Consider the following 66211-nt stretch of genomic DNA (forward strand, 5'->3'; position numbering starts at 1 on the left):
AATAAATGGGGAGGTAAGGGTTCTTGAAAATTTAATATGGTCCATTCATTCTCAACGACCCAAATGTAGTCAAAATTTCAACCCTTTCGCCACGTCAGCTGGGTGTTCTTTTTTGTCAATTTTTTTGTGATTATAGCATTTCCGATATTACAATGATCTTCAACATTGACAATTCCATCAGATGTTGTGTAACACACCTGGTCATCTTATCTTACATGACTTCATTGCATTATGAACTCCACGATTAAACTATAAGAATTATGATGTTAAATTTTAGATAGGTAATATTATAATGGGGTTTAGTACGTGAAAATGAGTTAATTCAAATTAGTCTGTCGGTTCACCTTCGAGTATCTATATACTTATTACAATAATATTACTAATCAAGTAATTAAAAACAATGTCAACGAAAGAAGAGTAAATAACAACAACAAGTGGAATATTTATATTGAGAGGTAGGTAATCTGATCATTCAAAGTAGATGTCCTATGTTGCTGATTTGTAGATTGTACATAAAATCCTTTTAGGCCTGATACATTAGAAGCAATATACTGATAAATATTACATTCCTTGATGGTTAGTCAAAAACAGTTAATTTCCAATGAGATCTCGAAAAATATCATCAAACATTGAGGGACATGCTATTTCTTCCACTATTTTACATTTGTTAATACAAAAATAACAAATGGAGGATTAGTACAAAGATCGCGCCAAAAAGTAACTAAGCACTAGAAACTTATAAGAAACATGAAGAATGCTTCAAGATCATAATGGACATCGCCTCTCATTCAGGACTATCCTGCGGCAATAATGTATTCAATCTATTCCTACGAAACACCAGTCTATGAAGATGTTATAGGTTCATGCTGGACTTACTAATCATTCAGACTTATTTTTCCATTTCATCGACAAATGTTATTAACACCAAAGGATTTAAGTTTAGTGGGATATACAAACAAGAACTTCAATGCAATAAAACCAAAACGTCAATCTTTTGGTACGTGCTTATGTTAAACTCGAGTAATTAAAGATTCATGTTTCTTTTCTTATAAATTGACCTAGATACTATATTGGTTTTTTGGAGCTTACCATCTCGTCGTTAATTGGTAATTGAGTTTACCCCTCTCAATGATGGGTAATTGAGTTTACCCCCTCCGATTTATTATTATGGACAAAAACAAAAAGGTTGTGTTTGGCGCATGTGAAATGATTGTGACTACCAAAAAACAGTTAATCTTCAATATGATTCATGTAGAGATTCCATCTTATTTTATTGTTTGATTTGGTCGGAAATATGATTAGTAAAAGATTGATTTTATTTATATATTATTTAATTTATGATTTTATTATCACATGTCAAACATGTCCTTAGTAGTTTTGACAAAAAATCCAAATTCAAGGGGATAAGTTCAATTACCAATTACTGAATAGGGTAAACTCAATTACCAATTAGATTTGAGGGAGTAAGCTCAAAAACCCTATTAGGGTATTAATGGAGGGGAAAATAATACGTAGTGGTCAGAAATTGTAACCAAATATATCTTTGGCGGTAATGACCACTTGAAATCTATATTGGCTTCACAAAAAACGACACAATATTCACTTGTTACTCAATTTGAATGATATCTCTGTGGATAATACGCTTGTGCAAGCCCCTTTAGACATATTATTTTTGGGTTATGCCTCTACCACAGAGATGGTCAACCACATTAATGTGACAACTTTCATAGCCTTAATTGTTGAGTTCTTTTGGTGGAGGCTAGAGAAACACTATAGATTTCTAAAGAAACAATTTAGATAGTCAATCATGATATATTTACTTTATTTTTTGTCCATAGTTCCCACTTTATCCTTTATTGATTATAATTTAGCAAATTATTTATTTATTTGATACACAGTTTGGGTTGGGGCAAAGTCTGTCATGTTAAATGACCTGGTCCGTCTTGACAGTCTGGTTTTTTCTGGACACCCCAACAGCTAGTCGGGTGGTTGTTATTATTTTTTACCCTCCCATCGTTTTATAGTCGTTGGGGGGCGTAACAAATTTTTTTGTAACCCTCGTGCTTATAACAGTATCTATTGAAATTAGTTCATCCCCGTAATTTTTTCTTTTGTGGCAAAACCTTATAAAACTTATATTTCCATCGTCTTCATTTTCTACTTCGGCAACGTGGGTACGGGTGGGAATTATATTTATGAGCCCGCCTGAACCCGTCCACAGACACGAAAAGCCCAACGAGGACCATGGACGCTCGTGCTTTCTCGGGCACAACCGCCCAACCCATCAAGTTTTTGTGGGCGTGCATTGGTTAAACCTCTACCTGTACACCCATCCATGCCCCCACCCCCTTAACGTCACACATTGATAACCAACCAAATTACATCAACTTTTTTGGTTGATGAAGGAAGCCCAACATTCCATATTGTTAGGCCTAGTTGAGATGGTAAACAAAATGTTCAAGAGCAATCACACAAACCCAATACATTGTTTCGCAATAATCAAAGAGAATTCCTAGTGGGTCAGTGAAGTAGTGTTTGTCTTTAAGGGAACAATAAGTGAAATAAGTTTATATTACACGAAACCAATGCATTGCTTTGCAATAACCAAAGAGAATTCCTAGTGGGTTAGTGAAGTAGTGTTTGTCTTGAACGGAACAAGAAGTGAGATAAGTTTATATTATCACTATCTCATTTCTTCATTAGTTTTCAATATGAGATTAAATCCCTAAAAAGAACAACACAAATAACTCATAGATTTACTCCCACATTGCATTTTTAGAATTACGATCGGTGTTTGGAGACTTTATAAATGGAGAGGAAGAAGTGAACTTTTTCACGTCATGGACTTACCCGCTACCCGCCCGCCCATATTCGAATTACCCGAGTTTCTTAATGGGTTTGGACGGGCAAGGCAAATTTTAAAATTGCCCAACCGATTAACCCGCTTACACTAATAGCCGTTGAAGTTTGGAGTCCATCTCGCCCGGCGCGATACTTCAAGTGCCCATGGACGTCCATTCCCGCCCAATTCCCAATCCTAGACGTGAGTGCCCGTGGGTAGGTCCAGGTCGTGCCAAAATCCCACCAGCTAGAAAATTACTAATCTTGGACCCGTTAGTGGACGGTGCAGAGTAAAAAAAACTAAAAACCCTATTAACCAAACAAGAACCTCTTCCAATCTGCTACGACGAGTAAAGTTGGGGGAGCGCTCATTAGGGTTTAAGCTCGAAGGCGGAAGCTATTGAAAGGTTAGTCGATTATTTTTCTGGATATCTTCTTTATTCTCATATGATTCTATACTGGGTAGTAGTTGGATTGATGATTTTGATTATGTGATTCTGTGTCCAACTAAGAAGTGAACTTTATTGGTAGTTTCGTTTCTACCTCTGTTCAAAGGGAAAAGAAACCCTAATGTTATTCCCTTCACTTGGTAAACCCTTGTTTCTGTATTGGTAGTTTCGTTTAGAGAGGCAAGAAACCCTAAATTCCACTATGGGTGCGGCTAAAGGCCCCCGGATTAAGCACAAAGTGTGAGAGGTCCCATGTTTAATCCGGGGGCCTACAGCATTTTGGGAGGGGGTCTTTAGCCCCTCCCTTCCACTATTTGTTTGTTTATATAAATATTTAGTTCTGAGTTGTTTTTTGAGATTTGACCATTTTTGAGATTAATATTTGATACTTCCCTCAATTGCTCTATTACTATATTACTATATATATATATATTCCATCTTTGTATTTCATTTCATTTCTTGATACTTTGATTGCTTAGTTTCCTTCTGCTGGTAGGAAGTCATTGACTTTGGAAAAAAGGGTGATTAGAGGTATTTATTGGTTTAGATTTTTGTTCATGGTAGATCTAGGGTTTAGTTAAGCTTATTTCATTTTTTTTTACTTCTATGTTTTGTATACTAATTATTTGATTATATGGGTCGATACATTCATGTAAATGTGATTACCAAAATGGTTCTACTTTTCTGTGGATGAATTTATTCTTTAGTTTTTTTGGATTTTATGTTTAGTTTGTGTTACTCTGCCCAATTTCAACTCTTTTTTGCCCTAACTTAATAGATGGCTTAGGGTTTCTTACCATATTCCACCTGAACACCTACTTCCTCAACTTTCTCTTTTTAGCTAACTTGAAAAGTCGAAGTAGTTTGTCTTCTCCATTGAGCACACCTTCTAGCTCGATTTTTTTCTCTAGCTCTGTTCCAAGCTCTAGTCTGTAACAAAACTCTCTTAATTTTTTCTTTCTAGTTTCCTTATTCCATTTTTTGGGTTTTCTTCATCTTCTTCCCTCTTTGATTTCTTCTTCTTTTTCCTTCATATACAAATCAATATAATGCATGATTATGACTGAAAATCATTCACATTCAAATATATGATATTGTCATTGTGCATAATATTTGGACCTTTTATATTTATGAAATGAACAATTAAACCCCTCTTGGTATATTATCCTTCCTTGTCTCAAAACTGTTGTTATCTTTCATTATACTTACTGGGTATTGTTCCATCAGGTTAGGCACCTTGAGATGGCTAAAGACAAGGCTACAAAATCCAGTGCCAACCCGAAGAGTGGTAGGACCAATTCCTCTGGAGTGGGTGTCTGCTTTCTTTCCTATTTTTGTGCTGAGTTTACTTTGATTACTTCTCAGGGGGGCAGAAGAAAGAAGTGAAAAAGGAGACTGGACTTGGTCTCTCGCACAAAAAAGATGTAAATTTTGGAGAATGGTACTCCGAGGTATTGATTCGTAGTTGCGTATAAATGCATTTCATTATGTTTTTTCTTTCGCTGTCAAATCTTAACACCATAGTAAGTTAATCCTAAATTTCTTGTCTTTGTTTTGCCAGGTTGTTGTTAGTGGTGAGATGATCGAATACTACGATATCTCTGGCTGTTATATTCTGAGGCCATGGTCAATGTCTATTTGGGAAATTATGCAAGTATGACATTTCTTCTCGTAACTGAATATCATAACCCAGTTAGATATGTTGGTTTTTACGCTTCGACTGAATATATATAGAAAAGATCACTTTATTTTCATTTATTTTTGAACAAAAGTTCACTTTGTTGGTAAAAAAGCTAATTCTGTCAATGGTTTGCTTACCACGTGCAAACTGCTCTGAAAAAGGTGCACTAGAGGTTCGTTCTTGGTGCAACGATATTTATTTAGCATTATTGTCAAATGTATGCAGGTCTTCTTTGATGCTGAAATTAAGAAAATGAAAATCAAGAACTGTTACTTCCCTGTTTTCGTGTCCCCAGGTGTTTTACAAAGGGAGAAGGATCATATTGAAGGTTTTGCTCCAGAGGTGAGAATCTTGTGCTTCATGTGCAGAAGATGTACTAACTTTTGTGGAAAATGCATTACACTTAAATCATTTTAACGAGGCCATATGAAATCTTTATTTCCTTCTGTTAATACATAATTTTCTTTTGAATCCTCATGTTTGTCTCAGAATATTATCCCGTCCCTGTGTTTCCGTACTTACAAAACTATCGCATCTGGGATCATGCTCCATAGCTCTCTTCCTTTCTTAGGAAGTTATAAATTTTGCCATTTGGTAAACACTCATTAATGTGAACAGTATAGCCATCTGATGTTCATCGACTCAGTGAAGAAGTCCCAAATCACTATGGCCTTTTTGTAGTGTAGCTGACGGTGATTATTGTTTTCTACTTTTCTCCATCTTGTTTTCCTTGATATCCAGGCTACCCTATTTCATTGGAGTAGACAGTGTAATTGGGGCAGGAACTTGTCTTTCTTGGACTTCACTCATAACTGGGAAGCGATGATTGGATCCTAAACGAGTAATTTAGTGGGAAGATAATGGAGAAATCGCTAGAGAGAAAACTAGAATGAGAAGAAACGTGGGTAGTAGTTATTTTAGGGACATCTTAACCGATTTTGGTATTTAAAAAGAAAACTATTTATTGACATTAATACCCTTCTATATTTAGTCTAATTACATAAAGAGGATTTTCTATCAGCCGTTGGATGTGATTTTTATAAAACTCCCAATAAAAATGGATGGCCAGACGTATCCTTCCGAAACTGACTGACCTGTTTTATTCCCTTAAATTAAAACAAAATTTTCAAAAAAAGGGCCATACTTTTCTTGGTTATAAAGTTATAAAATCGGTAATACTATACAAAGTTATTTTTCTCAGTTTCGGACTTTTTTGGCCTGTTCCTGGAATTTCTTACTACTATTCTGTATATTTAGAAACTAAGACTGAATATATAGTAGAAGGACCTGCTGAGCTGCTACTATTGTTTACACACCTCTCATTGAAAGTCTATGCTCGTTATACTGTATAAGCATGTGTTTATCATCGTTCTGGCTGTAACTATGTTATGATATTACCGTCCATCTCTTGGATACCTAACATTCCGTAATCCTGTGGTCTATTTTCAGGTTGCATGGGTTACAAAGTCTGGAGACACTGATTTAGAGGTTCCAATTGCAATCCGTCCTACAAGTGAGACCGTCATGTATCCCTACTATTCAAAATGGATTAGGGGACATCGTGACTTACCTTTGAGGCTTAATCAGTGGTGCAATGTTGTGCGGTGGGAGTTCAGCAACCCTACTCCCTTCATCAGGTATTCAGTTTTCCGTGACTCCGTCAAACTAGGATTTAGTTTCATGCTTTTGTCACCTCTTTAACACTAATCAAGGGACATTTTCCTGCCCAGAAATGTACTTGGTAATTCATAATTGTATCTTCTGCATCAAAGTTTCTGCTACCTACTTTTCTACCTAGGATATTATGCTCACTACTTATGCAGGAAATTTAGTTTATATTTGTTAGTTCGTAGTGAGGACAAAATGACCACTTGTAGTTTGAACTACCACTAGAGTAATTTATGAGTTTGTGACAATTGCAGGAGTCGTGAGTTTCTCTGGCAAGAAGGCCATACAGCTTTTGCAACGAAGGCAGAAGCAGATAAAGAGGTATAGGTTTTACAAAAATAAAAATGCTTCATATGCGTTTGTTATGCTCTCTGGGTACCTCATTCTGTTTCTGTACGCACATCTTATCGGCACAATACCTCGCTTCTATTTATACACTCATTCTTACACCATAATCCCGGCCCTTAATACGCACTGGCTGATAATCCTGATTCCAAAGTCCGAATTTGATCTCTATTAGTATTATGAGATCATCCTACTATCCTAGATAGAGATATCATCCTTACAAGGTCAACCTTTGCTAATCCTTACTTGAGTGCTAGATTTGCATGCATAGAATGATGCAAGCATAAAATAATTAGAGTCACACGGCGTACATCTGCTCAAAAGTAGCATCATAATAGTGAAGATGTAGCAGTGTCGCAATTGCGGGGCAGTAATATAGAAAAGGAGGTGAATAAAAGACCACTGGTCCGTGGCTGCCGAATTGTTGACTGCATTTTCTTATCTTCGGTGTTGCTCTGACAGCCATGAAATGCTTACCAAACCCCTGATTCTTGAAGTGTTCGTATGCTTTTGAATATGAATACCATTAACAAGCAAATTCTTTATCAGGTTCTTGAAATATTGGAGCTGTATCGAAGGATTTATGAAGAATTTTTGGCTATCCCAGTTGTGAAGGGGAAGAAAAGTGAGAATGAAAAGTTTGCTGGTGGCCTTTATACAACAAGTGTTGAGGTGAGAAATATGTTTGGTCCTGGATGCACCTGCTGTACTTGCCATGTTTTCAATAATAATTGTAACATTATTATGTGTTAAATCCGCTTATTTTTTTTCTTGATATTCCTCCATTTCTGTATCTTCTTTCCTGCTGTAGGCTTTTATTCCAAACACTGGTCGTGGGATACAAGGTGCAACCTCACATTGTCTTGGTCAAAACTTTGCAAAAATGTTTGAGATAAACTTTGAGAATGAGAAGGGAGAAAAAGGAATGGTTTGGCAGAATTCATGGGCATACAGCACTCGAACGGTATAGTTCTTTTTATGCACCTTTTGGTCGAGAAAAATCGTCTTATTCGCTGATAATACCTATGTATTTCATACTAAATTACTAAGCGGCCAAGTGTAGTCAGTTCCCCTGGCCAAGCTTGTGATAGTTCTTGAACAAAGGAGAAATATATAGTCACAGAAGTAGAATATATATGAGGATGGATCTAAGATAGGTCACTAAAAACACCAAACAACTAAAATTAAAGTAAGGATAACCATTTTAAGTTTAACAAATTCAGCCTCTCCCATTTGAAGACAGCCGGCTTGTGATTGTTGTAGTATAATTTATATAGTAGTATAATTGTGTCAAGCTAAATGCCTTTTACAGATTGGGGTGATGGTAATGGTTCATGGAGATGACAAAGGCTTGGTGTTGCCACCCAAAGTAGCATCTGTCCAAGTCATTGTGATTCCTGTACCATACAAAGATGCCGATATGCAAGCAATCTTTGATGCCTGCTCCTCCACAGTGGAAAAGTTGAACGAAGCTGGTTTTCGTGCGGAGGCAGATCTAAGAGACAATTACTCACCTGGCTGGAAGTATTCTCATTGGGAATTAAAGGGTGTTCCTTTGAGGATTGAGATAGGGCCAAAGGACATGGCTAATAATCAGGTCAATATGAATACTTAGACTGTTTTTATGTGTGTTTCATTTGTTTGGCTTTACTCTATTAGGTATTTTGTGTATGCATCTTCCTCTCCTATTTTCTGTTGAAGTTTGTAGGGGTTTAGATAGCTCGCTGAATTTGCTTAAACTTATTGTAGGAATTTTACTCTTAGGACATGGTTACTTGTGATATTAGATATTGGTATCCATTATCTTTGGTACTAAAAGGACGTGCCGGTTTAGCTTAATACACTTCAGCGATGTTGTCAAAGGCGACACTACAGCTCTAATCTAAATAGGTCTATTTTATATATGGTGGTCATGCCTCTCCGATTTCATGCCTTTTCGAGTGAGCGTAATAAATTTTTGTATTCGGTCCTTTAAATGACAATATTGTACTATTGTATGATTTTATATGTTGAATCAGTTGACTTAATTAATATGCATAGTGTGCCAAATATATTATTAATATGACTAAATGCCCATATTGGGAACCCACTCTCTCATCGCCCAATTTTCTTCGCCCTTCACAACCTTGCGTTTCAGTAAAGTGTTAGCATCGGTTCATCATGATTTTTTTTCTTCATTGATACTTCAGCTATGTTCCGAGAAATTGTTCTATGAGCATGAATTGTCTTTCGAGTTTTTAACAGGTACATGTTGTGTCTTGACAGGTGCGTGTTGTTCGTCGAGATAATGGATCAAAAGTGGATATACCAAATGCGAACTTAGTTGACCAGATTAAAGATGTATTGGACAATATCCAACAAAGCCTGTTTGATGCTGCAAAGCTAAAACGAGATGCTAGTGTAACAATTGCAAAAACATGGGAAGAATTTATAACTGCTCTTAATGAGAAGAAAATGATCTTAGCTCCTTGGTGTGACGAAGAGGTACTCTCGCATTCTACACATTTGTGACTATGTTTGTATAAACCTTGCCTGGTTTACAGCTATCACTTTCAAATTATTTCGGGGACGGAATTGACGACTTTTTACCACTTTTAATGTCTCTACATTTTAGTGAATGTTGATCGTTCATCTCGATAATGCCGAACTTATTTTGTAGTTCTGCAGTTATTCATTTATACGGAGTTTAGATCTTTTATACTAAATTTAGAGACATTAATTCCTTTGTCTTTGCAGGAAGTTGAGAGAGACGTGAAAGCACGTACTAAGGGTGAAACAGGGGCTGCCAAAACCCTTTGCACTCCTTTCGATCAGCCTGAACTTCCAGAGGGTATCAACCTCTTTACCACCTTGCATTATATATACATAAAACAAATAATGGAAAAATATGGTCGTCTTGATCTTTGGACTTTTTTGCATTTTTTGCGGCACTCTAATACCTAAAACTCGCAATTTTCAGGGACTCTATGCTTTGCATCGGGAAAGCCTGCGACGAAATGGACATATTGGGGTAGAAGCTACTAAACCAACCGTTGCCTGTTACCGAACCATGAGCTGCTTGATTGCTCATAGGACTCTGCTTAATTTCTGTAATTTCTCTTTTTTTTTTTTCTGAAACGGGAGGAAGCCTAGGTCTTGTAAGATTTTGTAATTTCTTGGTTTTGTTTGTTTCAAAAAAGAAACGATTTAAATTTAAAGAACTACTAGTATTCTTTTTTTTTTTTGTTTAGGAACTAATTTTCTGGTAGTTTATACCCAAAATCCAGTTGATGAACTACAAACCCTGTTAAATGTTCTTTTTAGTCAATCCTGTGCAGTGATTATTTGCTGTAACAGCTACTGGTTGAAGGTCCCTTATACAAATAGACATCACTTTTTAGTTTTTAGTATTAAGAGAGCATAAAAAGTAAGGTGTTGGGCCACACAAAAGTAGAAGTACTTTATTGCTGTTGCTTGTAGTAGTTAAGCAAATAGTTCACCTTTTTTATTCCTCAATTTTCATCAAGGCATTTCAATTATTTTTGAATTTTAATGTGGGGTAATGATGGTAGTGGCACATTGGTGATGGTGGTTGTGGAGGTATGATGGTGTCTGGCGGTGGTGATGTGGTGGAGGTGGTATAATGGTGATCGTGGTATGCGGTGGTTGAGATGTGGAGTGGTGGAATGATGCAAATCCTAAGAACATAAGATAGAAGAACAACAGAACAATAGGAGGCAGCAGTAGCACAACTACAACTACAACAGAGGTAGCAGCAATGCACGACAAAACTACGATAGAGGCCGCACCAAAATGCAGCTACAACGAACACAACGAAGATGTAGCACAGCTACAACGAACGCCACAAAGACGCTGCTACATCGTAGCAACAGAGGCAACAATGACACAACAACAAAAGAGTTGGGAAAACACTTGCTTGAATTGAATACCACCAAAATCATGTAACACCAAGCATAGAAGTGAAGACATAAAAATAAACGAATCTCCAAAATGTGTAAACAAATCATCACTTGGTCAGGACATCAAGATAAGTTGTCAATCCGAAGACCGATCATAATATTTCAACCCTCCAACCATCAGGAAATAAATCCCAAGAACATGAGATAGAAGAACAACATCAACCTAGGCAAATCCTCTCTTAAAGGAGGTACTCCTACAAATCAACCTAGGCAAATCCATTAAGGTTAGACTCCGATTCGAAAGACTTGGGCGTTTCTGCTCCTTTTGCGGTTTTCTTGCTCATACTATTCAATTTTGTCCTAATCGGTTGAAGTTACTGAACCTCATTGGAGATAACTTTACTGAACAACAAATCAAAATGGTGCATGAGAAGGCTCTCCCAAAATACCCGGACGATTTTAAGATTCCACAGTTTTGGGATTGTTAGGGTATCGGCAGAAAGACATCGTATTCTTACTCGGACCAGGAAAAGGGCGTAGATCAGTCTTATGAACCAGGAGAACAATCTAATACTAAATCATTTTCTGAGAAGACAAGTAACACGGAGAATGAACCTCAAAAGGGAGACCAGACAGAGCCACCACTTGTCTTTAGTAACTTAGATGGACCAATGGATGACTCTCTGTCTCTCTCAGCTCCCATAAGAGAGTCAGGAGAGAAATATCTATCGATGAGGAGTCATCAAAGCAAAGCAGTTCAGGGTTCAGGTACTACTTCTCTAAAACCAGATGTTCAAACAGAGAATATGCCTACTGTAGTTAAGGGAGGGTCTTTCATTGGGGACGGTGAACGTAAAAATTTAAAGAGTCATGCTAGACAACATGCAGATCAAATTCAAGAAGCAAGGGTCATGGAGGCTGCTCCCAAAGAGACACAAGGTAAATGTTAATTCTATCTTGGAACTGTCGGGGGTTGGGAAACGCCTCAACCATTCATACTTTATATCCGTTTCTCTGGGCGGTGAGACCCGATATTCTGTTTCTCACTGAAACAAGACTCAAAAGTGATGATACTTCTTATAATTTGGACAATTTCAATCTCCCAGTTAAATGTGTTACATCAGCTATTGGGAGAAGTGGTGGAACAACACTTTTCTAGTCTTCAGACATTAATTTGAATATTTTGGACTTCTCTCCTAATATGATTCAGGCACATATACTTAGACGTGGATTTCTCTTGCACCTTAAATTGTATTTACGAACCCCCTATGGTCCAAGATAGACAAGCCTTGTGGGATTATTTGCTGTCCAACTTACAAACTCTATCGAAAAAATGGGGATGGTCTTCTTATACCCCGTTTACTGCTCAATTCTCTTCCTTTTTGGACAACTCGGGTCTCATCGATTTAGGTTTCAAAGGTCCCGCATTTACTTGGACTAACAACAGAAGTTTGGGTCAACTCACTCGTGAGCGTTTGGATAGGGCTTTAGCAGTAACTGCTTGGCTTGATCACTACCCCAATGCCTGGTTTTTCATCTACCACGGTATAATAGTGACCATTGTCCAATCCTTTTAAAGACTGAAGTCCACAGAACCACTATTCAGCGAGTCCCTCGTTTTGAATATTTTTGGATTAAACACAGTCAATACACAGAAGTGTTAGATGCAGGTTGGAATTACAGTAGTACAGATCTCCTCTCCAAATTACAACAAGTCAATGTGGATCTTAACAATTGGGGCAAAACCTCTTGTAAAATCGAGAAACGTCTGAAGGGCATCAGAACTCAACTACAAAACATACAAAGTATGACACCTAATGCAGAAAATCTGAGACGTGAATCACTTATTCAAGAGGAATTACTTTATTATGAAGAAATCCACCGAACCAAATTGGAGCAAAGGACAAGACAAAACTGGGCTCTCAATGGAGATAGAAACACAAAGGCATTCCATGCAGCAGTTTCTATGAGAAGAAGGAAAAACCATATCCAATTGCAATCACAAATCAGGTAGGGACTGTTTTAAAATCTGAACATCAAATAGTTGTTCATTTGGTGGACCATTTTTAGAATTTTTTCAGGGAGGAGCCAATATCACCCTCTTCTACAGAGATTTTACAGGCTTATAAGCCACATACGAATGATGCTCTGCATGCCATATCCTGAATACCTACAGAAGAGGAGATTAAAACGGTTGTGTTTGGTATGTGGTCTATCAAAAGCCCGGGTCCAGATGAAATTCCTCATCTCTTCTACCAAAATGGATGGGACATAGTCAAATCTGACCTCATAAAGTACATTCAGGACTCCTTCTCCCGAGGTTATTTTGATCAGACCCTCGACCAAACAAACTTAGTACTTATCCCCAAATCCGAGACTCTAAGATGGCTTCAGATTATTGACCCATAGGTCTTTGTGATACGGTGTATAAATTCATCACCAAGTTGGTCACTAACCGTCTTAGGCCCTTCTTAGAGGACATGGTTGAGTGGAACCAAAGTGCTTTTGTACCACAACGACAAATTCAAGATAATATTGTTATTGTTCAAGAATGCCTTCACTCTATGCATTTATCTAAATCTCAGGAGGGGGCGTTTGCTCTAAAAATGGACATAGTCAAGGCCTATGACAGGGTTAGTTGGTGTTTTTTAGGCAGGTTTTACATGCAGTTGGTATTTCAGGTAATATGCATTCACTTATCATGTGTTGTGTTTCGACCCCTACATTTAGTATCATCGTCAATGACAAGCAATACGGTAACTTTACAGCTTCTCGAGGTCTTCGACAAGGGTGTCCTCTATCCCCTTTTCTGTTTATTTTGGTCTCTCAGCCACTTTCTATTCTCATTGATAAATATGTGAAGGACTCCCTATTTGATGGCTTCAGGGTGAACAAATATGCTCCCCAAGTATCACATCTTCTTTTTGCGGATGACCTGCTTATACTAGGGGAAGCTACAGGAAAAAATCTACATGCAGTGGTTGCTATCTTAGACACTTATACTTCCTTTTCAGGACAAGCTGTTTATTTTCAGAAGCCTTCTATTCACTTTAGTGCAGGGGTCACTTCTACACAGATTGACTTATTCCTCAGTCAGCTGCAGGCACCATTAATGAACGAGGCCGATAAATATCTCAGTTCTCTAATTCTGAAGCCTAGAAATAGACTACACTCTCATGAATTACTCATCAACAAGTTCAAAATTAAGCTAGCAGGTTGGAAGGAAAAATTAACTTTTCAGGCCGGCATGACAACATTAATCAAATCAGCATTAAGCCCTATTGGTACTTATTCTTTAAGTCTCTCCCTTCTCCCTCAAGGAATCATCAACCAGTTAGAGAGACTAGAGAGAAGCTTTTGGCGGAACCATGGGGAGGAGGAACATAAAATGCATTTTTTGCCGTGGGAACTAATTAAAAAATCCAAGGAACTGGGGGGGGGGGGGGGGTCTGGGTGTTAGAGACCTGGCTAAGGTTAATGAATCTCTCGTGGCTAAACTAGCCTGAAGATTCCTAAACAACCCTAAATCAGTGCAGGTGCAGATTATCAAAGCTAAGTATTACATCACCGATGATTTCTGGACTGAAAATAAAAAACAGAATGTTTCACCAATCTGGTCATCCTTTCTTCGAATTCGAGAAGTCTTAAAGCAGCATGTTTGTTGGCAGGTAGGTAATGGAGTTGATATTCGCTTCATGATAGCACTTGGGTACTTACACTACCTGATTTCAATCCCCAGATGAGACACTTTTATGTTAAAGATTTGATAACCAATTATCAGTGGAATGTACCTCTTATTCATGAGCTTTTTAAAGAGGAGTTGCCTAGAGAAACTTTAAAAATCTCTGTCACCAGATTTCAGCCGATTGACACATTATTATGGACCCCTTATTAGAAGGGAAAATTCTCACCCAAATCCTATTACAGACAGATAACTCCACAAATCAGAAACGAAAGAGGTGGATCTGATTTCCATTGGTCTCATTTTTGGCATTTGAAAGGGGTGGAACCAAAGATACAAATTTTCTTTGGAAATTGATTAACAAAGTTTACTTCTTCTGGATAGTATTCAAAACGGGAATTCGATGATAGTTTCCACATGCAAGTTATGTTTTCAAGATGTAGAATCATCATTACGTCTATTCGGATCATATAACAAATATCATGAGCTTTGTGCTGCTGTAGAACGAGCAGAGGATTTCATCACCTACAACAACCTAGTTGACCTTATTAAAGATCTTAGTTTAAACAGGAAAGAGGAGAGAAGAGTGGTGTTCTCTGCTTACCTACTATGATTTTACTGGAAAGCCAGGAATGCTCTTCACTTTAGACAAGAACAAATCAATATAAGCTCAATAATTCATCAAACACAAAGCAAGGCTAAGGGATGCACCAACAGTTCTACACATTCTGATCTTAATATACATAATCTCAACTGGATTCCCCCTCTAGAAGGTGTATTAAAGATTAACTTTGATGGGGCCTTTAGTCGAACAGGAGCAGCTATAACAGCCATTGTTCGAAATCATAGATCGGAGGAGATAAACCACCAAGTTCAACGAATTGAAGCATCGTCAAGTTTAGATTCGGAAGCAAAAGCTTGTCTATTGACAATAGAAATGGGACAACAACTAGGATTTCCTTCACTAATATATGAAGGGGACTGCCAGGTGTTAACAGAGGCAATAAACGTCGGTGAAGATGATTTACCCTGGAAAATCCAACCATTCATTTTGGAAGCTAAGAGCATCTCCAATGCAAGACTCAATCTTAAAATCTTAAGTGCCACCTAGGACTTTAGAGTTTTTTTTGAGAAAAAACCTCTCCAATGCAAAACTCAATTGAGATCTTAAGTTGATGTGGAAGCATTAAGTTTTAAGATGTCTCAACTAGAAACTCTATTTTTGAGATCTCTTTTGAGAGTCTTAAGTGTCCTAATCATCAAATTTAATTTTTGAACCAATAGAAAGCTTTTCTTTCTCAACCACTTTTTCCTATTAAATGTATGTATGACATGTATATCTATTAGAGTTTTTTAGAGTGTTGCATTGGAGAAGGACTTGAATTAGAGACACTCAAGTTAGCCACATAGGAAAGAGAATCTCAATTGAGACTCAACACATAAGCCAAATAGAGTTTTTTTTAAGTTTTGCATTGGAGATGCTCTAAGGCAACTATCAATCAGTCTTGTTGAAGGGTACTTCAGTTCTGCCCGCGAGTGTCCAATCTGAGGCCCATTTATTGGTCCACTCAGTATTGTATCCAGTACTTTTGAACTTTTCGATCTAGTCCTTGTATAAGTCTTAGTATTTCGATTAATACTCTTATTAACTTTTGTATGTACTTTTGTTAGCTTTGGCTTTTAATGAAGTTATGAGTTAAAAAAAAAAAACTCTATTATTTATATTTTAACTATAAAACTAAATGAAATGCTTAGGTGACACTTAAAGATCCTTAAAGGACACTATAAATTTAGAGTGTTTTTTTGAAGATGATGCCCCGTCATTTTTGGGTTTCAAGTTAAGTTTTGCGTTGAAAATAATTTTTAATAAAAAAACTCCAAACAGTCCAATGCGGCACTCTAAGTTTTAGAATTCGAGTGTTGCACGGGAGATGGTCTAAAATTTAAGTCAAGAGAGAACTTTATCTAGCTACTTTATTCTTGTTGGATTTAAAAGCAACATGTGTATTAAGCAGAGTTATTTAGAGATCTCCGTTGGAGACAAAAAGAAAAGTTAGACCATCTCTAATTTGACACTTAGAGGGTATTTGATTTTTGCACTATTAGGTGATTTTCACTTAATAAGTGCGGGCCGGCAATTTTAGGCCGTTTGTTTTTTCACTTAATAAGTGAATATAACTTGTAAGTGGGGTCAAAGTAAGTGTAAAAAAGTAAGCTCCAACTTGGAGCTTATTTTTTTGCACTTACTTTCTAAGTGCTAAAAAGACATTTCTATCCCTACCGAATATAATAATTACCAATATAATTATAACTAAAAAGAAAATCTTAAACAATTGATAAGTAAAAAAAATCTTTTTATGACTTTATCAATGACCCTTTTGCTTCTTCACTCATCCTTCACCTAAGCTTTTCTTCTAAATTTTTTTCACATCTCTTGTATTTTCGCGAGCATGATGTAACGTAAGTTCTGTCTCCTTCATAATTTTTAATTACTTGAGGTTAATATTTTCAACATAAAGTATTCATAAATCGTAATTCTCTTGTATCCAAACTCGCGAGCATAATGAATTAGTGTGAAATGCTCATATGTATATTTTAAGGTCAAAATAGACAATTTCTCAATTTTATGACATTTAGAATTAATATAAAAACAAAAATCAAACACTTAGAAGTGGTAGAAAACAAACGTCATATCACTTACAAGTGAAACCACTTACTAAGTGATTCACTTAGTAAGTGGTTTCACTTGTAAGTGCTAAAAAATCAAACACCCTCTTACAAAGGATCTTTGTTGACACTTGACAACTAAATTTTTTAGGGGTTTTCTTTAGTGTCTCAATGGAGATGATCTGATGAGTCAATAACTCGGCCATAAACTTCGATTAATTAGGTAGAATCAAAGCGCAGATCGCAAAGGTCAAAAGGGAAAAGATTGAAGAAATAGAGAAGAAGAATATGATTAGGCATCTCCAATGGGACTCTAAATTTAAAATTAGAGTGTCTCCTCGAATTTTCTATTTGTCACTTCATCCCATCTAAAATTTAAATCAATGGATCTTTTATAGCTATTTTTTCTTAGTAATTTAAGAGTGTTATGTATAAGTAGTGTTATGTATATCAATGGTGTCATGTTATTTATTAATTTTTATTCTTGTCCTCTACCACAATAAAACTTTAACCAGCACTATACTTCCACCACCATGCATGCCCCGCCTCCACCACCAACACCAACTACACTTCCACAACCATCATACCTCATATTTCTACCACCATCACCGTCATACTTCCATCACTACCACCACCACAATAAAACTTTCACCGCCACCATGCCTCCACTATCATGTCGTCGCACCCCACGATCGTCAACGCTACCACCACCACTACTACCACCATTAGAATGTCTCCACTACCACCACCACACCACTGCCATTATACCTCCACCACCATTACCACCACCACCATTACCACCACCATTATCAGTCTAAATACATAAAGAAGAACAACTGTGAAATATTTTTAAGGTTATAAGATATTTAAAGGGAATAGAGAGAGAGAAAGAATATAAAGAAATTAGAGATAACATGCTTATAGAAACAATAGTTTTCTTGAACGGGTGATTTGGAGAAATAAGAAAATTTTTCAGGAATAAAATATCGAAAGGTAGAAAACTCAAAATATTCTCCCAAACCCATCTACCGACAAACATGCTCAGAAGAAGTGCTGCTTCGAAAGTGTCGCCGGAATTTATTGTGAAAATTGCCAGATTTTATTGTGGAGGAGGCCGAAGTTCATGGTGGAAGTGGGACAAGAAGAAGAGGGAAGAAGCTGGTTTATTTTTTCTAGGAAACAAATTTTTTTTGTTTCCTCATATCACCCACCCTTTCTTGGAGGGGATTGTCGAGATAATCAATTACTCTGCTCGTCAAATGGGCTTCGTTTGGAAGGAAGAGAGAAAACAAATGCTAGAGAAAGGAATAAAAGAAAATAAATATTTGTCTTGGACCTAGGGGATGTGAACGCCCAAAAAGGTGGACGTTCAACCGGGCCTAGCTTACTAGGTGAGTTGGACCGAAGGTGCCATGACTCGTGATCCTTCCACTGTCAAGAGGGGGAGGTAAATCGCTGCTGCCAAATTTACACCATCAATCCTACCCAATAAACTCGGCTAGCGTTCATCCACCTCAAAGCCCCCACTCGGGTGACAAGCTCACGCTACTGAACTCAGCTGGTACTATCTCCTATCCAATAGGTTATATAGAGCTTAATTTTACTTTCGATCGTTGGTGTGGGACTAAATACGAACTTTTTAGAGAAGAAAAATGGTATAAATAGGGAAAACTCAATCAAGATCCGAAATCTGAAATACTTTTGTGATCTGTGCTTATACGAATTTTGATTTCAATCTCAAACAATCCATCCTCTCTTTCCTCATTCAACCGAACCCCTCTTTCTGAAATTGTGAAGAAATTTGAAGCATCAAGGAGCCGATCAGCTAGGGTTTTATCTCAAATCAGGGAAGAAGAATCAAATCGAACTAGGGTTCTATTCGAACTAAACGCCCCTACATTCGAACTGTGCACCAACTCTCTCTCGTCTCCATTGGTGTTGTCATCTTCACCTGGTAACTCTCTCTCTCTCTCTCTCTCTCTCTCTCTCTCTCTCTCTATATATATATATATATATATACTGTTTCAAACTCTTCTTCTTTCTCAATGAATTTTGTCAAAACCTATATTCCTTCCGCCATTAAACAATCCTTAAACAAAAATTCCACCTTAAAACCCATTATGAATCTTTCACTTTTAGATACCCATTTACAAAAATGAGGAAACTTGAAACAATTTAATCAAATTTTCTCACAAATGATCGTTTCTGGATTATTTAGAGACACATTTGCTGCAAGTCGACTTACCAATTTCTCACTTCATTCATCTCAACTACTCATTCTGCATCTTAAATCAAATTGAAAACCCAAATGGGTTTACTTGGAATAGAATAATGAAAGCATATTTAGATAGAAATTATCCTCAATCTACTATTTTCTTATACAAATTGATGCTAGAAAAGAACTCTGAACCTGATAATTACACTAACCCAATTTTAATTCAAGCTTGTTCTGTTAAATTGTCTGTAAAAGAAGGAAAACAAATTCATAATCATGTTTTGAAAACTGGTTTTTGTTTAGATGTTCATGTTATAAATACTTCGGTTACTATGTATGGTGTTTGTGGGGATATGAGAGATGAGCGGAAACTGTTCGGTGAAAGTCCTGTAAAAGATTCAGTATCATGGAATTCGATTTTGGCTACCTATGTTAAAATTGGAAATGTAGAAGAAGAAATCCTAATTTCTAATGAATTATGATTCTACAAATTAGGAATTTGGGGTGCTAGAATTAGGAATTTGGGGTCTTGAACGGAATTTTACACTTGTGGTTTTCTGAAATTTGGAAATTGGACTTTAAAATTTTATACTTATGGTCAGTGACAACCAGGTCCTCTATCTTACTTTCTTACAAGTTTAGAACATTAGATAAGTTCAGATTTTGTTAATTAGTTGATATTTGTTTGTCGATTGATGGTTATGATTTATGAACTGTGATTCTTCCTCTAAGTTGTGAATCTTAGATAGTTTCAAATTTAGTTCATTAGTTGATGTCTAATTGTTGATTGATCATATTTAGTTTATGAAGTGAAGTGAAGAACAATCTGAGTAACTTTCTAGTTTTTCTAGGCTTACACTATCAATTCTTTTTCCTCGATTTAGATTTTGGAATTTCGATTGGTTAAGGAGGGATGCAATTTTTTGGAGGGTCAGATATCAGCCCGTCTCCACCTGTACCTACTGGGTCGGGGAACCATGCTCATATGATGTACATGTTCAATAGGAATGGTGTGTGCTTGCTCTATAGGGAGTGGAATAGGCCTCTTCGAACCCTTAACTCCCAGCAAGACCACAAGCTTATGTTTGGGCTTTTGTTCTCTCTCAAATCATTTACCGCCAAGATGGATCCTACTAGGTACTTTAAATGAAACCACAACCATTGATATATGATTGGGTTTATTTTCTTCTTTATGTAACTTGTTTTTTGCTCCCAGTGTTGAGAAAGGAAACCTTGGGGTGCCTCAGTTACCAGGTCAAGGATGTTCTTTTCATAGCTTCCGTACAAACTCCTACAAACTAAGTTTGATGGAAACTCCTTCAGGGATAAAGGTACGTTAAAAATCTTTATGTCTTGTCAGTTGTTACGAAGCAAAAAAGTGTGAACTTTTATCTTAACAATCACTTTTATGTATGTATAAACTTTAATTGGTTTAGATTATTCTGGTAACACATCCAACAACTGGTGATCTACGAGAATCCATAAAGCACATTTATAATTTGTATGTGGAGTATGTTGTCAAGAATCCTCTCTACAATCCAGGGACTCAAATTAGGTAATTATTCAACTCTATCTTTCTAAACATATCAAACTGTAAATACAATTGTAATATTATGATTTTTTTGATGATTATAGAAAGGGCTATTGTTATTACAACTAATAGGGCCTGTTTTGTTATTACAACTGACACGTCTGTTTCTATCAAATTTTAACATGATACGGTAACTTGTTGCCGAAATGTAACTTGAAAATGGTTTGCTTACAACTTATAGATAGTGGCATTTCGTTTCATGATCCATAGTATAAAGTAATCCTTAGATATGATATAAAGTAATCCTAACATATGAACTTCTGCCCCTCACTCACTTGGGAGTGCCAATTGACGTGCATTCCTAATTAATTTCTTGAATTATTCCTATAGTCACACTCTAGAAGGTATGTTCGAGATTAGCTTAAAGAGCATGTTAGCAAGATCCATCAGTAATTTTGTAAGGTTGTTATAAGAAAAATTATTAGTCACTAACTCTAGTTGCCAAAATAGCTTGTGAACCTCCAAAAATATCTTCTAGATCAACTCAAGAACAGTGAGTAAATTTTCCTTTTAGTCGAAATGAACATTGTTCCATTGAAATCATTACTAACAATGCAGTTATATTGGATTTCATTTCGGTGGCTATACCAAAATATTTCAGTCATACTTCTTTAATTTTGTACATACTTTCTGTCTCTATTACTTTGTAAGACTTGATTGAGATTGCAAGCTTAAGTCCATCAGTCCTTCCTAAAGATGAAACAAAACTTAGTAAATATTTTGGTTATGTCTTATGCAGGTGTGAGCTGTTCAATACCGCCCTTGACCAGTATGTGAAGAACATTTAGTACATTGAGGTAAATGTGACAGCTTCTTTATCTCTCTACCATATAGCTACATCAAAACAGCAAAATGCCTTAAACTGGCCATGTTTTTAGGTTGCTCAATAAATCCATATTCTTGTTATGTCAGAAGTAATCCCACGACTATAATTACAAATCTTTTGGGGTCTATGGAGACGTTTGTTCTTTTCTTTTCCAGATTGATGTCAGAAATTAAAAATAACGATCACGATAGCTTTTGCGTTTCTTAAAATTTCAGTTCTGAAGTGGACAATTCATTTGAAAAAGAGAAGCGATAAACTGATACAGCTTCACTTGTATAATATTTAACTCACAAATAGTACAACCTTCTGATTGCATTGTGATTGTGTTTTCTAGGTAACTTTTAACTCTCTTTGGGACCTACCTGGGAGAAGCTTCATGCAAGCTGGGGAACAATGAGTAATTTGAGATGAGTATTATAAGATTTTCTTAATTTGCGATTTTGGTTTTGGATATTTGAATAATACTATTAGCCTTGGAAACAATGTAAATTTGAAACTACTGTCTGGAATTCAAGTTGATTACTTGTAGTGTTGAAGAAATACTTCTATTTTACTGGTGAAGTTCTGCTCAAGATTCATGTTCACTTTGGGGGGCACTGTGGATGTGGTTTGACTATGGTCGAAAGGAACCAACCATGTCTTGTATAGTTTCGATCATGTCCGACCCTAACACCTCGAATGCCCTGGTAGAACATACATGGTACATGGTTCTGTTCCATCAACCATGGCGGAACGTCTTTAATAGTGTTGTTTCATTGATGATTTAGTACATGGTTAGCCAGATACCTTGACCAGAAACCGACCCATTGACACCCATAGTCAAATCCAACTAATATTTCCAAATATAACTCATTGTGCAGCCAGTTTCTGAACAAAGTCTACATTTTTTCGTCGTCTTTTCTTTGTTGTTGAAAGTTTTCGTAGTAAGAACACTGCAACATATAATGAAATATAAAGTAAACAGCACCAAAGTCCTTGAGAAAGCGTAGTAACTTTTTTTGTTGTTGGAAGGTAAACTTAAATTAAAACATATAAGAGTTATTACAATACTTGTATGATTGTATCTAATTACATGAGGATTGTTCAATCTGACCCATTTTGCACGAGAGTCCGCCAACAATTTCGTTCCTTTGAATTGTGGGACTTGATGGAAGTAACATGGGGCTCCGATTGCCAGTTATTTTGATTCCGACAATTTTCGGGATGCTTCGAAAGTTTTACTTTCTTCTGAGTTCCGAGCCTAGATGGTTGAAGCTTGTGCACGGATAAACTGAGATCTGTGATTATGAAGGATACAACTTATACTTACCGGATCCTTGATGTCAAAAAAAGGTGCATTAGTGTTAATTTTGATGTACGGCGGTTTTGGTGGAGTTCATTTTACAGGTTTCCCAGGCGATTTACAAATCAATCTGGTATCTGTAAATTTGGGGAACGCTAAAATATTTTGTATCACCTGAGGCTGAGATGGGGTAACTATATTCCGTTGAAAACAAAGTAACTTACCAATATCAAGAGGAGAAGACATTAGGGTTTCCACCAAAGAATTTTTAACATAGAAGATGTGTCAAATCTTGTGGGTGTTTGTAAAATTAACACTCTTGCAATAAAAAACAAACTAGTGAAGAACAATATTCGCTTTACCGACCCCAGGTTATGAATATATATAGAGTTACATTGGGTTTACATAAATACAAGACTTCACAAATATATAGTTAATGAGTTTGGAAACTTACAAATTCTCCTTCTCCTCTGTATGAACCAGTTGGGAGGTTGTCCATATAAGTTGTGCGGTTCTGACAAACTAGAGCAGGGGAAGAAATTTGAGTCAAACCTAACTTGGACAGTAAGTGATGAAATGGATCTAAACCAAGTGGATTGGAAATATCCACAATCTGATAAGCGGATCGTAGAGTTAAGCTTCTCACAGTTGAAGTAGAAATCAAGTTCGATATGTGTAGTTCGTTCATGAAAAATTGGACTAACATTAATTTGCATAGCTGCCTCAACGTCACAGGAAACCTTAAAAGATTCTGGCATAGAAATGTGGAGATCATGAAACAGGTATTTCAATCATTAGATTTCAGTAGTCGACGAAGCACAAATATGATATTCCCCTTCAGCAGAAGAGCGGAAAACTGTTGGTTGTCTATAAGAACGCCAAGACAACACACTTGCCTCAAGCATGGGAAGAACACCAGTAGTAGAACGTTGTGTACTAGGGAAAATGGCCCAATCTGAGTCAGTAAAACCGAAAAGAGCGGGTACTACTAGAGGAAAGAAGAATCTCATAAGTCATAATCGAGAGTCCCATTCAAGTGTGAAGAACCAAATGGTGAGATCCTTATGAGCGGCGCAAAGATACTGCATGAATTGACTGAGATAAGTTATAGAAAACTAATATTTGAATGAGTGGAGACCAAAGTAGGATCATCCAAAAGGGTACAATTTTTAGGTAATAATTTTAAATGGAAAGAACTAGGTTTTTCATTAAGGGGTCCAGAATCCTAAATAATGTCCAAGGTGTACTTCCATTGACAAAGAAAAATACCATTGGGAGATCTAAAATCTTCGAGGCCAAGTAAATATTAGAGGTATCCAAGATTCTTAAGAGAAAAATCATTTCTCAAGACGACACAATAGAGAATGAGTTTCATTATTCTCATTGCATGTGATGATGATATCGTCAACATAGACAATGATATAAATGGAAAAAGAGCCAAAACAGAATGATCAGACGAAGAATGCGAAAAAGATTTAACCTTTAACCTAGAAGTCGAAACCATTGTCGAGAAGCCTGTTTCAAACCATTCAAGGATTTGTTCAAAGGACAAACTCAATAACCACCAGTTTTGCCGAAACCGAGGGTAATAATCGATATATAGAGCTCTTCACCCAAGTTACCATGTTGGAAGCCGTAGTTGATATTCAACTGTTATAAGTACCATCCTTTGATGGAAGCAAGGGACAATAAAACACGAAACCAATTTCTCTATAGGGGCAACAATGTCATGATAGTGAACGCGTTCTACCTGAGTAATGCCCTTTGCAACAAGGTGTGCTTTTCGACTTTCGATATATAGAACCTCTAGGCCAATATTATATGTTATAAACCAATTTTGCAACCAATGGGCTTCTTGTTAAGAGGCAGGGAAGTTAGAGTAGTATTGTTGGCCTCAAGAGCTGAAATATCCTTGGACACTGCAGCGCGTAAAAATAAGGAAACAAAAGCTACTTTCTAAGTCATAGGCTCTCCAGTCGTGAGAAGGGAAGTGAGGATAAAATTTGCGAAGGTGATATAATCGACCAACGAAAATGGAGTCTGAGTGAAAGAAGACCCAAAACTCGAACGTATATGGTCAACCAGATAGACATGCTAATTTTGTTTGCGAATATGACGAGAATCACTAGGAGATTGTGGACGAGAGCCTAATGATGGAAAACTAGAAGGGTCGAAAAATGGGGCAAAGTCTCATAAGAGACAACGAGATCTTCGAAAACAAGTTTTGTTGAATGCGGTGAAGGATATATCCGTTCAGTCTGAAGGAGATGTCCATCCGAAGGAGTGTCCTTCGACCAAGATGGCAATGCGCTCAATTTATCAGTTAGGATAATGATAAATTTATCCGGAAGATCATCTAGTCCGGTCCAATTTGGGATCGTATTGCTTAGCTAGAAACCGCTTACGATCGTCGGGTTACTTCGGTAATCCGCGACTAAAATAGACCGGATCCTACAACGGGTTACACCAAAAAGTGGTAGCTTGATCGGAGAGAGTTGACTAGTGGGAGCTTGCCTATAGATGAATATGATCCAGTTTGATAGGCGCAAAAGGATAGAAAGAATCGGGCTCGGAAGGGAAGCCCGGGAAAGTGTAAAACCCATTTATGGGCCGACCAGATCAAGCCCGGTAATGGGTTGATCAGAACCGATCTCATAAAAGGGATGGGCCAGCCAGGCTAAGCCCATTAATGGGCTTAGGTGGCCTGCGACACTATTAGGGGAAACCTTAATGAGAATCCCAGATGGAAGGGATTCCTAATCAGAAATGGTCTCTGACAAGTTTATCTTTTCCGGGGCTCTTATTGAAACCTAACTGGACTCTAATTAGTGTTTTTCTAAATAAGGACCATTATAGAGCAGAAAAGGTGTGGATTTTTCTCAAAAGAAAAAATTGTCTCTCTCTCTCAGACAGCTAAGTGGAGAGAGGGTTTTAGAGAAAAAACTCTCAATCTATCTAAGGAGTCAAAAGAAGAATGGTTCTTCTTCTCAACTTCAATGGAGTCCTAACTGTCATTAAAGAAGGAAGATCAAGTCACTTTCTCGGGTGTCTCAAGTACAAGAGCTACAAATGGAACTCTCATCTTCGGGATAAAGGAGTTGGAATCTTATTCGAAAAAAGCGAATCCAGTTATTCTACTTTCAGTTTCTAGTTCATTATTAGTTCTTGCATGCGATCCTGATAGACTGGTGTTAAACATATGATGTTTGAGATTCCACTTACAACACTAGTTAGATGGTTAAGTTAGTCTTATAGGCATACAAAACCCTACATGCAGCACCATAGGTGGCGATAGGTTAGAAACGAAGATTCCAATGAAGCACATTGAAGAAGGTGGAGAGGAAGCACCCAGTTGAGAAGGAGTAGTAGTCGGAGGAGAGTACCTATTAGGGTCATTCTAGATATGGAGATTGAAAGGCGAATAAGTTCGTGATTTCGAATAACCAATGCAAATAAAGGAATATGGAATGTCGAGCATTAAGTGATGAATCATAAAGTGTTTTACCCTCGAGGTCGTAAATAATATGGCATATTTTGCTAGAAGAATATCCAACAAAATTGTCAATTTTCCACTCTTTTGTCGAATTTGTTTGCAGTTTGAACATTAGGGCGAAACAAGGATAACTAAACACCCGGAGATGCTCATAATCTAGGGGTAAATGATACAAAATCTCATGGAGAAATTTGTTTATTGATGAGAAATTGGTCGTTTCAAGGCATTCACCCAAAAAGTAGGAGGAGGTTGGGGGTGTAAACACAACTATGTTGGTGAATATCGTCATCTGACTGAAACCACGATTGTAAGTCTTTAGACAAAACTGTATGAGTTTGGAAGCTTGAAAACTCTCCTTCTTTTCCTTGCCTATATAAGTTTGATGCCTTCAAAGTTAGAGCAATAGTTTTGCATTGTTTTTACCACAATTCTTGTAGTAGTTATTAGTAGGGAGATTTTGATATTGATCACACAAAAAACGTTAACTTCTAGTTAAATGTCAGTTGTGCGAATCGCACATGTGAATCAGGAGATAAAGGTCTTATTTACATTTTAATTTCCATCTCAATACATTATTCTTCTTTGTTTCATGACAACCATTCCCCTTCATCGGCTGCCACCACAATCTTCATCTTCGCAAGCCACCACTACAACCATCATGAACCTTAGCAGTTTTAATAAGTGATCAGATTGGTATGCCTTCTTTGGTTGATTAGAGCTAATTGAGTTAGAAGTCGGCTCATAGATTGAGAAACAAACTGAGAGTTGATAGAGAAGAAGATGATGATGGTGGTGGTGGCAATAGCCGAAGATTGTTAAGATTTCAAAACAAACACATTTTGGTCCATGTTTTTAAGTACAGATGACTCTATTTTAACATTGTTGGGTACCCCTTGTTCTTCTTTAAGATGCACCAATGGTTTGCAATACTGAAGAAGATGTCATAAACGGACTTTGGGTGTTGCTATTGATAGATTCAGTTAGGTCAAGATGAGATCAATGGTGGTAGTGCTACTAATGATGGACTTGGAGATGATGAAGGTTTTGACATTAATTATCAAAAAAATTAGTTCAAGTAGTTTGTGAAGATGAAGATTGCGGTGGTGGTTGTGTAGGTCGGAGAAGATGATGATGATGGTGGTGGTAGTTGATGAAGGGCAATGGTTGTCTGTGGTTAATGAAGTTGATTAATGAATGAAAGAAGAAGGTATTGAGAAAATTAAAAGCATTTTTATCCTGATTCACATGTGTGATACGCACAACTGACATTTAACTAGAAGTTAATGTTTACGTTCATTTCGTGTAAATCAAAAGTTAAAAAAATGGTTATTTCCCAAATAGCCCCTAACTTTGTGACCAGCTTCCTGCCTAGCCCCTAACTTTATCAAAAATTCTCAGATGACCCTTTTTTTCAGTTACCGTTATAACACCGTTAACCAGTCATCAACTCTCTATCCTACATCTGATCACCTCTCTCTGCCACCTCATCTTCTCGCCACCTCATCGTCTTCTCCAGCGAAGGTCGCCGGCCGGCCAATTTTCCGGCCGACGACCTTCAAATATTAAAAAAAAATAATTTTTTTATTTTCTCTCTACTCTCTCTCTCTAAATTTTTTTTATTCTCTCCTCTTCTTTCTTTCTCTCTCTCTCCAAAAAAAGAATTTTTTTATTTTCTCTCCTCTTTCTCTCTCTAAATACTCCGGCGAAGGGAAACCTCTTCACCGGAGTATTTAGAGAGAGAGAGAGAAGAGAATAAAAAAATTTAGAGAGAGAGAGGAGCGAGAAAAAAATAATAACTTTTTTTTATATAATATTTGAAGGTCGTCGGCCAGAAAATTTGCCGGCCAGCGACCTTCGCCGGAGAAGACGATGAGGTGGCGAGAAGATGAGGTGGCAGAGAGAGGTGATGAGATGTAGGAGAGAGAGTTGATGACTGGTTAACGGTGTTCTAACGGTAACTGAAAAAAAGAGGTCATCTGAAATTTTTTGATAAAGTTAGGGGCTAGGTAGGAAGCTGGTCACAAAGTTAGGGGCTATTAGGGAAATAACCCAAAAAAAACAGGAGCGTAGTTCTAATTTTGATATACAAGTGTGGGTCAATGTCAAAGTCATAAATAAGGACATTTTTGTCCTGATTCATATGTGTGATTCACACAACTAACATTTAACTAGGAGTTGACATTTTCCATTCACGTTGAGGTGTAAATCAAAAGTTAAAAAAAAAAAGCAGAGGCATAGTCTTAATATCGATATAAAAATGGAGGTCGATGTCAAAATCATCCCAATTAGAAAACTCATATTTAGTCGTTTTCAACCTAGAGATCTTAAGATTAAGATGAATGGTATTCAAATCATTGAGATGTACTACTTTGATGTCTCAAACCAAGATATGATCTTTGATATTTTGTAATGATATTCTTTGAATAAAAAATTATCCTCTCCATCTTTATAAACTTATATGTACTAAGACAAATTTAATTACATGTTGAAAATAAGATTAGACCTACAAACCAAAGAGACAAGACACTAAGTCACTAACATCTACTCCATATCTTCTCAAAAAAAAAAAGTCAATGCAATGAACATGCACATAAGGCTTAGATACATTCATACTCATTTTTGTCTCAACTCCATATCTATATAGGTTAGAGAGCAAATCTATGACCCTTCACAAAGGGTAAGAATTTAGTTGGGTAGTTCAATATGAATGCATGAATAATGAACTAAACTACCAGCAAGAAACTTCAAAACTACTTTCATCTCACTTGATATTATCAATGTATGAGTCAAGCAAATAATGATGCATGCATGTTCTGTTTCTTACTCTTTTTGGGCCTATTTGAAACGGTCAATTCGCAGATTGTCCAAAACATGTTCCCATTTTTAGTGGTGTATAACTATTAAAATATTATTATCAGATCCCCAAGTTATCTTTTTATTTTATGAGATCCCTGTAATTCTGGAAGTGGTTTATAGACCCAATTCCTTGTGTGAATTGTGTTCTTGAGAGTTAAACTAATTAGTTAGACTTTTCTACTTTTGTCGGGTTGATGTCAATGCTAGAAAAACTCTTTATCGTTAATTGGTCCTCAATTCCTCAAACACAAAGAATTTTCACCCTTTATCGAAAATGAAGTGATATTTATAGTTGAAAACAATAAAAAATAACTTACCTAGTCTCAATCATATGGAGAATAATATAATAATAATGAGACCAATAAGTAAACTATAATCACGAACATATATTAGATGATCAAAGAAGAGTTTGGTGAGTTAATTGATGCCAATGATGCACCTCAAAATATACATCTGCTGTTATCCATTTTATGTTATAAAGGTTACAAGCAGGGTTGATCCTGGGCCTAGGGGAAATAGGTGGCCGCATAGGACCCTCAAATTTAGAGGGCCATTTAATAAAATAATAATATTAGAGTTATTTATTTTTTAGCCCCCTACTTTGTGACCAGCTTCCTTCTTGCTCCCTATTTTCATAAATTCAAATTTGACCTCCTAATTTCAAGTAAATGTCATAACTACCTTTTCTAATTTCAAAATAAAAATATTAAAAAAAGAAATATTTCCACCTCACCTCTCTCTCTCTCCACCTCACCTATCTCGCTCTCTCTCCACCTCACCTCTCTCTCTTTTGCAACGAAGGCCGCCAATCGAAATTTTTTCCTACCGACGACCATAAAAAAAAAACTTTCCCCTCTCTCTAAATACTACGGCGAAGGATCGCCGGAGGTCCGTGGAACCAGACCTTCAGATCTGTTCGGAACAGACCTCCGGTGAAGGGAATTCCCTTCGACTGAGTATTTAGAGAGAGAGAGAGAGAGAGGAAGGGGAGTTTTTCTTATGTTTGAAGGTCGCCGGTCGGAAAATTTTCCGGTCGGGAACCTTCGCCGCAGAAGAGAGAGGTGAGGTGGAAAGATCTTTTTTTTTTTTGTAATATTTTTATTTTGAAATTAGGAAGCGTAGTTATGACATTTACTTGAAAATATGTGGTCAAATCTGAATTTATGAAAAATAGGGGGTCAAGAAAGAAGCTGATCACAAAGTAGGGGGCCAAAAAAGAAATAACATAATATTATTATATCTATTTGTTTATGCAAATATATTCCAAATTTGTTTAGGCAGAAGAGTTGGTGGAGTGGTTTCGTACTCCATGATTGTAACTCACTTGATTGTGGTTAGATAGCGAAGGATAAAGTGAAAACAATCTTCCAAGAACTAACATGGGTCAAGAGTAAGACATATAAACTTTCACATCATCGAAGGGGATAATCAATAGTTAATGCATCATCATCAAGGTAGAAAAGAAAACAAAAGTTAACGCTGTTGTAAATTGTCGGTCTATTTGCTTCAATGTGTATCGATATTTGCATGCAACTTAATGGAAATAAAGGAAGAGAAAAAGATAGAAATATTAAGATATACTAAAACAAAGAGATGATCTTGAACCAAACTATATTTAGAAGAATTCTTTCCCAATCTTTTCCATACACTTTCTTATCTCTTACAAACTTATATCAACAATACACAAAGTACATCTATTTATAGGGTGGGAGAAGTAATAGGATGTTGACACATACCCTATGTGTTGTCACTTGCATGGTGTGTTGTCACCACCAAGATGACACTTTGCATATGGAGTTGTAGAATGGTGACACATAACCTCATGTGTTGTCACTTGCATGATGTGGTGTCACTTAACCACAAACACTTGTCATATGGAGCTACCATAAGGTGACACCACATCAAGGTGGTATTGTAGAAATGGTGGGTGACTATAGATATAAGTTGGATAAGAAAAAGGTATATTAAAGGCACCCAAGTCCCCTTGCATAGCCAATGATTATATGGGCAGCCACATACCATATAACACTCCCCCTTGGATGACCATCACTTGGAATAATTGTCTCATTAAAAACCTTGTCAGAAAAACCCAGTGGGACAAAATCTGATGAAGGAAAAGAGTACAAATAATAGATTCCGAGTGACGTTGGATACGCTAAATACTGCCTCGTTAAAACCTTGCCAGAAAAACCCATTGGGACAAAAACTGGACGAAGGAAAAGGAGTACAGAGCGTAGATAGCGATACATGAATCTGCACATGATAATAGACTCCCCCTGATGAATATCATATCTTGGAACGATGTAGTCTTACATCATCAGGCTATTCAAGCGTCGCATTCCGATGCCATCTACCAGTTTTCTGAACGTCGTAGTAGGCAGAGACTTGGTGAACAAGTCAGCATAATTCTCACACGATTGTATCTTCTGGATATCAATCTCATTATTCTTCTGGAGATGATGTGAGTAAAACAGTTTAGGGGATATGTGCTTAGTTCTATCGCCTTTGATGTATCCTTATCTGATCTGAGCGATGCATGCTGAATTATCTTCGTGAATGATTGTGGGAGAATTTGTGATTGAATCAAGACCACTTGAGCTTCTAATGTGTTCAATAATGGATCTAAGCCATACACATTCTCTTGTTGCTTCATGGAGAGCAATAATTTCTGCATGGTTAGATGAGGTAGCGGGCATACTTTGTTTACTAGATCGCCATGAGAAAGCTGTACCTCCGCTTGTGAATACATAACCTGTCTGAGAAATCCCTTTGTGCGGATCAGAAATATAACCGGCATCTGTGTATCCTTTTACTTGAGAATCACCGGATAAGTTCTTTGAATAAAACAATCCCATGTCAGTTGTTCCTCTCAGATATCTTAGAATTTGCTTTACTCCAACCCAATGCCTTTTAGTTGGTGCAGAGCTATATCTGGCCAATAGATTTACTGCAAAAGCAATGTCCGGTCTAGTGCATTGAGCTAAGTATGATAATGCACCAATAGCACTCATATATGGTACTTCTGGACCAAGGAGTGTTTCGTCTTCTTCTTTAGGTCGAAATGGATCTTTCAGAGCATCGAGAGACCTAACAACCATGGGAGTACTAAGCGGATAAGAATTCTCCATGTTAAAGCGCTTCAGGACTTTTTCAGTGTATAATGTTTGATGAACAAGTATGCCACTTGTGCTTCTTTCAATTTGTAAGCCAAGACAGAATTTTGTTTTCCCGAGATCTTTCATCTCGAATTCTTTCTTCAAATATTCTGCTGCTTTAGAGAGCTCTTCTTGAGTTCCTATAAGGTTGATATCATCAACATATACTGCAAGAATCGCGAATCCAACATCACCTTTCTTGATAAATAAACATGGGCAAACGAGATCATTAACATAACCTTCTTTGATCAGATATTCACTAAGACGATTGTACCACATTCGTCCAGCTTGTTTCAATCCGTATAAAGCCCGATTAAGCTTTAGTGAATACATGGTACGTGGGTTGCCTCCAGGCAATTTAAATCCTTCAGGGACTTTCATATAAATGTCAGTATCTAATTTTCCATATAGATACGCAGTGACCACGTCCATTAAATTCATCTCGAGTTCTTCTAGAACTGCTAAACTGATCAAATATCGAAAGGTTATTCCATCCATAACTGGAGAATATGTTTCGTCATAATCGATCCCTGGTTTCTGCAGGAAACCTTGTGCCACGAGTCTCGCCTTATAGCGGACAACCTCATTGTTCTCATTTCGTTTTCTAACGAATACCCATTTGAAACCTACAGGGTTTACATCTTTGGGTGTCAGGACTACAGGTCCAAAAACGTTACGTTTTGACAGTGAATTCAGCTCTGTCTGGATTGCTTCTTTCCATTTTACCCAATCAGTCCTTTTCCGACATTCCTCAATAGAATGTGGTTCATAATCATTATTTTCAGTGATAATATCAGTGGCTACCGAAAGCGCAAATATATCATTGATGATTATGTTATCTCGATTCAACACTTTACCATTACAAGCATAATTTATAGATATCTCTTCATTTGGAGATAACTCATGCTCTTCAAGAGCTTCTGCCTCTTCTGGGGCTTTACCCACTTCTAGGGGTGTATTTGTCGTTTCTTCTGGAACATTACTTGCTTGTGGTTGGTTTTTCCTCTTCCGGGGAACTATATCTTTAGAACCGATTGGTCGTCCACGTTTCAGACGTGCTTTGGACGATTCATTTGCTGCAATGTTTTTATCGTGTCCTTCAGGGACATCTATCCTTGCTGGAATATTTGCAGCAGGTATATGTGACTTTGTCACTCTCGCTGCGTCATTAAATGCGTCAGGCATTTTATTAGCAATCTCTTGTAGATGTATTATCCTTTGTACTTCAACTTCAGATTGATTAGTACGAGGATCAAAATGAGACAAATTTGGTGTAACCCAAGAAAGTTCCCTTTTGGTAACATTTGCTTCAGGCAAATTTACTCCCCCTAATGGCGGGAAAACTGTCTCATCAAAGTGACAATCGACGAAGCGTGCAGTGAAAGTCTCACCCGTCAGGGGTTCGAGATATCGAATAATAGATGGTGTATTAAAACCAATATATATTCCCAGTCGGCGCTGAGGCCCAAACTTTGTGCGTTGTGGGGCTGTAATAGGAACATATACAGCACATCCAAAAATACGCAAATGAGATATGTTTGGCTGCTGGCCTTGAACATATTGCAAAGGTGAGAATTGATTATTCGAAGTAGGACGTAACCTTATCAAAGTTGCAGCATGAAGAACTGCAGGTCCCCATGCAGTAACCGGTAATTTAGTCCTCATCAACATTGGTCTCGCAATCAGTTGGATATGCTTAATGAATGATTCAGCTAGACCATTCTGAGTATGAACATGAGCTACAGGATGTTCAACATTAATTCCAACTGAGAGACAATAGGAATCGAAAGTACTCGATGTAAATTCTCCTGCTCCATCTAGACGAATTGACTTAATCGGATAATCAGGAAAGTGAGCTCGTAAACGAATTATCTGAGCTAATAACTTTGCAAACGCCTGATTCCGCGTCGAGAGCAGATTTACATGAGACCATCTAGTTGATGCATCGATTAATACCATAAAATATTTAAATGGTCCACACTGCGGGTGTATAGGGCCACATATATCACCTTGAATCCTTTCCAAAAATTTGGGAGATTCGATATGTACTTTCGTCAGGGATGGGCGAGTAATAAACTTCCCCAGTGAGCAACCAGTGCAAGTAAAATCCCTATCTATCAAAAACTTCTGGTTCTGAAGAGGGTGTCCCTGAGAGTTTTGTATTATTCTACTCATCATGGTAGATCCTGGGTGTCCTAGTCGATCATGCCAAATTTTATAAGTATTTGGATCGTGCAACTTCGGGTTGACAACGACATATGATTCAACTGTTTTAATCTCTGTAAGATATAACCCAGACGAAAGAGCTTCAAGTCTTTCCAAAACATGCTTCTGGCATGATATACTTGAGGTGATATACAAATATTCTTTATCATTCTCAGACCCAGTCTCGACGTGATACCCATTCAGACGAATGTCTTTGAAACTCAATAGATTCTTCAGGGATCTAGTCGAGTACAAAGCATCCTCAATAATTATTTTCGTACCACGGGGCAATATTATAGTAGCTCTTCCGGAGCCTTCTATAATGTTTGATGAGCCAGCGATAGTAATCGCATTTGCCTCACATAATTTTAAGGTCGAGAAATATTTTGTATTTCGCAGTATCGAATTTGTGGTCCCACTGTCTGCTAGACAGCTATCTTCATCACCTTTAGATATGTTTCTTCTGGAATCCATACCTTTCATAATATAATATAAGATTCAAACCACAACTATTTATAACATAAACAAAACTATTACAGATACATATAATATACTATCTAATATCTAACAGACAAAAGTTATTATAATATAGCATTATAATAGATAGAAAAGTTAATACACTAAATATTAAACATATCATCAGTTTGATTTTCTCCTTCAGGGAGATAATCTCCAACACACAATGGTGGATCAAGTTCCATGTGGTTCATCTCTGGTGCAGCTTTAGATTTCAGAGATGCTTGGTATAGGTCCACCAAATGTCTCGCCGTACGACAGGTACGGGACCAATGACCTTCCATACCACAACGGTAACAAGCTTCTTCACGAGCTTTGGGAGGGGTATTATGTTTACCCTTTACTTTATCAGGCTTTCTCGCTGCATAATTCTTTGAATTTTCTCCTTTTTCCCACTTCCGGTGGTAAGGGGTTTGCCTGTTTCTCTCCCATTTGTTCGTGCGGGATCCACGTTGGTGGTTTCTTCTGGAACCACGCTTCCCTTTGTAATTTTGTTTCCCTCCATGATCTTTTGACAATATTGCATGTGCTTCAGGCACAGGTGCGGACCCAGTGGGTCGAGATTCATGGTTTTGCAACAACAACTGGTTGTTCTGTTCATTGACCAAAAGACAGGTCAGTAACTGGGAGAATTTAGAGAAACGTCGCTCTCGGTATTGTGACTGCAGGACAATATCCGAGGCATGGAACGTACTCAATGTTTTATCTATCATCTGTTCATCAGTGATAATATCTCCTCCCACTTTTAGTCTAGAAACAATTTTACAAAGGCTGGAATTATAAGCAGAAATGGAAGAAAAATCTTGTAGTCGAAGATTTATAAAATCATTTCGAGCTTTTGGAAGTATGACCATCTTCAGATGATCATATCTATCTTTTAAGATATTCCATAAAGCCAAGGGATCTTCCACATACAAATACTCTGACTTCAGGTCATCATGTATGTGACGTCTCAAAAAGCTTAAAGCTTGAGCCCGTAACATTTCCTCTGCATTATTCCCTTCAACAATAGTGTTCAGGAGATTTTTGTATTTTAGAGTCAGTCTAGCTTCGACTGCCCACTCCATGTAATTCTTACCTGTTATATCTAGAGCTGCAAATTCAAGTCTAGCAAGGTTAGACATTATGAAATATAAATTAAAATATTATACCTTTCACTAGACGGAGTAGCGGCTTAGTTTGTTCGATATTTCACCGATGTTGACTTCGGCAAATGAGCAGAGTAACGACTTCTTTCAGCTGGCTAGAGACTCGTGCTGATAACGTGTTGTAAATTGTCGGTCTATTTGCTTCAATGTGTATCGATATTTGCATGCAACTTAATGGAAATAAAGGAAGAGAAAAAGATAGAAATATTAAGATATACTAAAACAAAGAGATGATCTTGAACCAAACTATATTTAGAAGAATTCTTTCCCAATCTTTTCCATACACTTTCTTATCTCTTACAAACTTATATCAACAATACACAAAGTACATCTATTTATAGGGTGGGAGAAGTAATAGGATGTTGACACATACCCTATGTGTTGTCACTTGCATGGTGTGTTGTCACCACCAAGATGACACTTTGCATATGGAGTTGTAGAATGGTGACACATAACCTCATGTGTTGTCACTTGCATGATGTGGTGTCACTTAACCACAAACACTTGTCATATGGAGCTACCATAAGGTGACACCACATCAAGGTGGTATTGTAGAAATGGTGGGTGACTATAGATATAAGTTGGATAAGAAAAAGGTATATTAAAGGCACCCAAGTCCCCTTGCATAGCCAATGATTATATGGGCAGCCACATACCATATAACAAACGCATCATTGTCAAGGTAGAAAAAAAGAAGGTGTTTAGTATAGGGACATGGATAAATGGTACAGGGACATGGTCAAAATACCATATTTTTTTATTTGAAATCCCTTTACTAATTAGAAAATAGACATTGTTTTTAGAGATCTAAATCGAATAAATTAATTTTTGTTCGGATAAAAACGAAGAATTAAATTAATACAAGTATAAAAGTTTTCTTTTATTTTCATGTCATTCCTTAGTTCCACTGATCCTAACAAAAGAAATCCTATTTTTAACTTATTATATAAAACAACCATCACCTATAAACACCACATTCTTATTTACTTTTAAGTTGTCTCATCTCTTTCTTTCTTATGTAACACGTTTATTATATAATCCTATTAGTGTAAAATGTTGGTGAAAATTTCTTTCAACATGTAAATATTTCGGCTACCATGGTTACTTTACTTTTTTGTCGCCAGAATTTCGGTCACTGTGGTCGAAATATTGAACATATTTCAACCATAGTGGTTGAAATGTCCAAAATTTCGACCACTAGTCATACTTCGACCATAATGGTCGAAATTTTGCGCATATTTCGATTCCTTTGCCTGTAATTTTCTGTCAAATTTTATTTCTTCATTTATTTCGTATGTTTAGATAGAGAAAGAGATTTTGACTATACATTTTATCTTTCTGTGGTTAATTTTAAATATTAAAGTATTTTCAATATTGTCATATTAAAGTGAATATATGATGATTTATTTAGTTTGTTTTTGAAGAAAATATCTACTTACTAAAAGAACTAATGTCTCTTTACTAATTCTATCCCAACACATAGACAAGTCCCTTAACCAAAAATCAAGAAGAACTATAGTGGCAATGGAGTTAAAAATCAAGAATTATAGTGGCAATGGAGTTAATAAGGGACTCCTTGGTACAGTTCCTCGTATTAAGACAACGGGTATTTTCATCTTTTTACAGTGTGAAAAAGACTAAAGTATCTCTTATCTTATTAACGAACCTAAGTAAGGGAGTGTAGGAGTATCATATATCATTTTCCTAGTGACAAACTGGCAGTTACAAACCATTGTCAACAACATCAAGCTTTCCAATTTACTTTTCACTCTTTTTATTTTCAATACTAGCAAATACTCTAGCTTTATGGATGTAATGATTTGAATGAAGTTTACCATTTTAACAAAAAAAGTGACTTAGTTCAAAATAACTGAATTCTTTCACATACTATTTAATTCTATATTCAAAAGTATCCCAACAAGATATGTTTCCACTCAAAATTCCGCTTGAGATTACAACTTACAAGTATATTAGTTCAAATTTTAAGAGATTGAGAGACTCATAACTCATCTTCTCTCTCTCTAATAATTTACACCCAAACAAATTACTGGACCCAACTTTTTTCTCTGATAAAACTCCAACCCTTTAGAACTTTGAGTTTGAAGAAGAATTCCACAAATAATTGATTGATTTCTAGTGACATGGATCACTTGTAGTCCTCAAGAGCAATGAAGAATCTGAATAAAAATATAAACGAAGACACGTTAAATCAATCTTCAACTAAACTAAAATGCACAACATTTGTTGTATAATAAGAAAAATGTTATTTGGCCCGATTTGGCTGGTCGATGTCAACCTGAGATCTAGACCATTGATTAAATCAACTGTCCAGATGTATAGATTGGACTGTGGAGGGAAATGGGCTTCTCTCTCACAGCCGAAAACGCTATTTGGTCTGATGTGGCGGGCTACGACAGATTTCGGCTTAATCTGGCCGGGGCCTGAAGTCGACCGGCCAAATAGGGGCTAAATAGCATTTCTAGTAAAATAATCAGTATTGAGAACTACTTTTAACTTATACATACCTCTAGAAGAACTAAATGAGTTTTTGCAATGAAGAATGGCACTCTTGATTCCTTCTTCTTCTTCCTGCAACAATGAATCATCCCGTCGTCTTCCCTGAAACGGCGGTACTGCTGAAACAGCTGCAGTAGCAGACGCCATTGTCAATGCGGATCGGCTTTTCCCCAAATGCTTACAAACAACTCCCAAATACCCAACAGGTACATTCCTCTGTTTCAAGCTTTCTGAGTTACTAAAAATCTCTTCTTTCTTCATCGAAGTAGATGAATTCTTCGGTTTCGAGGTCTCTTCTGGTTCAGTAAACTTACTATATCTCTTTGAAACTCTAATATAAAGAGGCTTAATTTTGTTCCTAAAACTGTTTTCTCTAACCGGAATTTCTTCAACTCTAGATTCAACTTTCACCTCTTGTTCTGTTTTCTGCTCCAAAACAATTGGAGAATCGCCATTAACTTCAATCTTCTTTAGTCTCTGTTGTTTTTGTGATTTCTGCTTCATACTAATTGAAGCACTAGCATTAATTTCTTCCTCCTCCAACTTGTTTGATTGTGTTTTCTTAAACCCAAACTTGAACAGACGAAATTTAGCTGCGGATTTTAAGAAAGAAGGATGAAATTGAGGAGGAGAAGATTTTGAATTAGTTTCAGATGATAATGATTGTAAGTGGGTAAGATTTTCTTTAAAGAAAAGATCATCAGAGGAAGAAAGAGAAAGATTAGAATCAGTTTCAGTACAGCTAAAACTAGAAGAGACAGTAAAATTGGATTCTCTTTCTTCATCAGTACTAGCTGCTTCTGCCAAATCAATATCTCCATTATCTTCTTCTTGACTGGTTCGATCTTTAAAAGGTACTAAGAATTTCAAATCAAAGAATGATCCTTCATCATCATCATCGTCATCATTATCTTCTAATTTCTTGTGGGGTTTTGTTATGGTGGTTTTGATTGGGTATGGAGTATGAGTTCTTAATTCATTGGAACCACATATGGAACTTCTCCAGAACTTGAGTATCTTGAAGGGTTCCATTATAGAGAGAGAGAGAAAGTAAGAGAGGGAGAAGTGAAAACAGAGAGTTTTTGTTGGGAGGTTTAGAGTATGATGAGGGGAGGAGAGTGGGAGCTTAGAGACTAGAGAGATGAGGTGGTACTTCTCTTTCTTTCTGTCTGTGGGGTTGTGTTGTTTTTCACAACCTTTTGGCAATATATATAGTCCCAAAATAGTAGCTACAAAAAACAATAAAGGTAGGCAGCTCGTTTGCCTAGACTTCCACTTGAACTTGAACCATTGTCCATGTGGACAATAAGGCAGAGTGGAAGTCCCCTAATTTGGAATATCAGAACTATTCCCAGGATATCCGTATTCACATGGAAGTGTTGCACTAATGTGTTCCCAATCAAACATAGAATAGGTAAGTATATTCATAATCCGTTTGAATGTCCTTCATAACTAGTATTGAAACAATCAAACATTCTCTCCTACGTTGCAAAAAGGATATGGTTTTATTTCAATATCATCTTTAGCAACATAGATTCGATTTATAATTGGATTATTTCGTAAAAATACCACATTTATAATCAGAACATTGAATTAGTAACTAACTTTATTATAATTTTATGGTTCATCTAGAAAGCCAAATGTGACAGGTGTTTCAGGCAAACCGTTACCGATCCCAACCAAGTAATAGAGCAATTTCTAGCATTTCCGACAATCTCGCCAAAGAAACCTAAGCGTAGTTCTAATACCAATCATCCTAAATGGTCCCCTCCTCCGAATCCGTATATCAAAATGAATGCAAATGCCTCTTTCACTAAGTGTAATGCAAATATAGGGTTGTCATTATTTCTCATGATCACCAAGCTGAATTGATTGTAGCAAAACAGTTACGCTCAGGGCTAGAACTAGAGAAGAAAGTGAAGCGATATGGAGCATAAATTGGGCAGTCGAATAGGAGTACAAACATGTTATTATCGAGAGTGACATCATGAATATTATTAATCACTTACAGGATCTAAGAAAAATAATTCAGTGGTAAACCATATCTACAATCACAAAGATAAAACAGTTGACGAAGAAATTCAGAAGTATTCGATTCTCTCACGTCACTCAGGATAGCAACAAGCAGGCGGATACATTAGCAAACTGAGCTAGAAACAATCACGAAGACAAGATGTGGATCTTGGTTCTAGTTATTATTTCGCAGTTATATTGTAATAATACTCTTAGTTATTAATGACAGAAGGAACCAAAACAGGAAAACTAAGGATTTAAAACATAACGAAAGAATCTAGAGGTTTTTATGATTCTATTTAGGAACCATTTTTTTGAACAACTCTTCAAAACTGTAAAAAGGAGTCGTATACAACCCGTTCTCATGTTATTGATCGATGTCATGATTTCGACTCATGTTCATCAACTACACCCCAATATGTTCGATGAAAAATAACTTAAGAACTGAAAGTAATGAAAAAACTTCGTACACTTCCATAACTGTAACCAGAGTAATTATATGGATGTCTTTCTTGAGTAAATATTGAATCCTACATTTGGTTGATCATAATCAACACCCAAATCACTTTTCAACAAAAAAAAACACCCAAATCACAAGGAGGAAAAAAGAGAAAAGGTTTTGTTGATGGAGATGCTGGTGGTAACATACACAACAACCTCAAATAGGATTCAACTAAAGATCAAGTTGAAGGTTGAAGAATCATGGCAAATCCTGATTACATATATTTATGTATAATAAAGTCATGACCTTTAGGGTCCTCTCATTTGTGATCTTTAGGATCCTTTGTGACCTTTTAGGGTCTTTTATTTAATTTTTGCAATCTTGTACTCCTTTTTTCTTCATGTTGTCTTTACTTTGAAATTCATGTTGTAATTTTCATTAGTAAATCCATGTTGTACTCAAAGGAGTCAAAAACATCAAAAACCATGTAATTTGTTGGATTGAAATCCTTCTATGAATGAAATTCTGGTTTATCTAAAAAACGATGACTTTCTTAAATAGAAAATCACATATTCTTCATATAATATAAAATAAAATATAGAAGTACAACAAAATACAAATCATACAACAAAATATCAAATATTGTGCTAAATAAAAGAATGAAGTGATTTGTTGTTGTTCATTTGCTCCCAATACCCAATAAAACCTCCTAAAACTTCATCATTCTAGCGTTTCGTAGAATTATAACCATTAAATCGTTTTGTAGTAGTATATAAAGGGAGAGAAGATGAAGAAAGTGCATGACAATTAAGAAGAAGATGAACAGTTCTTCGTTTTGTATCGATAGAGAACTCGCTTCTTCTTAAATGATCCATTCTCAATAGTGAGAACAATTTTCCCCGGTTCATTATTCCTAAACGAGTTCCGAACTGGTTCTTCATTATAACTCATTTTCTTTCCTTTCTGAACAATTATGGTGTATGATCCTTCATCAGTTGGTACAAATTCTTCCTTATAGTTTACTTCCCAACCCAACACAGTCAACTCCCAAAGAACTGTACTTCCAACCTATAATATTCATCAAACACAAGTAAGAAGTAAGAAAACACCAAATTCGATAAGAGAAGAGTAGAACTATCGCTACAACAATTAAGAAGTAAATTATTTTTGCGGTCCTAGTTGTTTTTCGGATGTTTTTAAGTAAAAGAAAATTACAAGATAAAATAGTATTCTTAGGAATGAAATCTTATCCTGAAACTGTTGTAGTTTTGTTGTATCGATAGTTTCTTTAACAAGTAAATTGTTACCGCTTTCATTGAGTTTGTTTTAGTGGGTACCTCTGGAATAGGAATTTCGATGGTTTCAGTTGAACTAGACTTGACAGTGAGTTCGGTTACGACAACCTCTTCATCAGAGAATTCTACATCATTATCCCTTTTCATTCCACCATATCGAATTGGGATTTGTTCGGCTGGAATATACCTGCATTAAGCATATATTAGAGTCGAATAATAGAGTTCTTTTCATTTACCGGAAAAAAATTAAGAAGAGTTTCTTACCTTAGAAGTGTTTCTGTGACTTTGGATGGACGAGCAAACACGAATTTGCTTCTTGTTCTTTGAGTTAAGAAAGGAGATAGGACAGCATTGAAAGCGTAGTACCAGAAAGGAACGTTCACGAAAATCTACAAAATAAAAGAACATTTCATGTCGAAATTAACTATATAATCTAATGAATGGAGATGAACTAGACATTAGATTATTGGCTAGCAGACCACACTTCTCCTATGTGGGACTATTATACACTTCTCCTATGTGGGACTATTCTGACAAAAGTCGATAGATTTTCTCGCATAATATAATAAGGTCTTAAACTTGTACAAAAGAATGAAATTATATCAAATAGAAGATAACTAGAGTGAGGAAGTGCTTACATTTCTCGCAACGAATTCGGGGTAATTGTCTTGAAGAAGATTTACAGCTTGTTTCATGGCGATCCGAAGCTCTTTCCTAGATGGACCAGGGGAGTTCTTGAGATCATTTATTTGAAGTAAAGAAGAAACACCACCTTTCTTAAAATCAAGTTTCTTAATCCCCTTCTCCATTAATTGAACTCTCCATCTCAAAAATTGTTCTCTTTTCTCTTCTGTACCAAATGATTTTTGGTAAAGTTGATCGTCTTCGAAGAATCCATACATATTATAACAAATTGGGTGTCCTTCAAAATCTAATCCATCCATGTAAGCTACTGAATTAAGATCTGAACCCAAATCTTCTTCCAAGATTGAATCAATCTTTTTATCTTTCCTCCATTGAAGAGTGTTTTTTAACATCTCAAAAGCTTCATTAACTTTAAAATCTCTAGCTCTTAAAAACTTCAAAAGGATTTCATCTGTTGATTCTGAATCTTTGCTTGGTAAAAGAGGAACACCCCAAATTGAGATATCCTTGTCAACCACATCTAGGGTTTTCTCTTCTTCACTCTGTCTCTCAACATTATCTCTCTCCTCTGTTTTTGTTTCTGCTGAAGATGATTTCTCTGCTTTTTCTTCTATACCTTCTTGTTTCATTATTTTTTCTTCAACCCTTTCTTCTTCTTCTTCTTTTGTTTCTGGGTTTTTCTTTTCATTTTCTTCATCACCTTCCTTTGGTTTCAATTTCTCTTCATTTTCACCTTCTTCTGCTGGTTTTTCATTCTCTTTCTCCTTCTGATCTTCTTCTCTTTCCTTCTTGAAGAGTTTGTTTTGAAGAATAGCTTCTTCAAGCTTTGATTTAAATTCAATTAAAGCTTTCTTTTCATTGTCTTTGAGATCAGAATCAGATTGTTCAACTTGGGTTTCTTCTTTATAAGAAGAACTCTTTTCAATTACAGGTGTAGAAGATACAAGTAGATCTCCATTTTCTTCATCTTTCATCTTTTCCTCTTCTACCACCACTTCCTTTGTTTTCAATTCCTCTTCCATCTTCTTCTCTTCAACATTCCCTTCTGCAACAACAACACCAATTACAACAGGATCAATTTTCTTCTCTTCATCTTTAATGGTGGATTCAGATTTATTAATGGACTTCTCTACAGAATCTCCATTCTTCTCATCAACTTTAATTGTGGGTTCTTGAATTGAAGCTTCAATTTTCATTTCTGCATCTCTAACTGTGGGTTCATCAACCATCTTCTTGGATTCTATGGCGGATTCTTCAATCTTCATCTCTGCATCTTTAATGGTGGATTCCTCAATAACTAGAGGAACGTCAACATTCTTCTCAGATGCTTTAATGGTGGATTCTTCAACAGAAATAACACTTTCACCAGTTTGGGTATCTTCAGATTTAGCTTCAACCGTCATGATTGGTAATTTCCAGATGAAAGAGATACAGAAAGGAGAGAGAAAGAGAGAGAGAGAGAATTTTTGAAGAAGAAATACAAGTAGTCCTGTTTTTGCTCCTGTTTCTTCTCTTTATTTTATTAAGGCCTAACGGTTATATTTTGATGGTTAAGTTTGAAATCTTCAAAAGAGAAAGAGGGAACCAACTACTAGTGATCTGGAAGCCACCACAGACTAACCATTTGATTGGTGTTACTCACGTATTTTAAGATTTTCTATTTCATAAAATTTAAACGAGGTATTTAGCGATACCCCCTCATCTCTAATGTCCAAAGAGATGATGATGATCTCGTCATGTTACAACAAATGAAAAGGGATGCTAAACGAAAACGTACTCGTCATGTTGGTTCTGTTTCGGGTCATTGAAGACGAATGACCAAATGCTGCAAACGTCGTCGATGGATGTGAAATTGGTCCGATACATTGCGGAAAAACTTTATCGGACGAATTGTTTGACCGTATGAATCGAGTTAGAAGCAATGACATCAACACCCCCGGGACGAATTTTGTTTTAAAAAAAAAACTAGCCGTTGGATCACCGTTGGATGTGATCCAACGGTGGGATGAGATCCCCCAACATGACCGTTGGGCGCTCTCCAACGGTCTGTTGGGGATGTTCAGCCGACCCCCAATAAAGGCCGGTTGTGGTTGGACTTGTTCCTCCCGGGGGGAGGGGTCCTTAATTCAAATTAAAGGCCTCAGCCCCCTCCCCATGGACTTGCTCTTACTCCCTTGTACACCATCTTGCCTATGTGGCAGATAAAACTAATGGTGTTTTTAAAAGTTCACACTTGAAAGGAGTGAAAATGAAAAAAATACCCCCTTGTCTTATTCTAATACGGTAGACAAGGGAGTGAGGTGGGAAGTTAACATATCAAGGTTGTTTCAACCAAATAGTGATAATATTATAAAGAGAAATGATTCACGAATCATGGCCGAAAAACAAATTTCATCTTGTTTGAACCTTAAATTGAGAATACTAAACAAGACTAGTACATAATAAGAAACACACAAGATTAATCTGTTCAGAAAATGAGCTAGGAGAGGAGACAACGGTTTTGTCTCCAATGTAAACTTGTTTGATTAACTTATGTAGCATTTATGGAAAGTTAGATGTGATCACTATTTTCAACATGAAATGAATGACCTAAATAAAATCATTAAAATGATTGTATCATTTCCTAGAAACAACAAAATCACAGAAAACTGTAGAAAAATGGCAACCCCCGCCCCCTCAATTCATAAAAATTAACGTTGATGCATCTTTTATTAATGTAGCATCCAATGCGGGAATCAACTCAATTGCTCACAACACTGAATCTAAATTCATCGAAGCGCAAGTTAAAACTTCAAGGGCGAGAAACAGTGAAGAAAGTGAAGCTATGGCAATATTACACGGTCTTGAATGGGCGAAAGAACATAATCTAAAGTCAATCATCATTGAAAGCGACAACATCAATATTATCAATCACCTCAACAATAAGAAGCACTCAGTCCACTGGCAATCGATGATCCATATCCGAAAATCACATGAAATCAGAAGAAATTTCGAGATAGTGCATTTCAATTATACCAATAGAGAGCTCAACTCGCATGCAGATAAGCTAGCCAAATGGGCCAGAAAGAAGAATAGAAGTAAAAAGTGGCTAAATATTCCTTGTATTTTGACTGATAAATATTGTAATAACGTTATTATTAATTAATGAAAGCTAGTTTCAAAAAAAAACTTATGTAGCATGATTAGTTTTATAAAGAAATAATTAGTCACCTTGAGAACATATAAAAACTTGATTTCTATTGGTTCAAACTCAATTATTGATGAGTTAGAGATATCTCAAGAGGACTTAAGATCTCTATTTAACTACCTCCATGTCATTTCAAAGACCCAATTTGAGTTTTGCAGCGGAGAAAAACTTCTACCAAAAAGTTCTAAAAATCATGTGCCACTCAAAGTTCTTAATATTGAGTGATGCATTTTTTTTTGATGCTCTAATTTAAAATATCAATTAAGAAAAAAGTGACCCCCCTACACGTACGGGCCAATATGACCCAGAAAGATGCCTACAAGTCACTGCAATGCCTATCAGAGGGCAATGGGTTCCCAGCCCATCACGCCAAGATGTAAATGGGATGTAAATATTTGTTAAACTATAGAATAGACATAATTATATAGTTCTATTTAAAGACCAAAATATACTAGTATTATAAATAATCATTCACTTCAAACATGCAACAAGAAAGCCAATTCAATTAAGTTAATAACACAAGATGGTAGAACAACTTTATTAATTTCTTTAAAAGTACAATCTCATCAAGAAGTTTGAATCATCACGACGGAGGAGAAGTTGCAGCTAGCTTTGATTTCTTTGATGGTGGATTTCCTCCTGATATCATTACATATGAATAGAAAACTAGCATTCCAGCACTGCCAGACCGAAAAAAGTTAGTTCACAATAAGAAATCAACAAGACAGAGTAAACTAAAATTACAAACTCGAATAAAGCTATTTATACCTTAAGACAGTGTAAAACCCGGCTGGGAAAAGTTTTTTTGTCTGCAAACACAATATGATATTATAGTTAAAGATCAAGCAATAGTTTTCTAATGATTTTAAAACTAATTTGGATATCTTACCAAAGAGTAGGTTTGGAAATGCTTCCATAGAAGTGCTGCAGAAAGTACTGCAAGATGCAAAAAGGTGTATGTTTTTCAGCATGGGAGATAAAGATCAGATATTCTACAACACTATGACTATTAGCTCATCGGTTGGCAAAACTATGTGGGGAACTTTTCACCTTCACTAAGACTTAATCTAGGTTGTGTTTGATAGCCTGCATTCCCGTGGAAATAGGTTCTAAAGAAATAGGCTACTTCCGTTGCTTGGTTGCGATCTTTTTTCATGGAAATGTTGGCTTTTAACTAGTTAGTGTGATCTAAAGTGTGGTTTTTTTAACATCTATAAGCACGTGAAAATTTTGAAAGAAATACCTGTTTGGCCCAATATGAATGGTATACTAGACTTCCCTTGTCTCCAGACCTTTAAGCTGAAGGTGCTTAGGGCAAGCAAAGCACCACCGTAAAGTACTCCTGTGCTTAGAGTCAAAGGATTTCTTGAAAAAAGAAACCCCACAATCCCTCCAACCAAAACAAGCCCACCTGCCACAAGATAAATGTCATCATCTACACATGGAATTTTTATCAATATACCAAGTATTGTATAGTAATATATAAGAGATTTGCTTAAAGAAAGTACAATCGATTCACTATCTGCTGAACATAAAAATTATACTGTTTAAATTTTAACACAACCTAACATGGTAAAATTATTATCTAAAAATTTAGGAAACTAAAACAAAATGAATCAGTAGTTAATTGCCCAATTTACTAGTGATTAATCAACCTCTTAAATTTGGTTCACGTGATGGTGAAACAAGGCGGTCGAACTCCTAGAATAAATACTGAGGAAGATGACTGCTCGCTATTAAGCTGAAATGTGGGCGAGTTTGGTGAACTCAGCTCGAGCTCACCACTTTATTATCTCCCTTATGGTTAAGAATTTTAGGGAGAGAGGAAGAATAAGAAAGTCATGTTATAAAAATGTATTGAATTTCCATTCTGAAGCACCACTCTGTATGACAAACATAAGAAGTACGCGGAATAAGTTTAATTGAATGAGCTAAATTTCTCTACAAAGATGAACGAAGATGGTTCATATTTTTCTAGTATACTAACTCGGAAGCTAAGCAGAAAATGTTTGGTTAATAATTAGTAGGATAGACTATGCCAATCACTTGTATTGGATATTTAAGAAATAAAAATCTCGATCTCTACAGCTATATCAAATCAATACTCAAAATTTTGACAGTACAAAGAAATGGACGCACCAAAGGGAATCCCGAAGCAGAAATCATGGATCTTTGCTGCCTTAATTGGTTGGGTAGAAACTTGTTCGTGCAACTCTTCCTCCTTCCCTAGATTTCCATTTAACGGTTCTTCGCTACTTTGGTTTGACCTCTTTACCCCCTCTGCAGAGAAATTTGATGCACTAGCAGAAGAATTTAATCTGGTATTTGTTTGCAAACTAGTTGATGTGTTATCATTTCGTTGAAGTTGTATAACAACTGGGAACTGGACAACAAATATTTCTTTAGTATAATCTCCTAGTTGGAACAACATAACAGAACACTAAGATCATTGATGGAGGCACTTATATTGGCATTAGATACAATTAAAGGTGTTAGATCTGATGAGTTCGAAAACAGCCAAGAGAAACACGGTCATTTACCACTACTTGTGTTATTTTAGTTACTAAATACGATCTTTTACTTTAAAACAGTACCTTGTTATCTAATAAACACAAGAAATTAACCTAGGATCATACTTATGGTCTAATATGATTATATACAAGTACACACATGACATACATACAAATATCACATTATAGCCAAGAGCGTCTGTTACTGAGCTTTTCTTTTTTCTACTGTTGAATGAGAAGTTTTGGTGGCACATATTACTAACAAGGAGTCTGTTATTGGAGAATAAAAAGGTCCAACCTCGAGGTGAAAAAGCTTGCTTCTTTAGCCCTAAGCTAAAAAAGACTAAAAAATTGGCTCCTCCATTACTCCATATGAATGATCGAAGATATGCAATCAAATAAGTGCTCGCATATCAATATGAGGCCTATGAGCATTGCATATTGGTTGTTATATGTATATTACTTGCTGAGTTGCTTCACATTCACATTATCGAAAGAGCTCTCTAGCTTTCTACATAGTTTATGTTTCCATAATTTACTAGAGATCTTTTTATTAGGCTTATTACAGGATGGCGAACTATAAATAAAATTTCAGCTCTAACTCAATCCAATTATGGATTTTTATTTGAAATTGATAAGCTTAACTATACGATCTTTGTATACCACATAAAATGGGGGTGAAGAGAAACTTACTTTAGAAGATCGAACGGGAAGAGCTACCATGAATGGTTTCCGCAGGTGTTGATTCCAGTCGCGATTAATTGAATAGAAGCAAGAAGCTTGAGAGATTGTTGTGGATGAAGACATTTTGAGAAGACAGAAATATCAAACAGGGAGGTCTGTAAAGTCCCAATGAAATCCGGTTAAGAGGAATTAAATTGGAAAATAGAAGAAGAACAAAACCCTACTAATGTTGATTTTCAAAATATCGTATTTGCTAGGAAATATAGCTAGGATAAGTTCATAACCTTCTACTAATTATAGATTTGCTTAAATAGTTATGATCCTAACATCTTCAGTGTCTGTCGGTGATGGGCATTTAGTATACACTACAAGCTCTTGGGGCGCACTTTGAGCTATACATGTGAATTCAAGTTTCTCAGTTATTTGACATTAGATCCACCGATGATATGAGTTCCAACTAGTAAGATACAATGTTAAAAAGCGATTGAAGCGGACGCATCGAGGCGCGCTTCGCTTCGATGCGTAACCCAACCGAATCGAGTCGCACGCTGTGGCCATCAATTTCTTGCTCTTACACTTGTATCTTTATATCATGGTAAATTGGTAGTAAAACTATGCGTAACCCAACCGAATTGAGACTTTATATCATGGTAAATTGGTAGTAAAACTATGTAATGTTATGTTTTTACACTCTTCCAAATTATTTTTCTATATATATATATATATATATATATATAAAAGTACGTATTGTATGTATCGAGGCATACGCTTCGAGGCACCGCTTCGCTTTTTGAGAGCCCACCGCCTCGAGGCTTAAAACCGTATTTTCGAACATTGGTAAGATATAAGGCGATAAAATTACTACAAAATCTATCTTCTACTTAAAATGCATCTACCACCTCCAAAACTAAAATCTAAAGGCACAATTAATTTTCCCATTTAAATGTTTAAGTACTTCAGCATACAAAAGAAACACCCGATGAGAATGAAAAATAGTTTAGTGTACGAAAATATGGTATTTGTTCAATTTCTTACATACCAAAATAACACATTTCGTAAAATATATACAAGTAAGAGCTTAAAATGAAAAGGAGAATAACTGACTAAATTAACATCACATTAGAACAATCAAAATATGTTTACAATAAAATTCACAATCAAGATAAAAGGTTCTTTGAACTATCTAAAGTATATCTAATACCTCTTGACTACAAACAAATGTGAAAGAGTTTCAGGGGCGGAACCAGGATTTCAGATCCGGGGGAAAATATCTCTCACTTGTTAATAAAATAATTGTAAGCAAGTTCCTAAAAACCTATTTGATTATGAACTATTTTGTAGTTCAGAAAAATAAAATGAAAAAGGTAATTTGATTACGAAGCAGAAATTGACACAAAATTTGTGGGTTTTATGATAATTGTGAAACTGTGATTCTAATGGGTAAGAATTTGTTCTTAAAATAAAAATCCAGAGATGTACTAAATTATGGAGATTATGGTAACCTGATTGACTAGTCGATCTTCGGCTGAAGGAGGACTGCTGTTCAAGAAGGAGCAGGTCGAAGACTTGTAATCCGTCCAAGAAGCAACCTGCTCCTTTTTTTTAATCAATTCGTCTGAAAAGTTTCCTCTTTGCTGTCTTCTCGACCTAAACCCTAAACAGGAATCCTTTAATCTGACTTGAATCTTCGTCTTTCTCTACTTTTCTTTGGTACCTTCTCGCCCAAATAGGAACTAGTTTTCACCCCCGAGGGAAAAAATTCAGTCAGGCTAAAGACACCCAATGAAAAGGCTGTTAGCACCCAACCACTATTAGCACCTACGGAACAAACCAGGCGCCCAATCCCCTCTGACTGTCTCATTGTCATATTCTTTTGGTGGGGACGGGCACAGATGCCTTAGTCAATCAACATTGACTTTGAGGACATAGTTGTTTTTTAGTCCAAACATTTACTTGATTAAAATTTGTCCACTAATCTTCATCTTGTAGTGGCCAAAAATCGTATTAGGCTCACTTTGCCAAAACACCGTCTAGACCCAACCTACTTCGAATAAATATCACTTGGGCCAAGCCCAATCGTCTACTGGTTAGACACTCTCCAACGTGGAATTTTGACCCATTAGACGTCTAAATGGCTCTAAGTCCTTGTGAACTTCCATCTAGACAAACAATGGCCCATTAAAAGCAATAATATTCCAAGCATCCCTTGGTCGCCCTCAATCGAGTGTGCGAGTTACTGAATCAACCTCAACTCCGATAATCTCACCACTATCCATTGACCCCCACGTCGTCTCAAATACCTTTAGGTACGAAGAATCTAAAGTCGAGGCGGCGTAATCGTACGGTCAAGTTACTCTCGGCGACAGATCGACGGCTAAAATGAGTCTCCCTTAGGGTTTGGAGTCACCCTCGACCCCAAGTATTTCAGATCTAACATGCTCCACGAGTCCATCAGTCGCCTATAAAGACAATGAGACTCATACTCGAAAGGCATTGAATATCAGCTAGAACTCTACTGAACAATCTTCTCTTCCCACTTATTATCTTTCGATCAGTACTCTAGACGATGATAACCAACTTCGAACTCCGATACTCTTGAAGTTCTTCTGGAATCTCTAATCCATTTCATTTCTCGATTTGCGAGAATCTTCGATCGAGTCGACCTTTCGACCTGCTCTAGGAGACTAACCTGACAAACTACCTCGCAAAGTCGAAGCTCCGACACTCTACTAGTCGACTAGTCGAGCCACCCTTCGACGAGAGAACATGGTGACACCCTCAGCATTCCATCATTTATTTATTTTTTGGGTTATTTCCCAAATAGCCTCCAACTTTGTGACCAGTTTCCTGCCTAGCCTCCTACTTTGTCAAAAATACCCAGATGGCCCCTTTTTGAGTTACCGTTATAACACCGTTAACCAGTCATCACCTCTCTCTCCTCCATCTCATCACCTCTCTCTGCCACCTCATCTTCTCGCCACCTCATCTTCTTCACCGGCGAAGTTAAGAGCCTTTATATGCTATATTGAACTTATAAGAGTTTTGGGTCATTAGTCATGTGACTCCAAGCTCTAGGGCCTGCCAACCAGACCTTTGATTCTAAGTTTGTATTTGGCATGTTGGCTTTTTAACTGTTGGAAGGCAATAGGAGTGCCATATGACCTTCCTTATATTTAAACTAGGGTATATCCCGTGCCCTAGGGCACTGACACTTGTATCAATCAGATGTTACGAAATTTATTATTATATGTTATTGAAAGCGAGATTTTGATTAATAATTATTTTTTTTGTATTATCTTTTTGTTTCTTTTCTCTTAAATTAATTATAATTTTATTGAGAGAGAGATTTTATGGTTTGTTTGGTTGCAGGATTCCTATCAAAAATGAGATTTGCTAGGAATCATGAATCCTTGGTGTGTTTGGCTACCAAGAATCCTAGAACTCTTGAATCCTAAGGATTCCTAATCCCAAAATTTATATTGCACCAAAATCCAACCCTACCCTTCTGGGATTTGCTAGGATTTTAGATTAATTTATCCAAGTTTCAAACTTAAAATTAACAAAAAATATTTTCTTCAACAAAATAATTATTTTAAAAATATTGTTTTTTTTCAAAAATCATATTTTTTTCCCGAAAATCATATTTTTTTCTTAGAAATTATTGTTTTCCCCGAAAATTATTTTTTTCTTCAAAATATTATATTTTTCAAAAAAAAAAATTTCCTAAAAATTAGTTTTTCCCCGAAAGTCATTTTTTCCCGAAAAATCATTTTTTTCTCGAAAATCATTTTTTCTTCAAAAAAATATTTTTCTCCAAAACCCGTTTTTTCCTAAAATCTGATATTTCCTCGAATGAAACGATATTTGAAAAAACGAGTTTCGAGAAAAAAGTTTATTCAAATTTTTTTTTCTAAAGAAACGTTTAAAGATACTCAAATAATAATAAATCATAGAATTCTTATTAGTTGCCAAACAAACCAAAAAATATTACTTGGATTCATGAATCCGTGGAATAATGAATTCCAAGAATTCATGATTCCGTCATCCAAACACACCATTAATTTCTTTTTTTAACCCTTGAAATTTATTTTGTTTCTTTTTTTCTTAAATTAGTTATTTTATTTCTAAGAAGGAAACTTTATTGTTTTTTAAATAGGTAACTTTATTTCTAAGAAGGACTATCTTTTAAATTTCGACTTTGACCCGATGCCCGAAAATTTCATTGGGACGACTACGTGGGTTCTTGTCTTCCGTCTCTCCTGAAACCCCTAATGAAACTGATTTTTTGGCGCTTATAATTTTTGTCAAGCATTGATCTAGGTATCCTTGAGTTGCTGAAGTTTTTCAAAACTTGAGTAATTCAAGGATTCCTAGAACAATGTCTAAGACATAGCAAAAACGAGAAATAATCTTGATGATTTAATTTACATTGGCAGGATCGTAGAATAACTTGAATTCCTCAAGTTTAAAAGGTAAGATTTTGATTTTTCATTATTATAATTATGGGTTTGGTTTGATTATTGGTCACATCGCCTTCTATGGTCACTATGTGTCAAAGTTTGGGTTCGTTCAATTTTTGGGGGATTGAGTTGATTATTTGAATTGTTAAAGAATCCGGTAATAGTAACTTCATTAATGAGTTGATTGTTTGAATAATTTCTTACTTACTTCTTTTCTGTTGGTTTATTAGCTTATAGATTGGCAATTTTGTTACCTGGGTTATTTCTTTTCTTCACATGATGCTGGGTTATTTCATTTCTTCACGTGATGCTTTATTCTAGAAATATTTGTTGATTCCTTGTTGGAAGGAGTCTACTGGATTTAATTTCATGGATGAAATGTTAGTGATTTTGATGCATATGTGGCCTTACAAAGAAAGGGAAATGAAATGTTAGTGATTTTGATGCATATGTGGCCTTACAAAGAAAGGGAAACAAGACCGCATCTGTGATTTCAACAAAAAAAAAAAAAAGACCATCGCATTTGTGATTGGTTCTGTAACAAGCCCGAGGCATGTTGTTTGGGTGTCTTGGTGATACTAGGAGTGGGAAAAGGCCCACGAGCCCAATGAATCCAAGGAGTTTGATGAGGGAGATGTGCATATACATCTGGACCACCATTCCTGATCGGTCAGTCACATACATAAGGCTGCATCTGGCCTCCCCGTCGAAGCCCATGAGATGTGTATTATCCGTCTGGCTCTAGTAGGCCGATCATAGACATAAGGCTTTGGCTGGCATCTTGTCCAATCTAGAAAGATAGAAACGCCCAATTTATGTTATGTTAGGCCGAGTTAAGCCAATAGGCTATGACCGAACACAAAATGGATGCATTTGGGTTATTAGCTACTATGCCAAGTATCAGTATATTAAAAGAAATTACAAAGTAACCCCACCCTAATGCTTATATAAATAAGAATCACATAGTATCAGAATTTGAATAAGTATCACAGTAGTATAAGTATATTAAAATAAATTACAAAGTAAACCCCCACATTCGTATATAAATAAGAATCACAGTAGTATCAGAATTTGAATAAGAATAACAGTAGTATCAGTATATTAAAATAAATTACAAAGTAAACCCACCCTAATTCTTATATGACTTCTTAATTTCCCAAATCATGAAAATTCCAAATTACTAAGTAAACCCCTACATTCTTATATGAATAAGAATCACAGTAATATCAGAATTTGAATAAGAATAACAGTAGTATCAGTATATTAAAATAAATTACAAAGTAAACCCACCCTAATTCTTATATGACTTCTTAATTTCCCAAATCATGAAAGGTAAAACCACCCTAATTCTTCCAAATTACTAAGTAAACCCCATGAATTCCTACCAAGAAATTAAAAGAACATACCTGAAACAGTAAGAAAAATCCAAGATAACTTCTGATATTTGGAGAAGGTCATGAATCTAGTACTTTAATCTTGCACTCCAATTTCGTATTAATATTGCGGCTTAGTTTTTCATTATATGTGATTGATGAGAAATAAGAATCTCCCAATTTTTTTCTCAAATCATTTTTAACACCAATAGCCTTTTCAATACAGTTTTTACACAAACAGTCACGTTGGGATCTTCCTATTAAGGGCGACAATGATTGTCACAACTGGTATCATGTGCGCTCTATTGAGTTTTTGAATTTTGATTTGGAAATTTGACCCATTGGGAACAGTATCAGTATATTAAAAGAAATTACAAAGTAAACTCCACATTCGTATATGAATAAGAATCACAGTAGTATCAGAATTTAAATAAGAATCACAGATACTCCCATATTAGTATATGAATAAGAATCACAGTAGTATCAGAATTTGAATAAGAATCACAGTAGTATCTTAGGGTGGGTTTACTTTAACATAAAAGTAAACCACCCTAATTCTTCCAAATTACTAAGTAAACCCCATGAAGTCCTACCAAGAAATTAAACGAACATACCTGAAACAGTAAGAAAAATCTAAGAAAACTTCAGATATTTGGAGAAGGTCATGAATCTAGTACTTTAATCTTGCACTCCAATTTCGTGTTAATATTGCGGCCTCGTTTTTCGTTATATGTGATTGATGAGAAATAAGAATCTCCTGAAAAGTTTTTTCTACTTGAAAATAGTATTTTTTGTTTTCTCTAAATAATGTTTTCTCTAAATAATGTTTTCTCTAAACACATTTCAATAAGAAATCGAAAACCATGTAGAAACTATGTCTGAATATCCTTTGCCATCTTCAATATAATCTAATGCTCCTTAAGTGAAATCTCCACAAGTTACTTGGTGTAATTTCACAAAGGCTTGTCATATCTTGGGAAGCAATTGCCATATAACCTTCAAGTAATCTCGTTCGAGAGGGGGCAAATAATGCTTTAAGGAAAGTGTACCTACTACAAGTTTCAAGCCTCTATTCTCCATCCCTCTTCTATCCGTCTTATTTGTGTACTCGAAGTCAATTTTTCTAACAATCTTAAAGCATTATTTTTTGGAGATTGAGACTTGAATAGATATGCATGGGCATCAAAGTTCAGACAAGAATGACTCACTCGGATCAACACTTTTGATTAATGGTGATTTCAAAAGTTGAGTTTGAAAAGAATTTTTTTTTAGCCTGACCGATCCCAACATTTAGGATGAACGACAACACCTTGAGAGTGAAGGGATGGGCTTTGTGATAATATAATGGTGGTTTGATTGGTTTGAATGGAGTTAGGTAGATCTTATATTGGTTAAAGAATGGGAACACAAGACACTGTATTCGCCAATACCTTTGTCCTGCGATGATAGTGTCCACTTCACTGTTCTTTGTGTCCATTCCCACAAGGGGAATTGAAGTGTCTGCTAAGGAATCAAACAAAGATTAAAAAGAAAATGAAATTGAAGTAATTGGATAGGTGTAAAATGCCAACGACTGGAACACCTTAGTGAGTCAATTGTTTGTGTTGGAATCATATGTTCATTCATTTAAGGATTTTTGAGTTTAAGGTCCAAAAATAGGGGGGGTAATTAATCATATATCCACTCCTAAATCAATAAATAAAATAAAACCAAAATAAATCGAAAATGTAAAATAAGTCCAAAAATTCACTATTTGGTGGGCCCCATGCATCAATCCCTTTAATTTTCTCTCATTTTTGTCCTTTCATAGATATTTTTTAACCATTGGTAAACCAAAGGTTTGTGATGGTTGAGTTAATACAATTGTTCTTTCCATAAATTTTATGAAAGAATATTTATGGTGGATATTTAATGTTAATCTTTATTTCTAAAACTTATATTTTTCTAAAGTAACCTACCAAATCAATGGATATTTACCTAAAATTAGTTTCTCTCTCCCAAAAATGAGTTTCTCTTTCTGTAATTATATGTTCTTTGAGTTCAAGAAAATATATTATTTCCAAAACTGATATTTGTCTAAATTAACCTACCAATTCAATGGATATTTACCTAAAACGAGATGCTCTATTCCAAAAACGATTTTCTCTCTCTGTAACTCTATGTTCTTTGAACTTCAAGAAAGTATGAATTTGTGATTTGCTTTTTATTTCTACCTCGATCCAATTAGACATCTACAAATTCGTTTGTGAGGTTAAAAAACAAACTATTTTGCTAGCATCTTACTGATTCTTCTAGCATATTTTACATTCTAATAGCATCTGATAATTGAATTTGATAAAGTAGTTTAAAAAGCAAATACTATTTCGTTAACATCTTATTGATTCTAATAGCAATTTTTACATTCTATTAGCATCTGTTGAATGAATATGAATACAGTAGTTTAAAAAGCAAGAATGCTAGCATCTTATGAATTTGTTACAGTAGGTTAACAAATACTTTTTCTAAAGTAACCTACCAAATCAATGGATATTTACCTAAAATTAGTTTCTCTCTCCCAAAAATGAATTTCTCTTTCTGTAACTATATGTTCTTTGAGTTCAAGAAAATATATTATTTTCAAAACTGATATTTGTCTAAATTAACTTACCAATTCAATGGATATTTACCTAAAACGAGATGCTCTCTCCCAAAAACGATTTTCTCTCTCTGTAACTCTATGTTCTTTGAATTTCAAGAAAGTATGAATTTGTGATTTGCTTTTTATTTCTACCTCGATCCAATTAGACATCTACAAATTCATTTGTGAGGTTAAAAAGCAAATTATTTTGCTAGCATCTTACTGATTCTACTAGCATATTTTACATTCTACTAGCATCTGCTGAATGAATTTGATAAAGTAGTTTAAAAAGCAAATACTATTTCGCTAACATCTTATTGATTCTAATAGCAATTTTTACATTCTATTAGCATCTGTTGAATGAATATGAATACAGTAGTTTAAAAAGCAAGAATATTTTGCTAGTATACTATGAATTTGTTACAGTAGGTTAACAAATACTTTTTAGTAATTAAAATATATTATGTGAAATTGTTTTTGTTACATTTTCAGTATTTTACTAGCATTTTCTTGATTTTGTTACCATCTGATATGAATTTGTTACAATAGGTCGATTCTAATAAAATTCTATGCTGGTAGAATATTATCGAGTCCAACAACATTTTTAACATTTTATTTTAACGTTTGTTTTTTCTTACTCTTCACTACTGTAGATGATGAATGAAACCAGCAATCGATTCTCTCTCTCTCCCACTCGATGCTTTTGCCTTTTTCACTCGGTTTAATTTGGCGTCGATGATGAATGAAATCAAAACCTAGTTCGTATATTAGAAAAAGACGATGCTCTCTCTCTCTCTCTCTCTCTCTCTTCGGTTTGATTTTGATCAACTCTAATATAAATATAAAACAAAGTATTCTGCTAAACGAAAAAGACAACTATTTTTCCGGAAGGAAAGTTTATTTTTAAGGAAATCATTTAATGAATCTCTAAATATTATGGTATATTTTATTTTAGGTTATTTTTTTAACTTAGGATAGGTTAGGTAGTAAAAGAGAATGAGAGGATAGACATGTAATTTACTTTGAGTGGATTTATTTTCTATTTCAGATGATCTTTGGTCTCTAGACTCATTGATCATGCGATTTTGGACTTAAAACACATCCCCCGTTCATTTAATTTCAAAGGGATCACGAAGGTTTGCATCAAGAACTTTCATCGATTCAACAATAAAAGGTATGTTTCTAATATTTACATAAGTTTTGAGGAGTTATCATGATCCATTCTTGTTTACTTCTATCATGTCTTTATCGCATGCCAAGAATTCTTGATAGTATAGGTCACATTAAAACCAGTATTTAGTTTATGCATGATATGTTTTTTTTTTTTAATAAAATTTCATAATAACTGCCCAAGGGCTAATGTGAATAACAATTGAACTTAAAGGTTTGGTGGTACTGGTGGTGGATTTTGTGGTTATGGTGGTGGGGGTGATTTTGTAGTAATGGTGGTGGGGGGTTTGTGGTGGTAATTTTGTGGTGAAGGAGTGGTCTGTGTCAGTTTGTGGTGGCGATGGTGAGACGTAAAAGATCTTTCTACAACACAAGGAGATAGGAATAGAAGACGGATTCGTGCAAAGAAAGGGGATTGGAAACATCTTGATTCGTTTTATTAGTTTTAATGTAATAATTTTGTCGACCTTTAGGGTCTTTTAATTCTCGATCTTTAGGATCTTTTGTCGGCCTTTAGGGTCTTTTCTTTGAGTCAGTGTCGAGTTAATTTTTGTCCTTTTATGAGGCACTTTACATTCGAAAGTTATATGAACTTTTCTTATGTAACTCTCATGAAGTTGAGGAGAGAAATAACAATTATCTACCATGTAACTTCGTGATGTTTATCACTTATGAATGAAAGTATGGTTTACTCAAAAAAAAAAAAAGTTTCCTTTTAATTGGGTATTTTAATCTCACCTGTTGATTAAATCAACGTGTGGGATTATAACCTATAACTGGAACCTATATCATCAAACCCGTAGGCGGAGCGTCTAAAGAACCTGTTAAAAATGTGGTTAGCCTCTGGTGGTGGAGATTGGCCAAGGTCAATCTCTTTTGACTACAAACATCTGTTGGCACCCGTTGAAATTGTTATATACGGATCGACACCTCTGAAACTTCAAACAAAGGTTCAAACTCGAACCAATCTGACAAGTTTCGGACTGACTAGTCCCGATCCTTGCTTTGGGGTTTAGACTAGTCTGAGACCAGTCCGTGATTAGAGTTCCCGGAAGTATTTTTAATGGTGATTTTAGATCAAGGTTCTTTCTCTCTCTAACGCTTCATCATAAGTCAAGGTTGGGTTAAAATCGAAGTTCTTTCCATAATAGTTTTACTCACTTTCTCTCTCTAAAATAAGGTTTTTTTAATCTCTCCAACTCCTCATTGTTGATTGATGATGATGAATTTAGAAATAAGATTTTTTTTATTTGACATTTTTTGAGTAGCTTGTCAGATTGTTTTGCTTTCACCAATAGAATATAAATATTGTGTAGGGTCCGAAATGCTCGGTATAACTCATAAGGGTAGTTTTCTCACTTTTGATCCAAAACTGCATAATTTTGATCAGCTTGGTTGTGGTGGATATGTTTATCATATCTACTCAAAGCGTCCCTTGATCAGTTTCGAAATAAGTTTGTCTTAAAGAAGCTTGGCAGCAGAGATAGAGAGGATGAGGACGATGAAGATTGAGGAAGGGGAGAAGAACTAAACAGGAATGTGGGAGCAGAACGGTTTTTGGTGTAAATGGGAAATAATTATGAATGGGAAACAAATCATCAATTAACATGAATGGGGAGTTGCACCAGCCATTTGTGAGGGAAATGAATCCCTTAAATGCATCTGTTACATGAGAAATAGAGGGTAATGAAGAGGTTTCTCTCGAGTTGGCAATTCAAATGGTTAGATTTGTCTAAGCCACCATGTACAATTGATCTATGTGGCAGTCCTAGTCAGATTTGCATTTATTTTGTCCAAGTCATCAAAAACCCTTTCTGTTTTGTTATATAGACTAGAAATAACCCGTGCCTCCGGCACGGTTGCTCTCGGTGAACAGTTTAAGCACTATATAGTGGTAAACGGTCAATTATCAAAAGTAATTAACATTTGTTTGGCATAAATTGACATTTTCTAATCATGCTTTACTGGATCTTCTCTTATTGCAAATGAACCAAACAAAATACTATTTGAGAGTGAAAAGCTTCATAACTATATAGTAGAATACATTCAAATTCACTTATCCGAAAGAATTTATCCAATACAAATTTTATTTTTATCTAGAATGCTTTTGTGAGTTTGAAAGATAGAAAACACAAGTTAAATTCAATTATTTCATTCATTCGTGCGGATTTCAATGCAACTGGTATAATTGCGGAGAATGTATTTAAGGAATGATTTTGTATGTTTCAAACTTAAAAAAGCATTTCAATAGTTAGTCTCAAGAAGAATATTTTGGTCTTCTAAAATAATAAATTCAATTTAATGGTTTATTTTGATTTTTTAGATAAAAGTAATAGAGAAATGGTAAGTGTACACAAAATCTTTGACAAGATTCTTGACTCGATGAGTCACACGGGTAAAAGAACGGTCCAGATCAAAATCAAACTTTGGCAAATACTATAATTAAATTAATTAGCTATTAGCTTCTCTAAATTTTTAGAATGATCAATTTACAAATTAATTAGAGATACATGCTCACAAAGAGAAAAGTTGAAACCTAAACCTCCTCTATTATAAATTGTAAAAAAAATTCTTATAATATTCATACGAGAATTTGTATTTTGTGAAAGAGAAAGTAGGAAATAAACTACATGAGCTTCTCAATCTCAAAGTGTCATAACTAAAAGTCCTTCTACAGAAAAAGCACATGAACAAAAACTCAAACAAGTCATTCTTGTGTTCTTGTTCAAATTTTAAATATTTCCTCTCTGAAAACATCAAAAGAAAACCAACAATGAAGTAAATGTTTTGCTAAAGATATTTTGCTTGGGAATGTCAATGAAATGTGAAAATAAAGAAATATTTTGTCACAGTTCCTCAAAATGAGATGGTTCTTGAGTTGATACCTTTGATGGAGATAAAACATTCCTCGTGAATGGACATGACAACCAATTTGAGCTTCAACATGGAGCAAACGTTCACAACACGTTAAATTTTATTAGATTCAGTATTTTAACAATATTCGTATGGAAACTCATGAAGGCACAAATTTATCATGGAGATTCGTCAAAATTAAGTAAAATATGCTCAAAGTGTACCATGAATTAGAGGATATATATTTTATAAGAATGAAGTTGCAAAAACAACAATTTTCAACAAACAAAATTAAGTAAAACATTTTATGGTACGTTTCAGTGAAGAATCAAAATTACATTCAATAGAAAATAGAGTAATGGAAGAACACATCATGAATTAGAGGATATTTCATACGAAGAACACATGAAAAGAACAACATTATAAAATTTCTTTATTACCATTTTTCAGAAGAATTCCAAATAGACATTTCATGAACACTTACATTCATAAAAATTTGTTAAATCTCTGTTTTTTGGGTTAATCGTGAAATGTTCTTGTTCAAACTTTGAATATTTTCTCCCTGAAAACATCAAAGAAAAGCAACAATAAAGTAAATATTTGGCTAAAGATATTTTGTTTGGGAATGTCCATGAAATGTGAAAATAAAGAAGATATTTTTTCATAGTTCCTCAAAATGAGATGGTTCTTGAGCTGTGTACCTTTGATGGACATAAAATATTCCTCATGAATGAACATGACAACCAATTGAACCTAGAACATGGGGCAAACATTCACACCACATTAAATTTTTTTTTAGATTCGATATTTTAATAATATTCGTATGGGATCTCATGAAGACACATCAAAATTAAGTAAAATATGCTCATAGTGTGCCATGAATTAGAGGATATTTCATAAGAATGAACCTGCAAAAACAACAATTTTTAACAAACAAAATTAAATAAAACATGTTGTGGTACGTTTCGGTTAAGAATCAAAATTACATTCAATAGGAAATAGAGTAATGGAAGAACACATCATGAGTAATATAGGATATTTCATAAGAATAACACATAGAAAGAAAAACACTTCAAAATTTCTTTATTACTATTTTTCAAAAGTTTCATGAGCACTTACATTCATAAGCGGTCTCTCGATTGATTTCCCTTACTTTAGCCACTCAGAAATGGAGTCCTCTTTTTTTGGGTTAATCTTGAAATGAAATGGTAAAGAAGATAATGGAAGAGAGTATAGAGAATAAATGAAATGACAAAATATTAAAAATAAATAAGAAAAATTGTAACTCCAGAATTGAATTTCAAAACTAATTAGCATAATGAAATCTCTTGAAGAATAATAAATTAAAAAAAAAAACTGATAACTCCATAAAGATGAATAAATTTTTTAAAGAAGAATAAATAAAGGGGAATAAAAACGTATTCTTCTCAAGTAGATGAGACTATTGGATAGATCTGAAATTGGGGTTTGTTACATTGTTTCATTGAATGGGTGAACGAATTTTCATTTTCTTAGGTGGGTAATAGATCCAACCACCAAGATGCTATCGAAAACGCAATGAACGACCGGATTTGTCTTTCGACTTGTCCCAGTCAGCAAAAAACAATGAAATGACAAAATATTAAAAATAAATAAGAAAAATTGTAACTCCAGAATTGAATTTCAAAACTAATTAGCATAATGAAATCTCTTGAAGAATAATAAATTAAAAAAAAAACTGATAACTCCATAAAGATGAATAAATTTTTTAAAGAAGAATAAATAAAGAGGAATAAAAACGTATTCTTCTCAAGTAGATGAGACTATTGGATAGATCTGAAATTGGGGTTTGTTACATTGTTTCATTGAATGGGTGAACGAATTTTCATTTTCTTAGGTGGGTAATAGATCCAACCACCAAGATGCTATCGAAAACGCAATGAACGACCGGATTTGTCTTTCGACTTGTCCCAGTCAGCAAAAAACATTGCGTTTTATATAATAGATTCTTCTGGTGAACCATCAAACAATGCTTTAAATCCATCTTCTTCTATTTGATTTGTCCTATTCTCTCTTCTTTGTTGGATTCCGATGGTTGTCCTTTGTCGTACATGAGTTAGCCTGCAAAATTGTTCTTGTACGTTATATTTTGTTGACTATACTTTTTGTTGTTGTTGCTTTTCTTGTTGTTGTTGTAATTTTTATTGTAGTTATTGTTGTGTTTACTATTTTGATGTTGTATTTGTTTCCATAGAAGTATGTGTAATTAAATCGGCTTTTGTTTTCAATGTCTCACCTATCAGCTACAAATTTTAGAAGGTATACTCAGTGAAAATAAATTTATGGCTTTCTCTCCTGATTGATATGATTGTTATTGTTGATTTTGCAAGTATTGATACTTCTATTCATTTGCTTTGAAAGAGTTCACAAGAACGGTGAACTGACTTCGATAATTTCATGTTTGTGTGGTTTTTCACGTGGGTTATTGAAAGTCCGTGACCGAACATGTGTTTCTTCACAAAGTAAGTTGCACTATCTCTTCTTTGCTTCTTGAGCAACTAGTCATATGTTCATGATGTATCATATTAGTTCTAAGGCGAGGAAGTGTGATTTTCAATTCTTTATTATGATTTGATGTAACAAAGTGATTATAATCATTTCCTAACCCTTATAAAGCAATACCATGATAGTTTTATCTAGAGGTCAAAGGATTAGTCCATGATTCCCATCACATTTGTACTAACAAACATTGTCTCAATTTGATCTCTTCAAAGTAAATAGTTTGCTCGATCGAACTTTTCTAAGATGAATTAGCAATATTTGATATTGAATTATTCAAAAAACGGGAGGTGCAAGAGAAGAAAGTAATTTATCTATTACAATTAATCAATATGTAAGAAATGGTTCAATCATCACTAAAAGTGGTCACTGAGAAACACAGACAATCAGAAAGATATATTATTAATAACTTCTATAAAATGCAACAAAACAAAAAACTTCTATAAAATGAGAAAGTTTGTTACTGGAGGGTGTCTTAACGAAAACTAATAGTCTAACAAAGGTTGGTAAGAAGGTTTGGAGTTTATGAAGCTTCGGTCATCCATTCTTTATATATCCAGTTTTCTCTAACATTTTACTAATTTTATGAACCTTAACTTTTTTGCTAGTCATTATTTCACCTCTTCCACTTTAGGCGAGTTAAAACCACATTGTATTTATATTGGGCATGGGTGAAAAGTACATTCATATTGTGTATAAGTGGATGGAAAAAGATATTTGTCCAACCCTACCATGAAAGTTAGGTGCTAAGTTAGGTTGTTTCTTCTTCACCAAAAAAAAAGTTAGGTTGTTTCTCAACAAAAAGAAGTTGCTATAAATCAAATTGGTATGAACTATGAACAAATTATTGTTGATTTTTCTAGTCATGAAAATGAGGCTACCTAATACTACTCACAATGGCTGGTTTGTTTTTAATTTTACCAGTAGCTATACTAATTGACCTTCTGTCTAACTGGCCAACTCTTTGAGGTTTTTCAGTTGTTGCTCTAGTAGTCTAGTATTCCGGAGGTAAGTGAACAATGAACATTATAAATTATTGATTGTGAAAGAAAATAATCATAAAAGTCAAATAGGTAGTCAACCTTATACAAATGTTGTTTTTCGAAAATAGGAAGAAGATTAACTGATTAAGAAAGAACCTAGGACAAGGTGAACAAGTTGACAAATCCAAACATTGATATCATGGTTAAGATTTTGCATCCTACACAAACCAGGTCTCCCCTTCCCCTGTCTAAGTGAAATGAGAAAAGATGAAAAGAAAAATAACAGAAACCAAGTTTACGCCCCCAGTTCAAGTGAAAGTAAAAAAGAAACGCACATTCTGTCATCCTTCTCTAAGTAGTCTGCAGCCGACTGAGGTAGGCGTCTTGGAAGAACTACGTGTATAG

At 35.5% G+C, this 66211-nt stretch overlaps 6 protein-coding genes across 8 annotated transcripts; 2 read left to right on the forward strand and 4 right to left on the reverse strand.

The window, feature by feature from the left end:
• Nucleotides 1–2854: 2854 nt before the first annotated feature.
• On the forward strand, nucleotides 2855–10181 carry LOC147544692 (proline--tRNA ligase, cytoplasmic-like). 2 transcript variants are annotated; one of them, XM_086636104.1, is made up of 14 exons: nucleotides 3067–3248; nucleotides 3770–3821; nucleotides 4518–4578; nucleotides 4656–4741; nucleotides 4852–4944; nucleotides 5197–5313; nucleotides 6421–6608; nucleotides 6894–6960; nucleotides 7534–7656; nucleotides 7796–7948; nucleotides 8297–8581; nucleotides 9250–9468; nucleotides 9721–9814; nucleotides 9944–10181. In XM_086636104.1, exons 3-14 carry the CDS (start codon nucleotides 4533–4535, stop codon nucleotides 10006–10008), a joined length of 1536 nt encoding a protein of 511 aa, XP_086492230.1. In that variant the 5' UTR covers nucleotides 3067–3248; nucleotides 3770–3821; nucleotides 4518–4532; the 3' UTR covers nucleotides 10009–10181. The 2 variants fall into 2 exon arrangements, with proteins under 2 accessions (XP_086492229.1, XP_086492230.1); XM_086636103.1 differs by lacking the exon at nucleotides 3770–3821 and having other exon boundaries at nucleotides 2855–3248.
• Nucleotides 10182–18583: 8402 nt separating this feature from the next.
• Nucleotides 18584–22420, forward strand: LOC147544693 (SNARE-like superfamily protein). Its single transcript, XM_086636109.1, has 6 exons — nucleotides 18584–19186; nucleotides 20332–20584; nucleotides 20664–20778; nucleotides 20884–21002; nucleotides 21778–21835; nucleotides 22199–22420. Exons 2-5 carry the CDS (start codon nucleotides 20361–20363, stop codon nucleotides 21824–21826), a joined length of 507 nt encoding a protein of 168 aa, XP_086492235.1. The 5' UTR covers nucleotides 18584–19186; nucleotides 20332–20360; the 3' UTR covers nucleotides 21827–21835; nucleotides 22199–22420.
• A 12956-nt stretch (nucleotides 22421–35376) lies between these two features.
• LOC147544694 (uncharacterized) lies at nucleotides 35377–36495 on the reverse strand. The gene has a single exon (XM_086672808.1). The coding sequence runs from the start codon at nucleotides 36493–36495 to the stop codon at nucleotides 35476–35478; it is 1020 nt and encodes a 339-aa protein (XP_086528934.1). The 3' UTR covers nucleotides 35377–35475.
• Nucleotides 36496–38379: 1884 nt separating this feature from the next.
• Nucleotides 38380–40213, reverse strand: LOC147544695 (putative membrane-associated kinase regulator 2). Its single transcript, XM_086636026.1, has 2 exons — nucleotides 39045–40213; nucleotides 38380–38696 (listed from the first exon to the last, which is right to left on the reverse strand). The coding sequence occupies exons 1-2, from the start codon at nucleotides 40066–40068 to the stop codon at nucleotides 38653–38655; spliced, it is 1068 nt and encodes a 355-aa protein (XP_086492152.1). The 5' UTR covers nucleotides 40069–40213; the 3' UTR covers nucleotides 38380–38652.
• Nucleotides 40214–42020: 1807 nt separating this feature from the next.
• On the reverse strand, nucleotides 42021–45027 carry LOC147544696 (Sec14p-like phosphatidylinositol transfer family protein). The gene is made up of 4 exons (XM_086637560.1): nucleotides 43425–45027; nucleotides 43051–43175; nucleotides 42829–42973; nucleotides 42021–42559 (listed from the first exon to the last, which is right to left on the reverse strand). Exons 1-4 carry the CDS (start codon nucleotides 44832–44834, stop codon nucleotides 42299–42301), a joined length of 1941 nt encoding a protein of 646 aa, XP_086493686.1. The 5' UTR covers nucleotides 44835–45027; the 3' UTR covers nucleotides 42021–42298.
• Nucleotides 45028–47051: 2024 nt separating this feature from the next.
• Nucleotides 47052–51675, reverse strand: LOC147544697 (Transmembrane proteins 14C). Of its 2 annotated transcripts, XM_086636107.1 has the most exons (8): nucleotides 51622–51675; nucleotides 51315–51545; nucleotides 49822–49967; nucleotides 48758–49001; nucleotides 47862–48029; nucleotides 47508–47554; nucleotides 47387–47427; nucleotides 47052–47298 (listed from the first exon to the last, which is right to left on the reverse strand). In XM_086636107.1, exons 3-8 carry the CDS (start codon nucleotides 49933–49935, stop codon nucleotides 47202–47204), a joined length of 711 nt encoding a protein of 236 aa, XP_086492233.1. In that variant the 5' UTR covers nucleotides 49936–49967; nucleotides 51315–51545; nucleotides 51622–51675; the 3' UTR covers nucleotides 47052–47201. The 2 variants fall into 2 exon arrangements, with proteins under 2 accessions (XP_086492233.1, XP_086492234.1); XM_086636108.1 differs by lacking the exon at nucleotides 51622–51675 and having other exon boundaries at nucleotides 51324–51545.
• Between the last annotated feature and the right edge of the window lie 14536 nt (nucleotides 51676–66211).

This window comes from Eschscholzia californica, unplaced genomic scaffold (genome assembly GCF_041429995.1).
Source record: "Eschscholzia californica isolate CP2 unplaced genomic scaffold, dmEscCali1.0.p SCAF_4, whole genome shotgun sequence".
In the NCBI taxonomy this organism is placed as follows: domain Eukaryota; kingdom Viridiplantae; phylum Streptophyta; class Magnoliopsida; order Ranunculales; family Papaveraceae; genus Eschscholzia; species Eschscholzia californica.

Bases quoted from the DNA above. Each gene is read 5' to 3' on its own strand.
- LOC147544693 (XM_086636109.1), top strand. From the start codon at position 20,361: ATGCAATTTTTTGGAGGGTCAGATATCAGCCCGTCTCCACCTGTACCT. The intron at 20,779-20,883 runs GTACGTTAAAAA...TAATTGGTTTAG, and splicing joins AAACTCCTTCAGGGATAAAG to ATTATTCTGGTAACACATCC. The intron at 21,003-21,777 runs GTAATTATTCAA...TGTCTTATGCAG, and splicing joins AATCCAGGGACTCAAATTAG to GTGTGAGCTGTTCAATACCG.
- LOC147544697 (XM_086636107.1), bottom strand. From the start codon at position 49,935: ATGTCTTCATCCACAACAATCTCTCAAGCTTCTTGCTTCTATTCAATT. The intron at 49,002-49,821 runs GTAAGTTTCTCT...TTTGTTGTCCAG, and splicing joins TTCCCGTTCGATCTTCTAAA to TTCCCAGTTGTTATACAACT. The intron at 47,428-47,507 runs GTAAGATATCCA...TTGTGTTTGCAG, and splicing joins ATTTCCAAACCTACTCTTTG to ACAAAAAAACTTTTCCCAGC.
- LOC147544695 (XM_086636026.1), bottom strand. From the start codon at position 40,068: ATGGAACCCTTCAAGATACTCAAGTTCTGGAGAAGTTCCATATGTGGT. The intron at 38,697-39,044 runs GTATGTATAAGT...ATTTTTATTCAG, and splicing joins CTCATTTAGTTCTTCTAGAG to ATTCTTCATTGCTCTTGAGG.
- LOC147544696 (XM_086637560.1), bottom strand. From the start codon at position 44,834: ATGACGGTTGAAGCTAAATCTGAAGATACCCAAACTGGTGAAAGTGTT. The intron at 42,974-43,050 runs GTAAGAAACTCT...TGCTTAATGCAG, and splicing joins GTCACAGAAACACTTCTAAG to GTATATTCCAGCCGAACAAA. The intron at 42,560-42,828 runs GTACCCACTAAA...TGAATATTATAG, and splicing joins TCGAAATTCCTATTCCAGAG to GTTGGAAGTACAGTTCTTTG.
- LOC147544694 (XM_086672808.1), bottom strand. From the start codon at position 36,495: ATGTCTAACCTTGCTAGACTTGAATTTGCAGCTCTAGATATAACAGGT.
- LOC147544692 (XM_086636103.1), top strand. From the start codon at position 4,533: ATGGCTAAAGACAAGGCTACAAAATCCAGTGCCAACCCGAAGAGTG. The intron at 5,314-6,420 runs GTGAGAATCTTG...GTCTATTTTCAG, and splicing joins TTGAAGGTTTTGCTCCAGAG to GTTGCATGGGTTACAAAGTC. The intron at 9,469-9,720 runs GTACTCTCGCAT...TTGTCTTTGCAG, and splicing joins CTCCTTGGTGTGACGAAGAG to GAAGTTGAGAGAGACGTGAA.